This window comes from Sebastes umbrosus, chromosome 5 (assembly GCF_015220745.1).
Source record: "Sebastes umbrosus isolate fSebUmb1 chromosome 5, fSebUmb1.pri, whole genome shotgun sequence".
In the NCBI taxonomy this organism is placed as follows: Eukaryota; Metazoa; Chordata; class Actinopteri; order Perciformes; family Sebastidae; genus Sebastes; species Sebastes umbrosus.
The window spans coordinates 32,781,945-32,854,033 of NC_051273.1; the positions used below are offsets into that span (position 1 = coordinate 32,781,945).

At 41.9% G+C, this 72,089-nt stretch overlaps 2 protein-coding genes across 2 annotated transcripts in view; one reads left to right on the forward strand and one right to left on the reverse strand.

Moving 5' to 3' along the window:
• Positions 1-28,947: 28,947 nt before the first annotated feature.
• LOC119488526 lies at positions 28,948-41,226 on the reverse strand. The gene is made up of 5 exons (XM_037770261.1): positions 41,054-41,226; positions 40,539-40,697; positions 39,899-39,994; positions 39,312-39,532; positions 28,948-29,083 (listed from the first exon to the last, which is right to left on the reverse strand). The coding sequence occupies exons 1-5, from the start codon at positions 41,078-41,080 to the stop codon at positions 28,948-28,950; spliced, it is 639 nt and encodes a 212-aa protein (XP_037626189.1). The 5' UTR covers positions 41,081-41,226.
• A 30,811-nt stretch (positions 41,227-72,037) lies between these two features.
• Positions 72,038-72,089, forward strand: part of LOC119488527 — a 2,451-nt gene continuing 2,399 nt past the window's right edge. Inside the window, exon 1 of the mRNA XM_037770262.1 lies at positions 72,038-72,089. This exon is cut by the window's right edge and continues 1,840 nt beyond it. The gene's annotated coding sequence lies outside the window, so the exon portion shown is untranslated.

The following is a 72,089-nucleotide window of genomic DNA, read 5'->3' on the forward strand; positions in this document are numbered from 1 at the left end:
GATCAGCTCTTACTGCTTGTTTTCCTCCGGTATGTGAAATCCTGCAGATGCCGTTAGGAGCACCTGAGGACACAGAGGAACATGATTTTTTTCAGGTTACCTGTTTCATGTACTACTGTCACGATATAGCGACCGTTTTATAAAAATAACTTTTTTTAATCCTATTTGCTCCAATCTGGCCTACTTCAGCTTTAACTGAGCCCACACAAAGTGACACAAGGTACTCCAAACAAATGCCTATTTATGTTTTAATCACTGTGAACTACAATGATTATATCTCTGTGTTGTTGCCCTTGTATTGTATTTGGGGTCTGAAATAAAGTTAATAATAATGATAATAATAAGGACAGGTGTTCACAACCTTCACATTGAGTTCACAGCAGATTTTTGTTTTTTTAGTACAAGGATAAACTAGAAAAGCATTTTCACTACGCAATGTCTCCTGTGGTTGCCTGAGGGCATACATAGAACACACAAACACACACACACACACACATGGAGGTACTTCAAAACTGATAACATGAAGCAATGCCCTCCACCCTAAACACTATCAGCATCAAGAATAAACATCAATAAAAATAAAAGCGCATTGGCCATTTTTTTTTTTTTAGTATGCTCAACAACTAGTATGCAATTATAAATAAAACAGGTGAAGATTAAAAACACTCAAATATTTATATGACTTAATGGGGGTATAATGGTGCATGTATTCATCTCAAACTATTTGGTACAGGGCAAAGTTCAGGATACGACATTCTTCGTTACAGTAGCAAATTGTTTTGGTTGTGTATGCCTCATCTGACGTCAACGACCACCTCCTGCAAACACTACAATAAATGGACAAGATGTTGAGATTGTTGAATTTTACAAATTTACATTTTATAAATCTTTTATTGAGTCAGTTTACACTTTTGCTTTTATTTGCTGGTATGCATCCCTCAACCTGAAACAGAAAATTAACAAGATAAAAATCAGCAGCAAAATCATCGGCATTCAGCAGAAATGTCTGTCTGAACTGTACAACAGAAATGGAAACACTGGGCAAGTTATTTTACTACAGATATTCCTCTTTTAGCATGTGCTGAACTGTCTTCCGCCTTCATGTTTGTAAATCTTACTTACCTGATTAGGGATCGACCGATTATCGGCACCAATATTCAGCATTTTTACGATTATCAGTATTGTTATTTTTTTTAACCCATAAAGTCTGGCTCAACGTCCCGCCCACAGCCCTATCTGATTGGTTACACGTCACCAGCAACCGACAATCGACACTGAGGGTTAGCATGCCTCTATTTCGGTAAGCGAACGGAGCTGTGTTCTCTCAGTAAAACGGAAGATATTGTCAGAGCTACAATAAACATCCTAATCCTCTATGCTGAAGTTGCAAAAACACCACAATCTTACGATCTATTAAAATGATGACAAGCGTGCCTAGTTTCCCAGTTACACCGCTGAAAATGTCTGAATAATGCACGTTGTTGCAGCGATATTCAGTTAACTATAACGAGATAATAGTGTTTATTTATGTAGCGTTAGTTATATCTCTGAGTTGTGTTGGTGGCAGCGCAACTGAAAGTTATTTTAGCTGCTGATTTGCGAACGTAACATTACTTGCCCGTATCAGTTGGTGTTTTTATATGAACATTTACATGAACAACGTGATCTAACGTTGAGCGTCGTAGAGCTTGAATAGGATAGCAAACGTCAACAAGTTCATTTGTCGATCCATAATTTAGCCAGCTGACTGGCAAATCAATTAATCGGTTCTTACGTTATTTCTTTTTTTTAATTCTCTTTTTTTCTAACTCATCCATGGTCAGTGATAATGAAGCATATACTTCCCATAGTAATTATTGATTGATTGTACCGTTTCAGTCCACACGTTGAATCAAATCAGCTCCAAGAATGAGAGGAACATGTGAAGCAGTGTGAATGGGGACTCGACTATTCCACAAAGTAAGGAGCACCGGCACAGCCATGACCGCCACACTCGTACATCCAAAACAACCCTGCGCTCAACCTTGGTCTTCTTTATCACCTTCACTCTTCTAATCCTCTAATCTTCTCTCTCTTCATGTATCACTGGTGAAGAGACTGATTCTTTTTAACAACCCTGGCATAATAATAACAGCTTTGTTGGCGATATGGCCTCTGTACCTGTTTGTCTGATTCAAGGCTCAGTTGTTTCCTTGCAGCTGAGCGGTTTTATCAGCCGGAAAGAAAGATGTTCATTCAGACAGATAAAGGCTACCAACCTTTAGATGCTCTTGCAAATGAAATGCTGAACACCATGAAGAAATTATACATCAAGATGAAGCAGTACGTTGTTTGGATGTCATGTAACAGAAGACAATGAATGAATGGAACACAGTGCTTTGAGAATTTGAGGGATTATTGCAGCAATGTTTGATTAAAGGAATACTTCACCCCCAAAATGATAATTTGTATATCAAAAGAATCCAAAAATGGAGAAAAGTCTTGATGAATTGAAGTAAATGGGGGGGGGGGGTGTGGCCTTGTTTAAAAGCAAACTATATCAAAACATCCGTTTACAAACTCTCACACAGCTGGTGCCGTATAATCCAAGTCTCATTTATCCAGTTGTATGCTCACTACTTCCCAAATACATGTATCTTCACTAAAAGCTGACTATTGAAAGCACTTCCACATAAACAGAACTCACATGGCTCTTGACACTTACAGAAGCTATTTGTGTGTTTGTTCTTCTACTTACATTAATGTGGGTGACTTGCATCAGATCCAGGATGGGCAGGATCCTCTGGTACATGTCCAACACGTTCCCACTCATTCGTCAAATACCAACGCTTGGTCAGTGGCCCTACGCTTCAAACTGGGACGCTCTAGGTGCCCCTCTAGCTTCAGATTTAGACGTGTCAGGGACGACATTTCAATATACATACTCGTTACAAGCGTAGTCTTTTTAAAATAAAGTTCCGTCTTCACAGGGGGTTAGGTTTAGGCAACAAAACTGCTTAAGGGCTTAGGAAAAGATCGTGGTTGACGTTAACTTGACTGACTAACAACCCACTGAATTGCTTTAAATGCTGAGGCCGCAAGGAATTGTGGGATGTTATTCTCTCTTTTTCTTTAGTAAAGGATGCTCCAGTGTATTCTATGCTAAAGGAGATAATAGAGGGAGCATTGAAGCTCCTTTCCTTAGTATTTAGAGGATTCAAACAGCTCTTATCATGCCTGCTACTGTGTTCTGGTTACAGCTATTTGAAAACCTGGATAACATTCAGTTTACTTCCACTCATACAACAATATTTGTGTTTTTAAAATCGGCCTTACCTCAGGAAACATTTTGTATTTCACCTTTTTATGGCAGTTATTTTTGACCTGTTTGTCTATTGACCTGTTTACGTAGCATTTTGGGACATTCATAAAAAAATGTCACTGATCCGGTTTTGAAACTAAACTTATTTTTAATGAGTCTTAATTGAAATTCAACTGAAGGCTCAGTAGCTGGCCTCTAATTGAGTCAAAATATGTCCATGTTCTTTTATGCCTCTGATATATTTGGACATCATTGAGATTCCGGAGACGACTCCGATAAGCTCTGCCAGGAGCATACTGAACTCAGATATTCTTGCCATTGTTAACCCCTGTATGCTACAGGCCATGTAAGAGACTGATGACTTATAATACTACTGACTCAATTGAAACCGCCGTGCCAGAAGGCATTGCACTACAAGGCCCCGACAAACACACACACACAAATCTTATCCTGGCTATTATCCTGACTCCTGGTAAATACAATATAGCATGGATCTTTTTGCCCACTTCATTTTACTTTTGCTTGCTTGCACTTTTTGGACAGACAGCCCCCATTTACCACGACCTGACCCACTAAACTACTTTCACTCTAAAGAAAAGGGGGGTTATAAGGCGTGGTTGCATTTGTGAGATGGGTGGGCTTGTGGGGTGGTATATTAGGTCTGTAGCATGCTTGGAAATTTAGCCTTATAAATGTTTGTGCAGTTAGACCAATATACAGTATGTTCTCTGCATTTTATTTAAATGTTGTCAGTCATAATAGTTATTAGACCTGTCCTGACCTGTTGTTTCACCTTTGCTGCCCGATACGCATTTCTCCCGAGCGACCTAGAACTTCAAGCCCGGCCCGGTCCGGCACGGCACGGCCCGCCACCCAATCCTCGGAGGGGGATGAGAATGAGGTAGCTGTAATTAATCAATACAATGTTCACGTCCTTTTTTGTTAAATAATTAGTAAACTGTTCATCATAACTTTTTTAAATTTGTGAACAAATTAAAAAATGAAAAGCTGAATCTGCTCTTTTGAGTTACATAATCTGATTTTACACGGCAAATATTACCAGAAGAATGAAATGCTGTAATATGTGTAAATTATAAAATAATTATTTAACTGCAAACTCAAAAGACTTGAGTTTGGGAACAACTTTTTTTGGGAGTTAGCTACAGTAATAGCTTAATAATAATGGTCCAAAATTATGTCAATTTGCATAGTTTTAAATTTTCTTGAAGGGAAGACCCCTAATCCCAGTATCTTCTAGTGTCTTTTATTCACTGCAGAAATTCAGAATGATTCTCTTTATCCTGCTGTATAATATGTAGGAGCATCCTGACTGGAGCTCTGCTCCTAAAACCTGAATGATTAGCTCATACACCTCAGCTCTGCATCTATACCTGCCTGTCTGACTGGCTGCTGTTGATTCCAGGCTATAGACATCCTATAATATAGGCTATTACATATTACATTATATTAGAGAAATGCTAGGTTATGAACTTTAACAGTAACTATCAACACTATGGGCAAATATACAAACACACCACCTTAACGGCCTAATATAGAAGATGCATAGCCCAAGTATTATAATAATGGCCGGTACACAGGGCAACATGTGAATAAGGGGAGTACTGACACTTATTTTTTTACACTTCAAGCACTGCAGTGGATAACTATAATTCTGTAAACACACATACTGTACACAAAGCATGAAGGGAGAGAGGACCAGATCCTCGAGTATACCTTCTGGAGGAAGAGGCTATCCTGTCTCCTCCTAAAACCCAGAGTGACGAGGTGATGTTGGAGTACAGCAGAAGCAGCCAGCCAGCCAGCGGTCTGTGGGAGGATGTGGCCTCCTCTGGGTTCTGAGGAGAATGAAGGAGGAGGACAAGAAGTACAGGTCAGGACGGTCAGTGTTGGGATCTAAATATATTTCAGGAGTCGAGCGTGTCGGTTTGCCAAAGGGAATGCTGCTCTGCTGATTGCAGTGTGGCCACGACATTAACATTTAATGTGAACGGTGAACTTTACAGCTCCCAGAGTGATGCTGACGGTTATTTATGGCCCAGGTCGGGTCAGGCTTCCTTTCTCTTCCTTCTAGAACCTAGAGCATATAGTATTTGTGCTTTTATTTTGAGTCAAGTTAAATATAAGGCATGAACAACTCTAAGCCTTTGTCAAGCTACCACAATAGTTATTACCTTCGCCAAGGCCGAAGGCCTAGGAGGGCGGTTATGTTTTCACCGGCGTTGGTTGGTTTATTGGTTTATTGGTTTGTTGGTTTGTCTGTTTTCAAGATTACTCCAAAAGTCTGTGATGGATTTGAATGACATTTTTTGGAGGGGTGAGGTGGCAATATGAACAATCCATTAGATTTTGGTGGCGATCCGGATCATGATCCAGATTCAGGTATTTTTTTAAGGATTCCAATCAGCCAGAACATTAAGACCTCTGGGTATCACACATGCGCAGTGTAACTGATGAAGCGTTGATGACGCATGACCCTGCCTATTTCCTTCAGAGAGAGAGAGCAGGGGGTGGGGGACAACTGTAGATTCAGTGTTTTTTTCACATTAAACTTGGTGAAATTACAGTTGAGTTCGACCAAAGCACACTTGGTGATTGTTGGAAAGAGTAACGACGACGGTTTAGGTGAGTTTTATTTTGTTTCTGTCCAGTTTGAATGAAGTGTTTTACGATGATGGCGCAAGCTGAACGGAGAGGGGGGGCAATCGTACTTGGTCACCTTGGCGGAGGGTCTGCGCTCTCCAAGTGCCATTCTAGTTTTTATGTTAAAAAGAGAGAGAAAAACAAAGATGTACCATTTAGGAAAGATAAAATGAATCTCATAATAGTCGTCTGTGGCCGTATTCACAAAATCTCATCTTACCACGAGGAATCCTCCTAAATAGCACTAAGCTCAGGCCACACTGGGAACGTCAGTAGCACGTGGCGGAACTTGTTTTTTTATTTTGGCGTCCATGTTAACAGTTAGAGCAGCCATACTGCTCGCGTGAGCAGCGCGGCTCAGCTGCAATATGGCGCGAGCCGTTCACACCAATAGACAGTGAATATTATATAATTTTGTTTTGACAGTAAATTGACATCCTACCAGCAACATTACCACTGTTACAATGTTTATACCTGTAGAATAGGTCAACCACATTTAGATTTTGTCATTTGTTTCATCTCTCTCTCACCACGTGACTTCTGAGTACATCAGTTGGTGTCATAGTTGTAGTGATAGTGGAAGTGATAACCGGAAAGAAGCTGTTGTAGGTTTGAGATTCTGCTCCAGCAGGGACTCAGAGATGGGGTACCCTCTATAAGAACTAGATAACAGGAGAAATCCAATCGTGATAAATGGGACCTTGGGAGAAAGTTCATGGTAAGATCTAGGGGACCGTGCAAAAGAGTAATGTGGAGGAAGAAGGAGAGGAAGAGGGGAGGAAAATATCAGCTTGGCCTATTAAAGAAAAAAGTTGAAAAGCAGAAAAAAAGTACAGATGGATTGGAGATGTGCTGGGAAGGACAAAGAGGAAGAGGAGGAAGGAGTCCGGGGGGGTTTACACGGGGGGGATTTATGATCTCTGGTTGCGAGGCGGACACTTTGCCATCTCTCCTACTGTAACTGAATTACAATTCTCAGTTTAGAGTTTGAGATTCCCGAGGTAGAGATGCCGTTTCCAAGTGACACAACGTTGTCCTGTCCTGTAACCTGATATGTTAGAGTTGAATTATTTTTGGCAACGCTGGAGAGTTATAGGAGAGTTTCATTAAGTTTGGTCGGGTTAGTATGCGTGTTGTAGTTGTATGTGCAAGAACCTTGTCTGTACGGAGTCATTGATCTTCCCTTTATCTCTTTTTTCACTCTTATCCTCCCTTCATTTCCTCCACTGCCATCATGTTTTCTCCAATCCCATCTAGACTAGTCTAAAGCTCTGTTTTGGTCTCCACCAACTCCTGAGAAATATCTGTCTCTTTAGCTGTTACATGCTCCACAATGTTCAAAGAGCTGTTTCGCTGAAACCAGCTGACTGCTGCTGCTGGAAAAAGAGGTTGATGTGAGCCGTGAGACTGAACCATAGCAGTAAACCTGTTCAACGCAAAAAAACTCAAACTATGAGCTGAAACATGCTAAAAAGCTCCATAGTGCCACTCTGTTCTCATTCTCAGGGTGTCAAATAGTTTGTCACAGTCATCAGAGTATGATACCGCCGCACAAGGCCCCTTTAGCAACAGTATGAGACGCACCGGGCTTTCCATTAACTACAATGTAAAACAGATGCCTTTGCAGATGATGTGGTCCTGTTGGCATCATCAGTCTGTGACCTCCAGCGCTCACTGGATTGCATTCGCTTTACAGCACCGTTGTGACGAAAAGAGAAATGAGCCGGAAGGCAAAGCTCTCGATCTATTGGTCAATCTTAGTTCCTACTCTCACCTATGGTCATGAGGGCTGGGTCAGGACCCAAAGAACTAGATCGCGGGTACAAGCGGCCAAAATGGGTTTTCTCAGGAGGGTGGCTGGCATCTCCCTTAGAGATAGGGTGAGAAGCTCAGTCATCCGTGAGGGACTCGGAGTAGAGCCACTACTCCTTTGTGTTGAAAGGAGCCAGCTGAGGTGGCCCAGGTCCGACCAGCTGGGAGGAGGCCACTGGGAAGACCCAGGACTAGGTGGAGAGATTATATCTCCCACTGGCCTGGGAACGCCTCGGGATCCACCAGTCAGAACTGGTTAATGTGGCCTGGGAAAGGGAAGATTGGGGTCCCCTGCTGGAGCTGTTGCCCCCGCGACTCGACCCCGAATAAGCGGTTGAAGATGAGATGAGAGATGAGATTAGACAATGTAAACCCATCCACAATAGTCAATGCTCAAAGAAAGTATGCCGGGAGTGACTGTGGTGACGTAGTTTGAAGAGCAGAAGAAAAGACTGGAGACTGTTCTTGTCTCGTATGTTAAGTTTCACTTTCACGTTACAATCAGCCGTTCATTTGTGTCCCGTATTCACAACATTCAGTTTCATCAACTAAGTGGTTTTGCTGCTTAATCCTAAAGTGACGCCAAAGGCAACTATAGTGGTTTTGATGCCTAAGATAAGGTGACACAGAGGGGCGTGAAAAAAATCGGCCGTATGTGACAAGTTTGGACGGGAACGTGTCGATTTAGTGCTGAGGAGAACTGCAGAGTCGGTAATAATTCTCTATGGGTTCATCACTAGAAGTGAACCCTTGTACATTACAAGTAGCCAGAAGTGAGTTTATGGATGTTTACCCACAACTGCTGTCACTGTGTTGATTCCAGCAGTAAGTGTATTCAAGACTGACTGATTTATTACTGAGAAGAAGAAGAGGTAAGCTGTGCTACAACAGCTTTTGGCATCAACCTCTCTCACAGTTCCACAGCCTCAGTCGGCTAAGCAGATGACAGGGGGGAAGTTGCAGGATGTGTTTTGAATGTAGAAGTAAATGTCAGAACTTTCAGTCCTGTTTTTTTTCTTCCTCCTCTTGTTTAGCCTTTTTTCCTTTCTTCCTCCCTATATCTGAGGACATGGCAGGGAGATGGCTTCAGCTCCTAGGACAAACATGAAGGCTCTCCTCGAAGCCTCCAGCTGGAATGATGCCCTCTCTTTGTGTTCATGAGGTGTGCCCCTCTGTGTGGATGTGTGTTTTCACCATCCAAGCTTGGCCATTTGCATTTGCTTGATGTGAGATAAGTGCAAGGAGAGGTTTTAGTACACAGCACATCAAGAGACTTCCCAAGTGACTTTCAAGATGCAGTGTGTATGTGTGGGCGCAATGCGCACATATTCCATTTGAGGGGCTTTTCAGTTTAAAAAAAAAATAAATAACCGCTTATAATGTACCAAGGAAGTCTCTTCCTTTATCCCACTACCACCACCATTACCACCCAAAAACAGCCTTTTTTCTGGCCTCTGCCTCAGATTTAATTTCAGTTTCAGACAGAACAAGCAGATATGGTTCTGTATGAAGCATGAACCCGCTTTCATTTTGATCTTCTTATAAAGATGAGGCATACATTTCAACCATTTTGTCTTTTTCTTATCTTTTTTTCTCTGCCCCAGTACTTTACCAGACTGATTTATTTCCTGATGCTTTTGCATTCTCGCAGCAAAAGAAAAACACACACACACACACACACACACACACACACACGCACACACACACACACACACACACTTGCCTCAGCTTGTATAAGTGCAATTTCCTCCAGTGTGGATGATAGGGATGAGCAATACCACAAAATGTGGTTCTGATTGGTGCAGCATCAGAAACGGATTGAAAGGGTATAACATTGACTTTTCAAAGGGAGCTACAGCCACATACAGCAGTCAATTTCAATTTATTTGTATAGCCCAAAATCAAAATTTGACTTACTTCGTCCCCTTTGGGTAACAAGACTGCAATGAATGAATTTTGTCCGTACCAACATGCTGCGTCTCTCCTCATGACAGTAGCATCTTGTCCAGCAGCTTCTCCAACTTTAGGACGCACCATCTAGCAGGGCCGGTCCTAGCTTTTTGGGGGCCCTCTGCAAAATCTTGTTGTTGTTTTTTTCGACCAAATGCTATTTTTTTCACAGCAATATAAAATAAATAATAGAAAGGGAATTATGACCTGATTCTAAATATTATATTTAAATAATCGTAATCTTTTGAATTGTGTGTTTTTATGCAAATAACCACTACAGATGGCAATAACAAAGTACAGTACTGTGTAGGCTACAGTACCCTCCCACCCCCCAAAAATAGGGAACCCCCAGAAGCTACGGTTTAATTTGAACACTGTAATTTACCATGTATATCACGTTTTTCATGTAAAATATATCGAACATTGAATTACATCAAATCTAAAATGTTATTAATTTCAAACCCTGAGCGTGATAATAAATACTACTACTATATATTTGGTGTGCTCATTGGTATGTAACGAGTGCCCATAGATGTATTGTGATGTCAACAGTAACTTAGAGATCTTGTGTTAATGGTCTGTTCATTATTCTGTTTAATTTGGAGGCCTACTCTGTTTAGCTTTCCCTATACTTAGCTGGGCAGGTGGTAGGTTCCAGTTAGGTGAGGCTGAGAAGGTAAAATGCCATTCACTGGAGTAAGAGAGTGAGGCTGCAGCTTTCTTTTTGTTTCACTTTGAATGCAGTTTTATTGAATTTCCCAGGTTCCATTTTTTTGTCCTTTGTTTCAGTGAACTTTTTGTTAATAAATGACACTTCTTTTGCACTAGGCCTGCTTATCGACCTGATTCTTCAACATTCCTTTTAGATGCCAAACCACCTCATCTGCCCTTTATATGGGGTGGCGACGCTACACTCACACTTTAACTAACACTTCAAACCTTGTACTCATGCATAGTGACAGCAGTTGTCAGCCTCAGCCCGGTTTTTCATACGTCTAGAGAGACACTTTTGTAATGATATCACTTATTTCACCGTCCTTAAGTTGTTTCTCAGCAGTGACTGGGAGGGTCGGAGAGTTTAAAAGCTACTGTCAGGTATTGATGTGAAGACACACTGGCTGATATATGGACCGTGCCCCCTACTGTTCAATTTTTAAAGTTAAGTCAAGCTTGTGGTCAGTACACACACGTTCACCTTGCCCTTGTGGGTTCATTATAAACGCTTTAGCAGGCCTTTTTTGCAGGTAGCTAAAAAGCACTGATTGATAGGCCGATGAAGACCCCAGTCGGCAAGTCCTTTAACGAATAATCATTCACGCGCACACTCGTCCGCTGAGTGCCCATCTGTCCTACTCACCTGCCAATAGAGTTTGAGCTGCATGCTGATATGGGGCTCGGGGGCCTCCCAACAGAAAATACAGCCGGTCAGCAGCCAACACAGTCCTGATGACAGAGAGAGAGAGAAAACAATGTGTCAGGGAAAGCTCAATCAAGACAGAAGCTTGTACCGGCTGATCATGTAATAACTTTTTAGAAAAGGCAACAATCCATCAAAATGTTCTTCTAAATGGGACAACCGTGGAGTCAAACCTGAAACAGCAACAATGGTTGTTCCTCTGGTCATACATTATTTCTATTAACCAGCAACTGTGACCCACTGAGCTAGTAGTGGGAATTTAAATAAAGGGGGAAACAGTAGGGTAAATGTGTTATTTTAATGGGTAAGATACAGATTGAATCAACATTTTATATCTTACTGTATGTTGCTCACGTCATTGTCAGGTTGTTTTGTCTACAGTCAATATGAAACCTGACTGAAGTGAACGAGAGAGAGAGCCAACTTCCGCTTGTCTTTGTGTTCTTTGCCGTGGTAGGGTATATATTTGTCAGGCGGGGTGGGGGGGGGCAGAGTATAGCTTTGGCTACCTGCCAGTCAAAATGCCTTAAAGGTCCCATATTGCAAAAACTGAAATTTTCATGTCTTTTATATTATAAAGCAGGTTTAAGTGATATATAAATACTGTGAAAGTATCAACACACTCAATCCATGGAGAAATACACACTGCCCGTATTCAGAAACTGTGCATTTGAAACAAGTCGTCAGGATTTCTGTACATTTGTGATGTCACAAATCTACAATATTTGGACCATTTCACAGTTTTAAATGTAAACATTCTAAATGTGTCCCAGTTTATTTCCTGTTGCAGTGGATGTGAATGACATCAGCTGACAGGAAGTAAACATGGACCCAAGCTGTTTCCTAGCAACGCAATTCCGTTGCTATTCTGTTGAAATGCGCTAAAACGGAGCGTTTTACAACGAGAAAGGACTGCGTACAGGTATATTCAGACAGACAGTATGAGAAAAATAATGTGTTGTTTGAACATTAAAGCATGTAAACATGTTTTAGTAGAAACACAAATTACAAGTATGAACCTATAGATGAGCATGATATGTCCCCTTTAATGCCTGTGCTGTTACTGGGGCTGCATGTGTATTATAATTTAATGTAGTTGTGTGTGTGTGTCTGTCTAAACATGCATGTAAATTGATGTTGTGTGTGGAGATAGAGCTGGATTGGGGGTATAGGGTCAAGTGTGTGTATACTTGTGCATGTACGTGTGCATTGTGATTGGAGGAGGCAGCAGAGACATGGTTCTCCCTTCACTCAGTGAAAAGCAAAAGCAACCTTCTGTCACTCGATGTGAATGTAAAGCATGTAAACGGTGAATGGTCTTGCATTTATATAGCTCTTCTCTAGTCTTCCGACCACTCAAAGCTCTTTACACTACATGTCAGCATCACACATTCATACACTGATGACAGAGGCTGACAACCTGCTCTAAATACTCATTCTATGGCTAAGACTTCGGGGGGGAGGAGGGAGGGGGGCTCAAGGACAAGATTAATACGATTATTTTGAAAGGCACTATATGCATATAAGAGAAAGAAAACAGAAGTCATGACCCTCAACTTAAAAGAACCACCCGTCATAGAGCTAAATAGACATCAACTGACATATACGCCATCTTTCACATACCTCGGAAGCCGGGTAACATCAGATGGTGGAGCTGACCTAGACATTGTGGCCAGATTAGGAAAAGCAAAGACAGCATTTCTAAGACTTGGAAACATCTGGAAGTCGACACATATAACTAGACACACCAAGATAAAGTTATACAACAGCTGTGTACTATCTGTTCTTCTATATGGTGCTGAGTGCTGGAGACTGACTGAAAGAGACACATAGGCAAGCTTTCCAGCTTTCACAATACCCACCTCAGAAAGATCATGAGGATATTCTGGCCTAGAAAGATCACAAACCATGAACTACACAAAACGACAGCATGTTTGGACATGGAAACAATATTGATAAGAAGAAGACGGAGATGGCTTGTACATGTATTAAGGAAACCATCTGATGACATGACAAAAGTGGCATTGCGTTGGACACCAGAGGGAAAACGCAAAAGAGGGAGGCCTCAAAACAACCTGGAGGCGAACCATCGAAGGAGAAATGAAGACGAGAGGATACAGCTGGAACAGCATTGAGAAGAAAGCAAACAACAGAGATGAGTGAGAGATCCTTAGTCCTTGCCCTATGTGCCACCCGGCACAACAAGGATTAAGTAAGTAAGTAAGTAAGTAAGTAATATGCATATAACGAGCGAAAACTGTATGTTTCCTGTGAACAGGACGCTAGAGGGGTACCTACAGTAGCGTCATAGTCTGAGGCGTAGGGCCGCTGACCAAACGTCGGTATCAAGTTGGGAGTGAGAATGTGTTGATGGAAATGGCTTTTAAACTGAGGCAGGCCAAGTGAAGAGGGATTGCTTTATATTTTTTTTATTTATTTTTATTAGCATTTCTTATTTATAATTGAGAACATGCCTTTTAACCTTTTTTTCTGTCTAAAATAAATATTTAATTACATTATTATACGGCTGTGTTGAATACTCTATTCTGATTGGTCGATCGCGGCGTTCTGCAGTCTGTAATTTCTCTATAACACACCGTTGCTATGTATAACAGACGGTTGCTATGGACGTAGCTCTGATGTCGGACTCTGACGGACCGTTTTTGTGTCAAAATATTGATTTCGTCAGTAAGTAGCCGTGTTAAAAGCGGGATAATGTAGAGCGAGCAGGTCATTGTTGTGAAAGAATCCCCCTTCAGGGCGATGAGAGACCTCTCCGCTCCGGCATCGCCATCGTTGGGGTTTATTTCACAACAATGACCGGCTCGTTGTACATTATCCCTTACTTAATAATGAAATTAAATGAAACATATTATTGATGGCCATTATCAAAGGCAAACTCACTGTAGAAAGATGGGGCTGGCAGTAGCAGCGCCACAGTATCTGTGTTGACACCACGCGCGTGTGAGTTGCAGCAGTTCAACCAGGTAGGAGCGTGACGCTCAGGTAGAGGTAGGCAGTGCTGCCTGGGCGTTAAACTCTTTCAGTGATAATTTAATGATCTGTAGTCTGTAGACCCTTTTATGCCAACCTGCTGTTGTAGGTTAATTCCTGGTATCAGCTTTGTGCAACAGTTTCGCTTTGAGTAAAAAAAACCCATCTATTTTAACAATTTTTTTAAATGTATGTATGTTTGGAAATGTGGCAGTTTTATAACATACATTTTCATTATTTGGTCATAGAGATTGATAACAGGTAGTTACACAATGCTAGCCATGCTCATAATCACTTACACACACACATTCAACATTTCATTAACATCACTGCATAATGCATAATATTTTAAGAAATGAAATGACACCAATGATAGAATGTATTTAGCTCCTCTGCTTTTGGACATCATCAATAGGTGCTTTTTAAGACAGAAAACAGCATTTTTACATAGACTGACTGTATAAGAACCAGCACTAACATCAGAACTTGTAATAGAAGTGGGGGGCTTTTTTGAAAGTTAAATATATAGTAGCAGCTCCATGCATACATGTGCAAGAAGTTAGCAATAGGAACAGTCTCATTACAAACACTCTCACAGAGACCGCTGCACCCACAAGTCTTTACAGTCAATGGGTCACATCAATACATGACACACCTGCAGTAATATGTGGTTCATATGTGTGTGTGTGTGTGTGTGTGTATGTGTGTGTGTGTGTGTGTGTGTTGTGTATAGCAGCCAACCAAGACAGTGATTAATTAAATCCAGTGGGAATTTTGTTCATTGCAGAGGAGAGGCAAATATTGTGTCAATAGATGATGTATTACACCGCACAGGGACTGTCTAAAGATTACCATCAGTTAATAGACTTGGCCCACTGGACAATATACAGTACGGTACCTGGGAGACCAAAGGAGAGTGAAGGTATAATCATCCCATCTTGTGGGTTGGGGGGGGGCTTCTACACACCCACTATAACGCAGTCAATACACAGTGCATCACTTAGGGACCTCATGGCTTTCCACTTGAAAAACACAACCCCCAAAACAGAAAATCAACACGGAATATTACCAATAAGTGTCTCTCTCTCTCTCTCTCTCTCTCTCTCTCTCTCTCTCTCTCTCTCTCTCTCTTAGCGAGCTAGCTAAACTCTGCAGGGAGAACAAAGACTGGAGCGAGCGGCTTTTCTTCCAATCTGCACCATCGGAACACGGTACAGCAAGGACTGCATTCGCCAGTCAGAACCACAACTGCTGGTTCATCCAGAACCGACAGAACCGACGCCAGCTAAGCTAATAAAGCAGCACGTAAAGTAACATCTCTCTCTCTTCATGGACTGTTAACGTAACATTAACTGTGCATAAGCAGATCCTAACAGAACATGGCTAAGCAAAGAATTGCATTGTTCATGTATTGATTTGATGAATACATTCACTGAGTATATACAGTGTATATATATATATATATATATACATATATATATATATTATTTGTATTTATTTTGTATTTTGAGCCCTGCTCTTAATGGTAACATTAACAAGCCTTCACAAACACAGCCGGAGAGACGCTGCTAGACATGAACATATTTATTTCTCTTCTGTTCTCCTCTGACATTTTTTTTGCCCCGGAGCTTCTCAAGACATTTATGGGTGAAATGGTAACGTATAGCACTCTAAACAGAATGGCTACGACATGTAGCAGCACTTCACACTAACACTGGGCGAGCCTCTTTCTTTATTGAGCCACTAGTGTGGCTACAATACAGGTGTGAATCTCTCATAGAGAAGAGGCAGATATAACGTTATGCTTGAGGGACTCACTGCCAAAAGACCCGCGGCCTCTGTGCCTTTCACACAAACACACTGAGTGCCCATCGGAGAAAAGTTGAATCATCATCAACTCTGGTGGCAACAACAAATAGCTGACAAATTGTGTATCACTGTAAAGCTGAGACTCTTGTTGATCCAATGAGTCCAACTGTATTCACGTGTGATGATGTTAGTACCCATAGGAGCCATTTTATTGTAGTGACACCATTTAAAAAAAAAAATTGACCTCACTGTATAAAATGACCTGTGGTGACCTCTAAGATAATACTAGCTTCGTGAAATTTTACAGCCACAAACTAGAGACCTAGAGCATTTAGAGGATGGATGGCTTTCTTAGCTAGAATGACAATAAGGGGGTTTCTAAGCAGTTTACACAACAGAAGTGCTTGCCGTCCAATCGCCAAAAAATTAAATTCTTGCAGAAATTGCTCCAAATGTCAAAAGTATTTGACATGAGGGATTATTGATCATTTTATAAATTCTCCAGTGGTAAAAAAATTATTAAATTTAGCACCAAATCTGTGTAACAAATGGTGTCAACCCAAAAAATTGCTGCAAACATCTTATGAGACATAATAGAGCATGGGAAAGGCCATCATATACTTCTATCATGATGTTCTAAACCCTCATACACTTTCACAATTTATGCGCTGCCATATTTAGAACTCATCATTTGCAGTGACTGTGATGTTTGTAGCTGAATAGGACAGTATGCACCGCAGTTTGTAAATCTGTAAAGCATTTTACTTGTCAGTAGGCAGTAGCAGCCACTTAGGAAACACTTCTCATTGCCCCTGTTGTTCCTACGTACTGAAAACATCTTTGAAGCAAACGCACTCTTTTGTTCAAGATCTTTTTTTTTTTCTTAAACTTTGGAGGCCCGGCGCTCTGAGCACACACTCAGCCCCTCAGAGCTGTCATCAGTGTGTCCTTTCCGCAGCAAACAAGGAGAAGAAATAAGCCAACGTTGTTAAGAGGTCCCCAGTGGACGCAGTGCCTCATGGCTGATGCAACCGACTCTCTTTTTTCTGCCTCTCCAAATTGGTTTGGATGTTCAAAGCTGAGGTAAGCATCCGATTCTCATTATGGGGAATGGATATCGCCCAATTTCAACTGCCGCATGATCAATCAGAGTGCCATCAGCCTATCAGCGTGGCTCAGCCTTGGCTAAAAATATCTTCACTTTTCTAGGGAGAAATGAAAAAAAAAATAAGTCAGGTATCTTTGATGTGCTGACATACATTATGAACACAAACATGTAGGAATGCATCTGCACACATGTATGACCACACACACACACACACATGCGCGGAAAGGGATACAAATAGGGCAAGGATGCCAATAATGCAGATTGACCACTTAATCCCCACCGGTCCGTCCGTCACCTGACAACAGAGGTGGCCAGAGATCAATACGCCTAATACCTAATGTAAGAGGATAAACCATACTGCGAAACTTTTCTGCCTACTTGGAGAGAGTATAGAATCCAACTCCTTCTGGGACCAGTGGAAGTCTGTCGATCTGTCAGCCTGAGCCTGAAGAGCAGCTCATACAGGATGGAGACATAGACTGAACATTTTCAGACCTTATTTAGGCCAACACCACCAAGAACTGACTCAGAAAGTAAAAAAACATATACTTGAAAAACAAAATATGGAATTGATGATGCCCTACAGCAAGTCCCGTATAGTTGAATTCCTTAATGAACACAATGTGCTGCATAAAATTCAGATTGGATTCATGCCTGATCATATCTTCACCCTCACCACTCTCATTAACACACATGTGCACTAAAATAAAACCAAAATCTATTCATGTTTTTTAGATTTCAAAAAGGCCTTTGGACTGTATTTGGCATGAAGGGCTGTTTAATCGATTAGTAGAGAGTGGCATGATTTCATTAAAACAATGTATTTGAATAACAATTATGCAATTAAAATTGGAAATGATTTGGCGCACCACCGGCCCGTCTTGCCCGCACCGTCGGGGCGGTGAAGCGTCAGTGATAGGACCCGAAAGATGGTGAACTATGTCTGGGCAGGACAAAGCCAGAGGAAACTCTGGTGGAGGCCTGTAGCAGTCCTGACATGCAAATCGGTCGTCCATCCTGGGTATAGGGGCGAAAGACTAATCGAACCATCTAGTAGCTGGTTCCCTCCGAAGTTTCCCTCAGGATAGCTGGCGCTCAGAGTCTCGCAGTTTCATCTGGTAAAGCGAATGTTTAGAGGTCTTGGGGCCAAAACGATCTCAACCTTTTCTCAAGCTTTAATCGGGTAAGAAGCCCGGCTCGCTGGCTTGGAGCCGGGCGTGGAATGCGAGCCGCCTAGTGGGCCACTTTTGGTAAGCAGATCTGGCGCTGTGGGATGAACCGAACGCCGGGTTAAGACGCCCGATGCCGACGCTCTTCAGACCCTAGAAACCCCAGGTGTTGGTCGATATAGACAGCAGGACGGTGGCCATGGAAGTCGGAATCCGCTAAGGAGTGTGTAACAACTCACCTGCCGAATCAACTCGCCCTGAAAATGGATGGCGCTGGAGCGTCTGGCCCATACCCGGCCTTCGCTGGCAACAAGAGCCGCGAGGGCTATGCCGCGACGAGTAGGAGGGCCGCCGCGGTGAACACGGAAGCCTAGGGTGCGGGCCCGGGTTCAGATCTTGGTGGTAGTAGCAAATATTCATCCGAGAACTTTGAAGGACGAAGTGGTGAAGGGTTCCATGTGAACAGCAGTTGAACATGGGTCAGTCGGTCCTAAGAGATGGGCGAACGCCGTTCGGAAGGGTGGGGCGATGGCCTACTTCGCCCCCAGCCGATCGAAAGGGAGTCGGGTTCAGAGTGGTGGAGATAGGCGCCGCGAGGCGTCCAGTGCGGTAATGCAAACAATCCCGGAGAAGCCAGCTTCTCTTTGCGAAGGGCAGGGCGCCCTGGAATGGGTTCGCCGGTTCCGGCGGTGTCCGGCGAGCTCTCGTCTGCCCTTGAAAATCCAGGGGGAGAAGGTGGAAATCTCGCGCCAGGCCGTACCCATATCCGCAGCAGGTCTCCAAGGTGAACAGCCTCTGGCATGTTAGATCAAGGTAATTAAGGGAAGTCGGCCAATCGGATCCTTTAGTTTCTTACCTCAGATAACTCGACCTCGTCACCGGTCTACCTAGCTGTTCCTCATTTTGCAGTCAGCTTCAGTATACGACTGAGTCAGTATACATGTAATGTTACTCCACATGTAGGTCTCCACAGTCACTCTCCTCTGAGTGGCAAACAACAGTCAGCATCTGCCGCTGATGCATTCATGTGGAAGAAAAGCACAAAAAGCACTGCTAAAATGGCAAAGAGCTGCTGTGTAATCGACTGCAAAACCGATTCAGAAAGAATTCAGACAAACGTTTTTTACAGACTGCTGAGGAGGTAAAGACAAGAAAAGTAGTGTGAAGCGATAATTTCAATACTAACATGTTTCTGAATGAAACTTTCAATGTAATATTTTCATAAATCTGTCGGGACGGAACAAGAACATCATTTGAAGTCTTCATAATATTGATCAAGCTTACAAATGCTGTGATTTAAATAGGTCCGGTGTTGTGTTCATTGACAGGAGCTGGAGATACACTTGACTAATCGCAGTTTTAGAGGCAGTATTGAGACATGGGGGACACCATCTTCCTGCATAGTGACAGACACAAATGGCCACAAGTATGGATGAGATCAACACAGCTGCACAGCTTGTTGTAAGTCGACTTTCAGAAATCTCTCCAATCAACTTTTCTTTGCTCTTCTTCAACTGCTTCTAACAACTGCTACCAAAGCTTCAATGCCGAATGAAAATGATGTCAGCGAGACGAATACATCACTGGCCAGCATGAGCACAATGTCGAGCTGAATGAATGAAGCAAAAAGGAAGTTTGGTCTTGTAGATTACCTGTCTCATGCACTACTGTCAGGATATAGTGTTATCTTATAAAAAAATAACTTATTGCAATCATATTTGCTCCATTTCTACCCACTGCTGCTTTAACTGTATTCCAATTCAGGCCCACCTGGCAAAGTGGAGACCAGGTACACACCAAAGCTGCAATATAAATGTGGACTATAGGGCTTAGGCTAATGTTAGAAGCTGACAAATTGATCTCACAGATTTATGTCAACCTGGATGAGTGACTTCACTATGTTCTGCAGATAAAAGGGGGTGCCAGCTACATGGCCTGTCTTCAGGAGAGATGGGACAAGAAAAGCTCGATGGAGCCTGTTGTTTATGATATTGTCAGTAAGAAATACCCCTCTAAAACACATTTGCTTGTGTGGTACAGCCATCTTTGTAACGTGTATATATATATATATATATATAATATAGTCAAACACACACGTTAACATTTAGATTATGGAAGACACGAGGCAAGGGTAAAGAAAGAAGAAAAGTGACAGAAGGGGGGATAACAAGAAGAGCTGAGAGATGATAGGTGAGGGAGAACTGAAGAAAAAAGGAGGAGAATGTGGTGAAGACTAGAAGGCCCTCTCCTTCCCCGTCCTTCCAGCCTGATCACACTCAACCCTCTTTCTGTACTGGAGAGATTCCTGGTCGATGTCGGATTACAAATGGCAATAGTAACATACAAACAGGAAACTAGTTCACTGCCTGACAGGAACATGAAATGACACTAACGGAGCAAATAGAAGGGTGTATTTCCATTTAGAAATCCTGCAGCTTACTGTCTTTTCTATATTTAGTGTGTCAGGGGTGGCAGGACTTTAATTTAATATAGCAATATGTTGGGGTCGCACCAGGTTCTTAATATGCATGGTTTACTCCAACCTGATAAGTCTGTCTGTCAGAGAGGTCATATTGGGCTAATATTAGCCTTTCATTGAAATTTACGCTGGGTTTTACGTGTAGAAAATAACCTTTAAATACGATTAAAAAAAGTTATTTTTATAACGGTCACTATAGCGTGACAGTAGTACATGAAACAGGTAACCTGAAAAAAATCATGTTCCTCTGTGTCCTCCGGTGCTCCTAACGGCATCTGCAAGATTTCACAGACCGGAGGAAAACAAGCAGTAAGAGCTGATCTGAGGTCTGCTGTCCATCTGCTGTCTATGAGAGCCGGCTGTCAATCACTCGCAAACTCCGACCAAACGGTCAAACTAGGCAGCGCTGATCAAATATGAATCAATATTCTGTTACGTTAATGTCTATTTCTCTCCTCAGATGTTTTCAGAATCATCTTGTAGTGTACGGTTTAGCTGTAAAATGAGAAAGTTTGTGACGCCGCCGCCATTGTGAAATCTGGTGAACCGGAGCACAGCTAATGCTCTCAGCCAGACACACAGGAAACACACGTGCACAGAGAGAATCTCATTACAGTTTACTCAGCATAATAAATAAATTCAAAGAATATAAATGATACAGTCCAGGAGAAGAGGAGGGAAAATCAGACACTAGTAGGCTGGGTGACAGGTAACTTAAAATCAAACAGGAAAATGTGTCAGTTACGTACACAGTGTTTTGTGCACACTGTACATACATACATAAGTTAAAGTCATTCTATGTCATTAAAAAACTATTCATATCCTGTCATGTTGTGTCACTCTCCAGTTAATGTGTGTGTGTGTGTGTGTGTGTGTGTGTGTGTGTGTGTGTGTGTATGTGTTTGGGTGACATCACAGCAGTGGTGACATCATCACTGCATCGTGACATCACCAGATGGAACACTGATGAATTAAAGGAGTGGTGACATCAGTTGTGACATCTTAAAGGAGCGGTGACATCATAAAGGAGTGACATTCAGGAGAGAGTCCCAGAATCACACAACTGTAGTTGAATCTGAAGACTCGATCAGACGAAACACATCGACTGAGAGAAGCAGTTGTCTCAAGAGGAAGAGGTATGAATTTTATGAATTTTATGAATGCATTGCTTTAGATTAAACCTCCCAACAGTATATGAAGCAGTTAAAATTAGCCTCAACATTTAAATGCAGCTTACATGTTAGTTAATAATAATTAGGGCTGCAACTAACGATTATTTTCACTCATCAGACTATCTACTGAGAGAAGCAGTGAATTTCTCTCCAAAAACCACGAAGCATCGACAAGAATTGACCGTAAATCAGCATCATGTTATCATCAAGAACTTCCCAGCCAGAAGCCATCATGCCAGAGTTCAACGTCCGTCGCGCTGTTTCCAAGCTGCTCAACTCCTTCTTTAAGGGGATGACGGCAGATCAGTGGGGATTTTTGAAATCCGGCAACCCCGACGACGCCACTATGACCATGATGGGAGAGTTGCTGTTGGACATGACAGCAGCCTTGACAAAAGCTTTCCTGAAATCTCTCGGGAGCAGGACCCTGGCGTCTGAGGACGACGTCCAAATCAATCTGGGCGACACAATCTCTCAGGGTTTTGCCGAAGCTCTGGGCGTCGACGTCTCGGTTCAGTGTCCGAGCTCCAAAAGCTTGACGACATTGATCTCTGAAGAGGTTTCGGAGAGCGTCCGAAGTGCCCTCTCCAGCCCCGAGGGCATAGTTCAGCGCCTCACTCCTCCCAGCAGACTCAACAACATGATTCTGCACGCCTGCAAAATGTGCCAGGCGTTCATCGGCAAGATGAAGTCGGTGTTCTCGCCCCGACCGCGCAAGCAGAGGACCATCTGCGAAGAATCAGATGTGGAACCGGAACCCTCAGACGCCAAAGACCGCCATGCGGCGACGCCTTCGTCGGACGTCGTGATTGAGATGAAAGACATCACGCATGTCACAATCATCATCAAGAAGCAGTTGAATGATATCACCGAACCTCTCTTGGTTGACGTGCCGGACTCCGAGTACACGCTGCTGCAGTCTCAAAACTCTCGGGAGATTGAAGACATCGCGGAAGAAATCGCTCGGAGTATCGCCGAAGATGCTGTAAGACAGACTCCGTCGGCGCAGAAGAGCAAACGCTCCAAGAAAAGCATCAGAAGCAAAATTAAGAAGCTTTTGGCAAAGTGCTTTGCCAAAACGTGCATCCATCGCATCGTGGCACAGATGAGGAAAAGATTCCACCGGGGCTCCAAAGTTCACAGCCGGGAGTCGGCAAAGTCTCTCACAAAGAAGATTAACGATCTGATGAAACAACCAGAAAACCGTGATCTTCTGGGACTCGGCGCTCCACTCGTAAACATTCCCCCCGGTCGAGTCTTGGAGTTCACAAAGGTCTTAAGTGATCTCCTCTACACACACATCACACATGGGCCAGAGATCATCCCCGAGCCGGTGATACGTGCCAACATGCGCGCCGACTTGCAGCGCAAGGTGCTCGGTTTCCTGTGTCTGGCCAGATGGTGGCAGATCTTTCAGTCCGACAACCTCGTCGACAATATGAGACACGCCATACTGGGGACCAAGCCCAGGGCCAAGAAACCTTTGGCAATCGCTGCACCGCCTGCCCCGGTATCCGTGACGAAGAGTCGTGATGACTCTGCACGGCGAGCGCGGAATGAACAAAAAAAAAAACTGCGTCGAGGTGATCTTGGAGAGGCTGGTCACGCGGATTTTCAAGAAGGCAAAAGTGACCTGGACCCTTTCAAACGTCGAGGACATCATCCAGCGCCTTTTTGATCAAACCTGGGCCGAAGTCGAGGGTCTCGATTTCGATTCCAGCCCAGAATCATTGGAAAACCTCGAAAAGGCCATTTACCGGGACCTGATTAAGACGTGGGGCACTGCGACGTGGCTGCTGGTGTCCTTGAAAGGGGGTCAAACGGCAGTTGGAGAGCATATAGCCTACGCCGTCAAAGGTCACCTGATGGTACCACCGAGACAGAGGTCCTGCATGTGCAGGTGCTTCTCTTCTATGCTCGCCGCCATGACGAGGTGGTAAAGTGGTTTATGGGTTTTCTCCGGGAGCTCCGGTTTATCCCACATATAGTGAATAATTGGACTTATCCTATAGATAAAAAACGTCTTCAATGTGTCATTCATCTTGAAGGAAAAATTGACTTTTTCCTTCTGAATGAATGCGAGGGCTTGAGCTCTCAGCGCCACCGCAGTAGTCAGTGTTGTCTACTGTTGTGTTACGCACGGGTTCGATCTGGGTGATCCAGTTCTCCCACAATCAGTGCATAATAATGAACATCTAATTAAATAAAATAAATAATAATATAAATAAATAATATGAATTCATTTCTGCTCATGTCTCTCATCATTTGCTGTAAATATTCAACTCAGACTGAAGTTCTGCTGATTCAGTGAATTTGTATAAAGTACAAAAATAAAGTACAAAGAAAAGTGTGTTTTGCACACTCTCTTCCATCATATACACTGATCTTAATTATTGCAAATTTTAATGAGTTTACCTGCCTGACTGTAAACATGTAGAGAATTATTGTAAAGGACAATCAGGCTTCTTGTGTGTTTTAGCCCACACAGTCTGTAAATAGCTATTAATATTCAAAACCACACCTATTCCTGACCGATCAGAACTGTTGTAATTAAAGATCATTAAACCTTATTTATTATGTTTAGATATTTATTTACTGACACCTTCACTGTAAGGTGTATCAAGACATATCACAATGATGGTGTATTGTTTTACTAGAAACATGAATGCACTCTTATTCAATGACAATAAATGAGGTTATTTTAAGGGGTGGGGGGACGTGTGTTTTTAAGTGTGAAGATAACTCATACATTAGTTCATTCAATAAGCCTATAAATGTGAGGGACACCACGGCTGCCCACATTCTGCAGACAGGTTCAGGTGAGTTTACCAGGTCAACAAGAGACTGTGAGAGAGCTGGAAAGCATCTCCATCACTCAAGGTGGAAAGAACACACACAGTGACGGTGTAAAGGTGGACAAAACAATCTAATACAGGAAGTGATTATGCTGATGTTGTGCTTTTATTATGTTGTGCTTTTATTTTATAATGCAGTGAGGGCCCAAACGAGACCTTAGTGTGTGTGTGCACGTGTGTGTATGTAGTGTGTATGTGTGTGTAGTGTGCACGTGTGTGCATGTTTGTGTGTGTGTGTAGTGTGAGCGCGTGTGTGTGTGAGTAGTGCGCACCTGTGTGCACGTTTCTGTGTAGTGTGCATGTGTGTGTGTGTTCACGTGTGTGTGTGTGTGTGTGTGTGTGAGTGTGTGCAGGTGTGTGTGGGTGTGTTTGTGTGTTTGGGTGACATCACAGCAGTGGTGACATCACAGCAGTGATGACATCATCACTGCATCGTGACATCACCAGATGGAACACTGATGAATTAAAGGAGTGGTGACATCTGTTGTGACATCTTAAAGGAGCGGTGACATCATAAAGGAGTGACATTCAGGAGAGAGTCCCAGAATCACACAACTGTAGTTGAATCTGAAGACTCGATCAGACGAAACGCATCGACTGAGAGAAGCAGTTGTCTCAAGAGGAAGAGGTATGAATTTTATGAATTTTATGAATGCATTGCTTTAGATTAAACCTCCCAACAGTATATGAAGCAGTTAAAATTAGCCTCAACATTTAAATGCAGCTTACATGTTAGTTAATAATAATTAGGGCTGCAACTAACGATTATTTTCACTCATCAGACTATCTACTGAGAGAAGCAGTGAATTTCTCTCCAAAAACCACGAAGCATCGACAAGAATTGACCGTAAATCAGCATCATGTTATCATCAAGAACTTCCCAGCCAGAAGCCATCATGCCAGAGTTCAACGTCCGTCGCGCTGTGTCCAAGCTGCTCAACTCCTTCTTTAAGGGGATGACGGCGGATCAGTGGGGATTTTTGAAATCCGGCAACCCCGACGACGCCACTATGACCATGATGGGAGAGTTGCTGTTGGACATGACAGCGGCCTTGACAAAAGCTTTCCTGAAATATCTCGGGAGCAGGACCCTGGCGTCTGAGGACGACGTCCAAATCAATCTGGGCGACACAATCTCTCAGGGTTTTGCCGAAGCTCTGGGCGTCGACGTCTCGGTTCAGTGTCCGAGCTCCAAAAGCTTGACGACATTGATCTCTGAAGAGGTTTCGGAGAGCGTCCGAAGTGCCCTCTCCAGCCCCGAGGGCATAGTTCAGCGCCTCACTCCTCCCAGCAGACTCAACAACATGATTCTGCACGCCTGCAAAATGTGCCAGGCGTTCATCGGCAAAATGAAGTCGGTGTTCTCGCCCCGACCCGCGCAAGCAGAGGACCATCTGCGAAGAATCAGATGTGGAACCGGAACCCTCAGACGCCAAAGACCGCCATGCGGCGACGCCTTCGTCGGACGTCGTGATTGAGATGAAAGACATCACGCATGTCACAATCATCATCAAGAAGCAGTTGAATGATATCACCGAACCTCTCTTGGTTGACGTGCCGGACTCCGAGTACACGCTGCTGCAGTCTCAAAACTCTCGGGAGATTGAAGACGTCGCGGAAGAAATCGCTCGGAGTATCGCCGAAGATGCTGTAAGACAGACTCCGTCGGCGCAGAAGAGCAAACGCTCCAAGAAAAGCATCAGAAGCAAAATTAAGAAGCTTTTGGCAAAGTGCTTTGCCAAAACGTGCATCCATCGCATCGTGGCACAGATGAGGAAAAGATTCCACCGGGGCTCCAAAGTTCACAGTCGGGAGTCGGCGAAGTCTCTCACAAAGAAGATTAACGATCTGATGAAACAACCAGAAAACCGTGATCTTCTGGGACTCGGCGCTCCACTCGTAAACATTCCCCCCGGTCGAGTCTTGGAGTTCACAAAGGTCTTAAGTGATCTCCTCTACACACACATCACACATGGGCCAGAGATCATCCCCGAGCCGGTGATACGTGCCAACATGCGCGCCGACTTGCAGCGCAAGGTGCTCGGTTTCCTGTGTCTGGCCAGATGGTGGCAGATCTTTCAGTCCGACAACCTCGTCGACAATATGAGACACGCCATACTGGGGACCAAGCCCAGGGCCAAGAAACCTTTGGCAATCGCTGCACCGCCTGCCCCGGTATCCGTGACGAAGAGTCGTGATGACTCTGCACGGCGAGCGCGGAATGAACAAAAAAAAAACTGCGTCGAGGTGATCTTGGAGAGGCTGGTCACGCGGATTTTCAAGAAGGCAAAAGTGACCTGGACCCTTTCAAACGTCGAGGACATCATCCAGCGCCTTTTTGATCAAACCTGGGCCGAAGTCGAGGGTCTCGATTTCGATTCCAGCCCAGAAACATTGGAAAACCTCGAAAAGGCCATTTACCGGGACCTGATTAAGACGTGGGGCACTGCGACGTGGCTGCTGATGTCCTTGAAAGGGGGTCAAACGGCAGTTGGAGAGCATATAGCCTTTGCCGTCAAAGGTCACCTGATGGCACCACCGAGACAGAGGTCCTGCATGTGCAGGTGCTTCTCTTCTATGCTCGCCACCATGACGAGGTGGTAAAGTGGTTTATGGGTTTTCTCCGGGAGCTCCGGTTTATCCCACATATAGTGAATAATTGGACTTATCCTATAGATAAAAAACGTCTTCAATGTGTCATTCATCTTGAAGGAAAAATTGACTTTTTCCTTCTGAATGAATGCGAGGGCTTGAGCTCTCAGCGCCACTGCAGTAGTCAGTGTTGTCTACTGTTGTGTTACGCACGGGTTCGATCTGGGTGATCCAGTTCTCCCACAATCAGTGCATAATAATGAACATCTAATTAAATAAAATAAATAATAATATAAATAAATAATATGAATTCATTTCTGCTCATGTCTCTCATCATTTGCTTTAAATATTCAACTCAGACTGAAGTTCTGCTGATTCAGTGAATCTGTATAAAGTACAAAAATAAAGTACAAAGAAAAGTGTGTTTTGCACACTCTCTTCCATCATATACACTGATCTTAATTATTGCAAATTTGAATGCGTTTACCTGCCTGACTGTAAACATGTAGAGAATTATTGTAAAGGAGAATCAGGCTTCTTGTGTGTTTTAGCCCACACAGTCTGTAAATAACTATTAATATTGAAAACCACGCCTATTCCTGACCGATCAGAACTGTTGTAATTAAAGATCATTAAACCTTATTTATTATGTTTAGATATTTATTTACTGACACCTTCACTGTAAGGTGTATCAAGACATACTGTATCACAGTGATGGTGTATTGTTTTACTAGAAACATGAATGCACTCCTATTCAATGACAATAAATGAGGTTATTTTAAGGGGGTGGGGGGGGACGTGTGTTTTTAAGTGTTAAGATTTTTTAAAGCCTGAAAACAGAGCCATGAGGAGGTGCAGAAGTCTAGTTTTCTCTCAGAACACTTGAATTACAATATACTGAAAGGTTATTATGGAGCCCAATGATGCCAAAAAAATACTGCATACTGCCACTTTATCAGACGTCCTGATCCCCAGATGGTCTCATAAAGTCTTCACTTAAAGTTTGTTTCCCCAGTTTTAGAAGTACAGTACAGGCGCCTCTTGTCAGTGTGATACAGCAGGGGTGAAAAAAGTAAATAGTGAAGGAAGAGAGGAGCAAATATAGGTGAGAGCAGAGAGAGAGGAGGGGTGAGATAACAAGGCATAGAGAACAGAGGAGTAAGAGAGCAATTAAATTAAAAAATGCAATTGAGAAACAAAGTTTTGAAAAAAAGAGAAGAGCTTGAGATAAAAAGCTACACAGCTACCTTTATTTTAGAGTCCAGTGACTATTATTGTTTTCTTATTTTAAAACAGCCTTGCCCAATGACACCACCTATCTGCTGGTGCCAGTAAATGTCTGATGCACAGCTGGATGTGACGCTATCAGTCCAAAGTCATTAAAAATGTTCATATACAATAATTTTTCTTTATTAGTGAGTTGTGTTCGGCTCTATTGGTTACACAAATTTCAGAATCTTGACGGATTGATGATGGATGGAGGTCTACCTGTGGGTGTACAAGGAGCAGAGCAGAGGAGAAAGGATGCAGCCTTGAGTGGATCCAGGTGCTGATGGTCAGGGAGTCTGATGTGTGTTTACCTGGCTTCAAGTGCCAGAAGGAAGTCTGTGATCCACCTGCAGGCACACTCAGCTGGGAGAGGTGTCCCACAGCAGAGCCAGGATGATGATGAAGATGATGATGATGATGATAATGATGATGTTAAAGGCAGAGCTAAAGTCCCCAAACAGAATCCCTGGCATAGGTTCCTGAAGAGTCCAAGGGCTGGAGGATGAAGTGGAGGGCCATGTTTCATATGGATTGTCTATGTTGTATTTTCATTATGTTGTAACTCCGTACACACGACATCTATCGCACGTCTGTCCATCCTGGAAGGGGGATCCCTCCTCTGTTGCTCTTCCTGAGGTTTCTTCCATTGTTATTCTCTGTTGAAAGGTTTTTTTTTTTGGTTAAGTTTTTCGTTATCCGATGAGAGGGTCACACTGTAAAGAACAGAGGGTGTTGTATCCTGTACAGATTGCAAAGCCCTCCGAGGCAAATTTGTGATTTGTGATTTTGGGCTATACAAATAAAATTGACTTGACTTGACTACCAGGTGAGCTACCTGGTCTAGACACAACTCTAAAAACTCCAGCTTGGAAGGTTACGCTCCTGGTCGCACCTGCCGTTACTAAACAACCAAAACCTGGGTAGTGCGATTACGATGATGATGATGAAGTCGCCGTAATTTAGAAGTAAGCTTAATTGACGAAACTAAACAAGGTCAAAATAAAGAAATGGATTTCCAGCACTGTAAATCCTTCACAGTATCTCGACTGCTTGATTTGTCTGTGTCTATTTGGCCGACCTTTAAAACCGGATGTTGTGACGTCCTCGGAGGGAAAGGGTGAAGCAAGTAAAACTAGTCCGTGGGATAGATGGCAAAGCTCTGGGTAGCCCTGCACTAAAATGATTAACATCTCCTCCACATTTATCGTAGACTGATATTTACCAAAGAAATAAAAGATATCTGCCAGCTGTGATTGTTTTTTTCTTGTCACATGGAATGCGGTGCGTGTTGCTGCGTTCCAAGTGTTGAACTGTCTTTATCTCACGGCGAAGCCGTCACGGTCTGAAAAAAAAGATGCTTGGGAACATTTGCGCGCCGTCGTCGCTCTCGCTTTTGACCGAGCCTTCCGCGCCTCTACATTGGCAACAATGGATTTGAAGGTGCAAAAACGTGGCATGTGAGCGGACTGCGGGGGGTCCAGGAGAGGGTCGTTGATGGTTTTGAGGTGGGACAGCACAAGGCACCCTAATGACTTCACTACCACAGAGGCCAGAGCGACAGATCTGTAGTCATTAGGTCCTTGGTTTTTTGGGGACGTGGATGACGGTGGAGGTCTTGAAGCAGGCGGGCACATGGCATTTCTCGAGTGAGGTGTTGAAGATGTCTGTGAACACAGCCCGTTCTCATTCCCAGAGCGTCGAATACCGAGGCTTTGCCGCACAATGCACCCCTTTAGCGCCGGTATGAAACACACCGAGCGTTCCATTAACTATAATGTAAACCCAACCGCAGCAACAGTAAACTACTAGAAAGTGCTCTGGGAGTGACAGTGGGGATGTAGTTTAAAGAGCTAAAAGACAAACACTGGGTGGGCGAGAGGGGACAGTATCTGGTCGGTGAGCTTGCACTGTGCCTCCCGCCCGTGGAATGTAGAAACACCGACCAGCATGAAGGAGACAAACTCACGAGGGGAGTAGAAAGGTTCACAGTTCATGAAAAAAACATTTCAGATCAGAGGTACTGTCACATCATCCCACAAGCCACTGTAAACACAGATGCATCCACCTTTTGTTTTCCCTGACAGTTCTGTGTCGCGATCTGCTCTGAAAAGAAGGGAAGCCTGCCAGCTGCGGTGCAGGGTAGAGTCCAGTATCCAGCCACAGAGCCACAATTACGTGAAGCACAAAACAGAATGTGAAGAAAAGTCTAAGCAACAGTTGAAGCCCTTCTTTGTTGCACAGAAATTGCACTTTGGAAAGAAATGTTCCCAGTAATGGTGTGCGCTTTCATCCAGGAGACTGTTGTTCATGCCCTGAGCTATTTGCGTCCAGTGTCGTTTTCTCTGTACAAACATAGTAGTTGTAAGCCCAACCATGTAGTTCTTTCCTAAACCTAACAATAGTGGTTTTGTTGCCTAATCCTAAAGTGACACCAAGGGTAACTATAGTGGTTTTGATGACAAAAATAAAGTGACACCAAGGGGCGTGACAAAGCGGAGGTGTGTGACAAGTTGGGGCGAGAATGTGTTGAAAATACACACAGAGCCAAAGCAAGTTTTCAGTTTTTTTTTTTTTTTTTGCAGAAATAAACATTTTCCCAAAGATGACAAAGTTAGTGCAGCCTCACCGAGCCAATTTTGACAGAATGAGCAGGAGATGAGACGAGGAAAAACAAAAGGAGGAAGAGAGAAATGCAGCCTTGCAAAAAGCAGCAAACAGCAATGAAAGCAATGGTGGCCTGCACAACAACCTGCAGACATCAGACAGACAGATGAAACCAGGTAGAGAAGAAGGCAGCCGCAACAAAACATTGTGATCCCTAACAACCGCACCTCAAACACGGACAGCGCTCTGCTTCCAGTTACAACATATTTCTTCCCGCTGTCTGTCTCCACCTCTCTGCTATTATCAGAAGAGAAGTTAATGAATACTAACTGTCCTAGTTTGAAGAATATGTCACGTAAAAGGGTGAAGGAACATCAGAACAAATGTTAAATCATTCTAATATCGCCGTATATCCAATCTAACACAATTATTTTATTCTGGTGAATTTCTAAAAACAGTGTTGAGTAGGTTTGATTAACGTTAACACCCAGTTGTTAACTTGCTCAGGCTGGTGGTGTCTGGAGGGCGTTTTATGAATCATCATGGAACTAGGCACACATGCACAAGCCTGATTCCCACTCCCACAGTCAGCCATGGTTTCATGTATCACCCGTTTGCATATCAATACTGCCACGACTTCTTTTCAATGAAAGGAACTGCAAACAAGAAGTCCACTTATGTTTAATTGCACATTTGAATGTGATTCATCACAGTGTAGGTTGCAAGACATCAATCAGTGAGATCGCCTACAACCTAAACAAACAATGTCTGTGCTTATTTTTTCTCCACATTTTCACTTCACCGTTAGCTTTCTCGAGAAAACCCATGTGTATCCATGGTCTGATCTGATGTATGTGTGAAGTGTGCGTACAAATCTGTTATACATCTGGCCCCTGACCCGATTGCCTGCTGGCACACCAACATTTATAATGGGATTTGTTTCACGTGCTTTCATGCAGAGTTCAACTTTGGTGAATTAAAGTGGCAGTAGGCAGTATATTTTTGGCATCATTGGGCAAAAAAGTTCCATAATCTTTCAGCATATTGTAATTCAAGTGTTCTGAGAGATATAACTAGACTCCTGCTCCTCCTCATGGCTCTGTTTTCAGGCTTTAGAAAATCTAGCCCGTGACGTGAGACTTTGACCAATCACAGGTCATTTTAGAGAGAGCGTTCCCATTGGCTGTGCTTCGGTCATGTGACCGGAACTTGGCGTTCCTTAACCAGATTTCACAATGGCGGCGGCATCACAAACTTTCTCATTTCACAGCTAAACCGTGCACTACAAGATGATTCTGAAAACATTTGAGGAGAGAAATAGGCATTAACGTAACATAATATTGATTCATATTTGATCAGCGTTGCCTAGTTTGACCGTTTGGTCGGAGTTCGAGAGTGATTGACAGCCAACTCTTATAGACGGCAGCTGGACAGCAGATCTCAGATCAACTCTTACTGCTTGTTTTCCTACGGTCTGGGAAATCTTGCAGATGCTGTTAGGAGCACCGGAGGACACAAAGGCACATGATTTTTTTCAGGTTACCTGTTTCATGTACTACTGTCATGATATAGCGACCATTTTATAAAACTAACTTATTTTAATCATATTTGCTCCAATCTCGCCTACTTCAGCTGGCATGTGAATTTGCACAGTTAATGAATTGTAAACTGTTTTTTACTTGGCTTTAAAGGGAACAGAGAACCAGAAGTCCCCTTAAGATCAAATACGTCCCCTGGAAATGAATTGTGTGAACTTGTCTGGTTAGCAACAAATGGTATACACTGCACTCCCCACAAGTAGTAACCACGGTACCAAGCATCCAGGACCGTCTATTTCATACAGATGGGCAAATTAATTTCCCTGTGCCCATTTTTTGATTTCAGCCTTTATCTCTTCACACCCATAATTTGCAGAAACTTGAAACGGGGTTGAGAAAGAAAATCAATACAATAGAACCGTAAAATGAAATCCGAGGATGGTAGTTTGAATGCGGGTGTATTTCTATTGTTATTTATAATTTGTTAAGGTTTTCAGCAGTCAGTGGAGCTGTTAGATAATGAGTCAGCACCGTAGCCTCAGCTCCAGTCTAAGCAGGGGTGGTAGCATTCAGCGGTGTTGTCGTGACTGTGTGGGAAGTGTTTTCCTCGGGTCAAACCGGGGCCCGGCAGAAGTTTGCTCAGGGCCCCAGGGAGGACGGGGTCGGTGCTGCTAGAAGCTGACTAAACAGCGTCTCTCTCTCCCCGTCTGCTCAGGACTAATGAGTTAAAATAATGCAGACATGTTGGAGAGGGAATACATTTAGGGTGAAGAGTTTAGAGAATGAGTAAAAAAGAGGCTGATCCGTTTGTGGATCTGACCATCTGAAGTATGATACTTTCTCCTTAGCTTTCGATTGGTGCTAGAGGGTGAGGTGGGAGGGGGGGAGAAAACAGCATTCAATATCGTTTGGATAAAATATATTTCCTATGGGGCAGATTCAGCCAATATTGGATTCCTGAGGAGCAGCGAACACATGGAGCATTATGGAAATGTAAGCCAGCAATGATAGTGTTCTTTCATCACTAAGCCTCCGAGCTATTATGATAAACCCACAACAAAAAGCTCCACTCCGTCTATCAACTGAATAATAACTGTGGCTGCACGCAGTACGCCTTTCTGAGGCACCTGAGTTTAAAATGCTCTGCTCGAGGACACAGCGGCATGTTGACGACTGCTTTGCAGCTCGCTATTGAGCAACTTTGTTTTCACTTTTCAGACTATGCTGCAAGTTTTTCCACAGCTCAAGCAGGAACTGGCGCCAGGTTATTTATTAATTAATTCATATTTATTACCTCCGCCAAGGCCGAAGACCTAGGAAGGAGGTCAAGTTTACAGTGGCGTTGGTTAGTTGGTTTGTTTGTTGGTTTGTTTGTCTGTTAGCAGGATTACTCTAAAATTTGAATGCCATTTTTTGGAGGGGTGGGGTGTGGCACAATGAACAATCCATTAGATTTTGGTGGCGGTCATCATCCGGATTCAGGAATATTTTTAAGGATTCCGATCAGCCTGAGCATTAAAACCACAGGGTATAACACATGCGCAGTGTAACTGATGACGCGTTCCTGACGCCCTACCCTGCCCTTTTCCTTCTGCCAGCAGAGAGAGGGACAGACACAGAACGGGGGGACACCTGTAGATTCGGCGTTTTTTCACATTAAACTCTGTGCAATTAAAGTTGAGTTCGACCAAAGCACACCTCGTGATTGTTGGAAAGAGTAACGGCAACGGTTTAGGTGAGTTTTATTTTGTTTCTGTCCAGTCTGAATGAAGTATTTTACGATGCTCCGCAGAGTACAGCTGATCTCAACATAAATAAAAATACACGAGGATGATGGCGCAAGCTGAACGGAGGTTTGCGTTCTCCGAGTGCCATTCTAGTTTACTACGACTCCTGCTGTCATTTACATTATATCTACTTATTTATTAAGCTCTATTAAGTACTGACAAATACAACAACTTTTAAAGCTGCACTTAACAGTATTTTTAGATTAACACACCTTAACAGTAACAACACCTACATCAGAATGATATTTGTTGATTTCACATTTGATAAGAGTTCATATAGAGAGGAAAGAGAGTGGTGCTCAGAGAACAACCTACTGCTCAACGTCAGCAAAATCAAGAAGCTGATCGTTGATTTTAGGAAAAAAAAGGAGGCAAAGACACACACCTCTGTCTACATTAATGGAGCTGAAGTGGAGCGAGTGAACAGTTTTAGGTTCCTGGGAATCAGCATCACAGAGAACCTGACATGGTCATCTCACATCTCCACCCTGGTGAAAAAGGCTCAACAACGGTAGTATTTTTTAAGGAAATTTAAAAAGGCAAAATTCCCATACCAGATTCTTATCAAATTTTAGAGAGGAGTAACAGAAAACATCCAAACATTACAAACTGGTATGGTTTGTACACGGCCCAGGACAGGAGGGCTCTGCAGCGGGTGATTAAAACCAGCCAGAACATCATTGGTACCCAAGAGAGCCAATCAGCAACTGGAAGGAAGCCGAGGAGCTTTGGTGTTAGCCAACACATACTTGAAACGGCTGGTTGAAAGCATTTTATCATAACAGCATGGTACTGTAACTTGAGTACAAAGAGCAAAAACAAGCTCTCCAAGATCGTTAGTAGTGCAGGGAAGGTGATCGGCAAGTCACAGAAATAACTTTGCAATATCAATATTTTGAAGCTCAAAAGCAGTGAAACGGAGGCCCTGCTCATTGGCTCCAAAACCACCCTCTCCAAAGCCCAAAACACTGCTGCCCCAAACCTCATCATTGATGGCTTCTCCGTTCCATTCTCCAGCCCAGTCAAGAGCCTTGGTGTCACTCTAGACAGCACTCTCTCCTTTGCACCTCACATAAAAAAATATCAACTGGACTGCTTTCTTCCACTTTTCCACACTCTGCTCATCCCTGTCTCAATCCAACAAGCATTTTCTCTTTCAGGAAACCCCCTCCTGCTCCCAGTGCTTGTCCTCAGCTGGTCCTCTGACCAACCCCACCTCACGCCTCAGCACCATGGGTGTTATTATCATTATTATTATTATACACTGATCAGCCATAACATTAAGACCACTGACAGCTGAAGTGAATAACATTGCTTATCTCGTTACAATGGCACCTGGCAGTGGGGGGGATATATTAGACAGCAAGTGAACATTTTGAACTTTGAACTCCCGGTCTGCAGTGGTCAGGACCTATTTTTACCGCGAGCCGCGCGGTTCACAGCAACAACAGACAGTGAAGATGATCTTTTGACTGTGTATTGACATCATACCAGCAACATTACTACAGTTTCAATGTCTGTATCTGCAGAATATGCTATGGACATGAAAAAAAATTAAGATTTATTTTTAAATCAACAAATAAAAGTTCTCAAGCATTTTTTTTTTCTGTGGACAGAATTCCTTCATTTGGTAACACAAAGCTTTTATTCTGAAATATTTGCAGGACAGTGTTGAAGGCAATGCAGTGACTTGCAGAGCTCAATGAATGAATAAAGTACGGGGTTTTAATTGTGGATTATTATCAGTATTTACAAATGAGCACACGTTTCTTAACCTTTCTCTGTCTAAAATAAATATGGTGGTATCTATAATGAAATGAAATGGCCATTATGAAAGGTAAACTCTATGTAGAAAGAAAGGGCTGACAGCAGAAATGCTGCCAGTGTGGACGTCACACGTGTGGGACACGCAGGAGTTTAGCGAGGCAGCCGTCACACACTGCTGACGCGGGCAGTCCCGCCCAAGCGTCAGTAGTTCCCCTCAGCTCTATGTAGTGCTTCAACACCTTTTAGCTCATTGTTTAGATTTTACAACCTGCAGCTGTGTTGTGTTTCCAATTTAGTGACTTTCTTTCTTTTTTTTTTTTTCAAAAAAGTACCCAGGTAGATTAAGATGCATATTCTCGAGATGATAGCAGCTTGAAAAAATAGTCAGTTAAGTTTAGATTTAGTTTATTTTCTTTAAATCTTGTATATATATGTAAATAGTGATGCCATAGATATGCAGATTAGCACATGATGTAACCTAGTGAAATGCAGTCTGTCTGTTTGTATAGGCCATGGTATTTTCCAATTGCAGTTCAGCTGTGGGACAGACAACAATGGAAAGTGGTGCTTATATAGATTTATGTTTACACTGGGTGACTTTTAAACATCAATATCATTAAATTAAGAGAAGAGCCCAACACATAATACAAGGTCTACAGAATGAGGCAAAACGAGAGTACAGGAGACCGGCATCAGACCAGCTCCTACAATACTGACCAACTATCCAGACCTGGTCCATCCCTCGGGATCGGGTTTGGATGCCCCAAAATAATAACACACAGCTGCTGGTCCCACTCTTTCTCTCTCTGCTCAATACCGTTAAAAAAAGCGGAGGTGACGGGGAAGAAACTGGGGCAAAAAATATTTTTAAAGCTTTTTTATTTTAATTTCACTACTGGAAATGTATTTTTTTTTAAATAGCAGTGCTACCCAAAAGTTACTGGGGAATGTAATTAATCTTTAAAAATCTACAGTTCACATGGACAAATGCATAACAAATTGCAAGTACAAATCAAATGAACAAGTTTATAGAACTAACGTTACAAGTTCAAAACTTTCAAGCACACCTTTAGGACTTATTTAATAGTCCATTGCTAGCTAGCTATATAGGATGATGACATCCCTATTCTTAATCCCATTGTCTGTAAAACTATACATTTGTTAAAATCCATACCCCAAATGATGCATGGAGAGCAAAACCGTTCACGTTCTTCATGCATATCCAAATTTAGAGCATCCCAATTATGACTGATAGTGTTGCATACGTACAAAAAGCCCTGCAGAGCGAACAGCACTTTGTGAATGTTGAGCAGCTGGAGACGCTGCTTCTGAGCTTCGCCCCACTCAAACACAACCAGTTTGGCATCAGAGCCACAGGTGTCTCATCCATCAACAAAAAAAAAAAAAAAAAAACTTGAAATCCACTTGAAAGATGACTACACTAGACAATGGAGAGATGAAAATAAATCTCACAACAAACTGCTCTGTTGTCAGAGAAATCCACCCAACAGAGCATCTGCAAATACATCCTGTGTGTGATATGCTGACAGGTGTAACACTGCAGAATGGCATTAAGTGCATTCATGGGGTTCTTCAGACAGCCGGTTCTCCTCTGTGTTAATAAGGGACACATGCTTTTCTAGTCTTCTGACCACTCAAGTTGTGGCTTGTCGGACTCTGGCCGGATCATTTGCGCCATACTTCAGATTGCAGCCGTACCTCACGGCGGTGATTTTCCCGACTCGGCCTGCCCGGCGTCGGGCAGTTCTTGATGTCTTTGGCAGTGACCGGCAAGTCTCATTCTCCTGGTTGCCACTTTCTCACTTAGCCTGGGTAGTACCTCGTCACTGTAAAAAAAAAAAGCTGGCAGAACTCAAAATTGTAAGGCAACAAACTTCAGCAAATTTTTAAGTTGGGCAATTAAACATAACATTTTAAGTTTTGCTTTTGAGTTTGCTCAACTTTCAATTCTCATTTCTGTTAACTCAACTCAAGTTGCAGTAATTTATAATTTCATATTGTAACAACTTTGAATCCTTAATTCTGTCAACTCAACTCAAGTTGCAGTAACATAAACCTGTACATAGTACCCACTTAATTCCAGTTGAGTTAATTTAGTGGAATAGGTTAGAGTAACTTCAAACTGAGCACTGCAACAGTTAAGGTAAGTCAAATATATAAATTAGGACCAATAACTACCCATCAAATGTATAAATAATTACAGATGCAACATCTACATCCAATCCATTAACTAACATGAAGCACTTAAGTAGTGTTGTAACATTGAATACTAGCATGCAGCACTTAACTTGTGTTTTAACATTGTATACTAGTATGAATCACATCTTGAACACCATAATACAATGAGATAGCAGTTGTGTGGGAGTTGTGAGCGTAGCAAGATAAAGTTAAAGGAAAAAGTCAGCACTTCGACAGTTAGACTACTAAAAAGAGAGTACATTCGTCTACGTAAGTGATAATGTACAGCGAGTTGGTCATTGTTGTGAAAGAAACGTTGAGCGGCATCGCCCTGAAGGGGATTCTTTCACAACAATGACCCACTAGCTGTAAATTATCTCGCTTATTACATGGCTACTTACTTGAGAAATCAATAATTTGACACAAAACGGTCCGTCAGAGTCTGACATCAGAGCTGCGCCCATAGCAACGGTCTGCTATAAAGAAATAACAGACCGCAGAACGCCGTGATTAACCAATCAGAATCGAGTATTCAATAACGCCGTGTAATAAACCATGATAAAATACAAAACATAAGAAGATTCAGAGTTACCACAAGAAGTAACTCATGGGTTGAAATGGAACTCAAAACAGAACTAGTTTGATCCAGCGCTGTCAATCTAATAAACAGGCAACAGGAACCTCTGCAATTCAAAACTGTCCCAGACCCAACTTTATCAGCTAACTTGGTGGATTCACTGAAGGAGTTTGTTTTTGAAGAATCGGACCCTTGCAGAGAGATCAGTTCCAAGTTCCATGAAAACTTTCTGAATGGTTTCGAATGTGTACCTCAGTTCTTTTGGGTACTGGAGGTTTAAAGTGTAGATCAGCCCAAAGAGGTAAGCAAAAGCCGCTGGCACGTCATGGAGATCCTGGAGGACGATGTCGTTTTCTTCTACAACAACAGCAACATTAATGACTGTTGCAGGAGCTGAACTGTCATCATCCTCCAACACAGTGAGGATACCCACGATGAGGCCCTTCGTCTGCTCCTCTTCTGGGTCAGTGGCCTTGTGATGACAAACAGAAAATGACCAACGCATGAATAGTAAACAAACTGAAAGACATTTGGCATTAAAAAACTAAAACGGGTCTATGTGGATCTTTTAGGGTTAAATATTTCCATATCACACCCCGCAACCAAAGATTTAACCCCCATATACATGAAAGAAATTACATCAAGTAATAGCCAGCAAAGTACAACTCTTGAAGACACTGTGGGCATTGGGACAGATAAAGAAAACAAGGAGGACAGTGGGATAGATAGACTAGAACGGGACAAAATGGCAGAGAGGCAAAGGTTGAAGTCAAAGAGAGTCTATTTTTAATAACAGAATAATAATAAATATATACATTTTCTACTAATAACCACACATCAGACAGTTCCTGAACAGCTTCTCATGACTGTCACAGAGACACAACGGGAGGCCCTTCAAGGCTGTAGTCTGTCGATGTGCTGTGATGTGAGATGTCTGAAACACAAAGGGTTGGGAGAAAAATTACACCAAGATGTAACTAACATGAAGAAAGCTGAGAACAAACATGGAAACATGCTTCCCAGTTTGTGTTAAAACTGCATTTATTATTATTTTTTTTTGCCCACTTAGGTGCAGGACTCAACAGACTGAAACAATCACACACTTGATATATTATGGCCTTATAAGGTTGATTATGTGGCAAACAGCTGTCCTCTTCCACATCCAGCAAATACCTGTTGAATGAAAGTCTAAGATTTACTCCTTTTAACTCCTGATATAAATAGCTGGCTTTTTAGGTGTTAGATGTTCCACTTTCTTCACCACCTTGTCGCTATCTTTGTCTGTCCCCTAGGTAGTGTACAGTGGGTTTATTCTGATGGTTTGTCACTATGAGCAACACCTTCAATTTGACTCATTGTTTATTTAAAAATATTGATTAGTGCAGCTTTATAAAAAGAAAAAAAAAAACACAATTCCTTGTTTTACATTTATTTCCATAATGTCCAGAATAATGAAATTATTAATTCTAAAAATTCACCTCTTTATCCAGTCTGTTAAGGAGTTGATCCATCTCAGGCGGTAAAGCTGTCCGCCTAGCCCGATAGAGTTTAAGGAGCCTTGGAGTGTGCTGATTAATGGCTGCTCTGAAGTTGTCTATTAGGTCCTTGTTGGTGATCCGAAGAAACTCTTCCCTGATCTGTTGAAGAACAACAGAACCTGAAACGTAAATGGCCAATACAAAGTCAATACAATTTCAACACCGTCCTCATGTTAAAATACGTATTTTATTAACCCTCATCCTGGGGACCCCAAGAAAAATCTACTGTAAGAAGCAACCATCATAGCACCATGTTAACTTATGTCATCTCAAAATATTATTAGTGTAATTAATGTCATCCTTCAGGAGACATTAATTACACTAATAATGTAGTCTGTGCCAAGACAGAGCACATAAGTCAATCTGGTCTTGATCAGGATAGGCTTTCACTTCAAAAACTGCCTGAACAATCTTATCCAAAATGTCCATCTTCATGTCTCTGGTTATGCTAATACCTTTCTTGGTCTTTTCATATGCCTCATTGCCTTTGCGTAACTTCAATTCAACATCATAGGAAAAGGCTGGAATGGGAAAAGGTGAAGGCCGCTCTGATATACTTCACAGATAGCTCTTGCACTGCATTAATTTCAATCTGAAAGACAAAGGTGACAATTTGCTGGAAATCAGCAAAGCAGGCGGACAGTGGAAGAATAATTAATGATGTGGTTAATTTCGCTCAAACAGGTTCTGGCATATATAACATATCAATTTAATGTAATTGTAAACAGTAGACTGCTCTCTGGAATTGACAGTATTTTTACAAATTTAATACAATATTCGGTCCCATTCATTTCGAAAGTTAATTTTTTTAGAATAGCTTATGCAAAGAGTCTGCACAGGGCTCTCCACTCCTCCACTCAGACCTCACAAGCAAACATGGAGGTGGCAGAGCCGAAATGGCGGCGCTATCGGTGCTAATAGAGCTAATAGAGCTAATAGTGTTAACCGGAGGGGCGGAAGACGGGCGGACGGACTTGACCGTGGCCGCTACGGGCGACGGGCATTTGGCCTTGACGGAGGTCTAAACTCTACAAGTGGCTTTCTAGTTAAGACACGAAGCCTTCAGTTAACTAGCGTAGGCTGTAGTTCAAACAGCAACACTACCGTTACTCACCAACACCGTCTAGAAGTCACCACAATGTCTCCGTTAGCATTAATAGCTTAACGGTTAGCGCAGTTTAGCCGTTGACATGTGGACGCATCTAACTACCCCTCTAGCTCTAATACTGTACCGACACGTTACCGTAACATTACAACACATTAATACCATTCAGACTAACCAGTCAGAAACAACGTCCGTCTCTGTTTGAAAGGTTCTTGTCCATATAAGCGTCGCTAGCATTAGCTAGTCGCTAGCTTTAGCTAACTAAGCTAACGTTACTAGTGTTTAAGTGAACTGTTGTCATGGTAATGTCTACAGTATCTGTTAATGTATCACACCATATAACTCTGAATACAAGTCAGCCTGGAGCTCCATGAGACAGACAGACTAGGGGCGGAGTTCTTCAAGCGTCAACTCTGAAAGTTGTCTTTCCCTCCATTCACAACAAAGACACGAGAGTTATCTGAACTTTCGCCCCTTGTGTTGACTCACAACCGACAGTCTGTGTTCACAACTGAGAGATAGAAGTATTATGAACTCACTTAAGGGATTTCACGCCAACTTAAAGTCCGGTTTGCTGGACTGACTTATATTTTTGAGACAAATGTTAATAACGTATATTTCAAAGTCTTAACAACTTGAAACGCTTTGTTATGCCAACAAATACAAGTTAGAGTTTTTACAGTGAGATGCTTGTTGGTAACATGCTGGTTGATATTTAGTACCACACGCAGCATTCTGGTTATACATGCAAGTGCCTTCCTCACCTTAAGGTCCTGCTCTGATGAGTTGTTATAATGTTAACGTTGTCTGTTACGGGTTTTAGATAATGGGCTCAAAATATACAGTGGCATTGATTATAGCCGTAGCCTACTGACACAGTAAAGGTTCACGACTGTTTTGCTTCGATAATCCGTCATGCTTTCATCTACTTTCAGACATGAAATACACATGGTACAATTACACTGATTGTCTAAATGGTATTATGCTGTTTGATTGACATTTGGCTACAAAATAAAAATCTACATTTGTATTGCTTGAATTGCATACAGTAATATCTGTCTAAACTAAACCCATTTAGTGCATTTAAATGCTATATTACGTTCTGAGTTTTAAAGAAAACATTTTACGGAGTCCCCCTTGAAGAAAATTTGTATTAACTCGTTCCCTCAAGTTAGGTATCTCGAGGGAACAAGTCAATTCATAGAGCACTTCTTCCAATCATTCCTGACAGTCCACACATTGCTGATATACGGAGCCCCCCTAGATGATGTACTTTGGGAAAGTTGGAAAGATATTGACAGATTCATACTTCCTGGATCAATAACTCATAAACAAAATGTTGTTAAAACACAAATGAGGGCTCTTTCTAACCGTAGTAAGGTAGACAAGGAGCAACCTCATTTTAATCACAACGACCCGTCCTCCGAGCTGGACACATAACATTGGTCTCTATGTGCAGCCGGCTGTGAGACGAGTGGTCAGGGACCGTCTACAAAGTGCAACGCCAAAAAGAGAAAAATATTCAATAGCTTCAGTATTATACAGTTTAGTACCACCAAAATTACTTCACACATCAATGGTCTCTTCCTGATTATACTTTTTAAACTAACTAAGACATTTTGATGGCACTACAGTTGACGAGTTACTAACTCGAGGGAACGAGATACCTCACTCGAGGGAAAGAGTTACTAACTTGAGGGCACGAATTAATACAAAAATTCTCCTAGGGGGTAGGGGAATCCGTAACATTTTCTGAAATGCAAAAAACAAATTATTTAAAAAAATCCAAATTACTTTAAAAAAAGGTATATATACAACCTAAAACTAAGGCAACATAATAATAAATTGCCTTAAGTCGTGCAGCTTCTACAAGTTTTAACCTAAATACATCACAGGCATAACGTGAGCCTTCACGGTCTTCTTGGATGGAAGGCTTTGTGTCATTTGTAGGAGGCAAAAAACAATTTCATCACACATTTCTCTTCCAAGTGCTTTTACAAAGCCAACATGTGAAGTTACTCATGAGAAAACACCTCTTTAAGTGTTTCTCTACTAATTAATTTAGTAATTATTTAATTCAATTAAATTAATTTAGTTTTATTAAATAATTTAGTCATTTAGTTCAGAAGTTATATAATAAAGCTCTCTCTGTTATGACAGACTGAAGCCGTTGACTTTACACCGTCTCTCTTTACAGCCATCTGATCGCAGCAGGTATCCGTTCCATCAAAAAAAAAAAGAAATAAATGACCCATGGCAGATCTGCTATATTTTGTGCCACCCACATCAGACTGTTGTTGAATAACCACAGAACTGCTCCGTACTTATGTGCACATCGAACCTGTTGTTTTGATTAATTATTCTACAGTTTCTTCAGCACATCAACCGACGTGTTTCCCAAACTGTGAGTGTGTCATGACGGAGAGAGCTCAGATAATAATGCCTTCATTCTGATCCCACACCTGTGCAGAAGTGCACCAAAGGTGCGCCAAGGGAGCCCGTTCACAAAATTACCAAAAGTGCGTTTGGCACGCTCCTGGGCGCACCTGACTGCAATCTGGGCCGTACCACAGAGTAACAAGCTCGCACGGTGTCCTGTTGCGCGCACAGAGCAGCAACTAACCATCGACTTATGGAGATAAACACAAACTCTCTGTGCCCAGACTCTTAGGCCCAAACAACAACAAAAAGGTCTCTCGACTTTAGAGAACCTCCCTCTTTTCTTCTTCTTTACTTTTTTATTTCTTTATTTCTCAATTTAAGTTTATTTGACTTATGCATGAATCTCCTTCTGGTCCTGTTTTTGTGATATTTTTTAGTTCTTTGTTCCCTGTTTGGGCTTTTTAATCCGTTTCTTTATTGATTGTTGTAGACATCTTTCGCTGGTATAATACTAGCTACATTGATAAGGATTGAAGCAACACCGCTTATATCAGTATCACTTAAGTAAGTGGTTATCACTTTGTTCCTCATTGCAGATATGTAAGGGATAATGTACAGCGAGCCGGTCATTGTTGTGAAAGAATCCCCGACAGGGCGATGCTGCACCTCGACGCGAAGCAGCACAAAAGTTTGTCTCGAAAACACATCATTATAGGCCTATATTTCTATTATATAATTATATCATAAAGGCCTATGTAATGCCCAAGTAGTGTGATTCTGTGTTGTGTTCTGGTGTAGTTGTAATGAAGAGGCAGGAAGCAGTACAGGGTTTCTGGTACTTTAGTCACAATCTCTGTGGTGACACAAATGCACAAAGTCATCCGCTGAGTGTGTGTGTGTGTGTGTGAGAGAGAGCTGGCTCCCCTTGTATCACTCAGAAAAGGCTTTCTTTTTTTACCATAACACAATAGTATTCCACGTCTTACAACACATTTAAGTTCAATTGCACAGGTTATACATTATAAAAATACTAAATATAACCAGGTATAGTTACACATCTGAAATATAGGTCAGAGAAATATGAAAAATAACCAGAAAACACATATTTCATTGCTTTAAGCAATATAAAAATAGAAAATCACAATAAAAAACACAATATGAATTAATATGAACATCTCAAATTTAGTTTAGTAAAATTTGCATAAACAGACAACACTACTGTTACAAAAATAACCACACCAGCTAGACTCAGAAGGCTTTGAGGCTACAGCATTTCATTACGCAGTGAACAGATTCAGAAATAACAACATTTTCTAAAGAAACACCTAATCTCCATACCTGTGGTTAGGGATGCACCGATACCACTTTTTTTTCAGACCGAGTACAAGTACAAGTACATTTGGGTACTCGCCAATACCGAGTACCGATACGAGTACTTCTCTGTGCCAAAAGACCCTCGTTAACAGCCAGCTGGAGGGTGTGAGCGACACACGGCAGGCTGGGGAGTCCCACACCGTGGACAAAGGGCTCGCTGCTCCCTCTCTCCTGCCGGGGAGGGACAGGGCCCCTTGCTCCCGGTGCGACTGTCGACGGTTGGGGCGGACTGAGGACAGTCCGCCCCAACCGTGTCGTGCCGCGGCCCACGTAAAAGGCGCCAGGGGTCTGCGGCAATGTCGGCAACCCACCCAACCCGTCTTGAAACACGGACCAAGGAGTCTAACGAACGCGCGACCCAGAAGGTGCAAGCAAGCAAAACCCCGTGGCGCAATGAAAGTGAGGGCCGGTGCACGCCGGCTTTGGTGGGACACTGGCCCAGCGGGGTCAGGCGCACCACGGGCACGTTTCGCCCGCACAGTCAGGGAGGTGGAGCGTGAGGATCCGTAAGATAGTCACGAGAAGTTAACGTCACGCTGCCGTAAAGTGGTATCGGTGCCGTTGTATCGTTTTGCGAGTACGAGTACATGAGCACAGTATCGGACCCGATATCAGTACAATTAACGAGGGAAAACGGCGATTGTTATGCTAGCTAGGTGGTGAAATAAACAAGAAGGCTTCGGCGTGCATGCGCACGAACACGCTTATGTAGCCACGTTGAACGTCTTTACACACACAGACTCCAACAACACACACATAGCCAGGAGATTCAGACACAAAAGGAAAAACATAGTGAAACGGGATGTTTTGGTCAAATTCATATAAATCAGTATATTTATAGTAACCCATACTCGCCAACCTTGAGTCCTTAAAAAAAGGGAGGATTTCAAAACAAAAACAAAAAATTGAGTTCCAGAGAATTTGTTTTCTTGTGACTTTAAAAGAGTGAAAATAACAAAATTATAAGTACACTACAAAACAGCATTTATTACCAAACTTTTAATTTCACCTTTAACTCCCAGGAGTTAACTAAATCATTCTCCCCTCAGGTGTGAACTTGGCGTGTGATTCTCTGGCATAAACTAATATTCATCTGTTTTTATTTATTTTTGCTCCTTTTTGAGTATTTTTTTTCTCTTCGTTCTCTCCATTTCTCACTCCTTCTAATGATAATAATCATAATAATACATTATATTTGGTGGGGCCTTTCACCCAAGGACACCTTACAAAGATAAAATAATAATGGAACAGATAAAAACAGCCAGACACGAAGAAAACACCAGCAGAGCGAACATAACAAGAGACATTTAGGCAGAGACGTAAGAGAGGGAATAAAACAGTAACAGTGTTGAGGGAAGGACACGGAATGATGGACACCACAGTGAATAGGCTAGTTTGAACAGGTGAGTTTTGTGGTGGGATTTGAATGTTGTAAAAGTGTCCGACTGTCGGATGTGAGGAGGGAGGGAGTTCAGAGCCTGGGAGCAGTGCAGCTGAATGCCCTAGCACCCATGGGTGCTGAGGATGAGCGCAGGGAACGGGCTTCTCTCACTCACTCGCTCTGAAACCTATTATATCCAATGGCGCTGCGACAGCTTTTTGCTGCATCAAGCAAAGCCCAACCGTGGGCGCTGCTCGCTGTGGCGAACGCAGCTCAAACACGAGCTCAAACTGCGCTGTGTCGCGAGCATTGTCTGCTCTCTTCTGCTGGGAAAAGACAGTTGGTGTAGCTCTATTGTCGCTAAAATTTGCCACAAATTGCGAGAAATACGGGAGAATTGTGACCCCGGGAGGAAACCGGGAGATGGTAATGAAAAACGGGAGTCTCCCGGGAAAAACGGAAGGGTTGGCAAGTATGTATTAACCTGTTACACATACATTATATATACATTTTTGTTTTAATCTGTTTTAAATTTTTCGGCTTTATTACCGAGCGCAGAATTACGCTTATTTATGGGCACTGGAAAATGCAGTGTGGGATTTGGATTAAGAGCAGCGGACCTTGAAACAATCACTGCCCACAGCATCTTCCCATCACCAGACTAGCTGGACTAAACACCACAGCTGGTGATGCAGCCATCGCAGGAGGAGGAGACGATAGAGAGCCCAAATGAAGTTTTCTAACATTAGCTACTGGTCATATCAATTCAGACTGGCTGTACCTGTGTGTTGAATTGAGCAAGGGATTCATTGCTTAATATTTTTCTCTCAAAAGTCTAATTTTAAACAAAATAAAAAAATAATCAGCTTCCACAACGGCCACATATTGTGTTGCAAATAAAGTAGCTGTCATTGTTTTTCTTTTTCTTTTTTGGTCAACTGGGGATAGACCTCCACAACAAGGTGAACCTCACACATGTGATATTATGACATAAAAGTTGTGACCAGCTGGACACTAACTTTGCCTGCTGTTTTGTGCTGAGCAGGTTAGTCCACAGTGAGTTTATCAGAGCTTTTTCACTGTAAACAGCTGCCTGCTGCTGCTGGAAACTGCTGAAGAATGAGTTTTCATGTCCTCATATAACCTGTCATGACCTGACACCCGGGCACATCTAGTCTTAGAAAAACAGGACAAAACAGGTATATTGGACAGGTTGGGTTTGTCACTATGAGCGATCAAAAGGTCCTTGTACACTGAAAAGATTGGACATCACACATACACTTCAATCACTTCTTGTTGGAAAAGTTTTGTATTTGTAGATGCATATAGGTGTTATACATTGAATGACTCCTGCACATTACACCTGCTCCAGTCTGGGCCATAAGCCACATCCTCTTGGGTGCAGTCATATTTTGCAGCCATATGTTCTCATCTGTTTCAGCTCCCAAATATGGACCATAAAACAGCAGATAAGGCACAACATTTCTCAGCGCCAGGTTAAAGGGGGGAGAGGGAGCAGTGAGCAGAGGGCAGCGACCAGTAAATTGTGATGTTGCTTTTGTTTCCCATAGCTTGAGGTGCCTGGATAAAATCTCACAAAAATATCAATAAATCAAAAATAATAGTAGCTTTACAGAGGATTTGGAGAGTGAGTATGTGTGTGTGTTCATTCATTTTAAGTCCCTACCTGCAGGGCGGTGTAGAGGGAGCTAACAGCCGCCGTGTATGTCTTCATACTGCAGTGCAAGTTGGGTTCTCGCAGCAATACAATAAGCCCTTTGTCAATTGGAAGGCAGAAAGCTCAGATTAGGTCCAGGCCTTTGATTTATGGGTCCGACCCCCCTGAGAGAGAGAGAGAGAGAGAGAAGAAGAAGCAATATGGGAGGGGAGGAAGGCCTGGAGAGAGGAGGAGGATGAGTAGGAGGGCAAGGACTTGCTGAAGGTAGCATTTCCATCCAAACAGCCAAATTGTTCTCCACCTTCAGGGAGCCTCTTCAGGGAGACCCACTGGTGAGGAGGGGAAGTGATGTAAAGTCGCCCACACATGATTACCGGTAAAACCGCTCCGCGCTGGCTGTGCCATTGGATTCCTATGGACCGTATTCACACGGCGGCCATTTTGCTCTTATGTCATGCTCAGGGTGGGCTCTGGAAACTAATCAGACAGCTTTATAGCTATGGTGAAGTGGTCCAAACATTCGACTTGTGCACCGCAGCGAAGTGTTGAAACAGTCAAATGTGTAAAAAGTCTGTAGCCTATCCCAAAAGAATCCAAACAAAGGGATACAGCAACTGGATTGACGGTTACATCCACAATGTCCAGTGAGTTAGCCGGTTAACGCTAGCTAACGGTTGCTAACGCGAACATTAGCTAACGTTATGTGTTTGTTTGGCAGGTGATATTTGTGACTTTGCCCTGACTGCTATACATTAAGACATAGATATGTTTCTATTCTTTCAGATGATGTGCCCATTTAAGGAATTGGTCTTACAGTTTTTTAATTATCTGCTTCAAAGCACCAAGAGATCTCTTCCACCCTCTCATCCATTTCAATTTTAATTCCCCTCTGAAAAGTCCTGAGCAAAAACACAAATGTGGAGCCTTTTTAAACTGCCAGTCGTTTTTGAATGACAAGTTCCGATAGAGTGCTACAGATAAGCCCATTTAACCCTTAAATTAACTTATTAATCCTCCATTAAATCTTTAATCACAGAAAATGCAGCTGTAATGCAGAATTCACACCAAGCAGGTAAAGCCAATATGGCATCTTTAATGCTAGCTTACTCACACACTTTTTAACTCCTTTTAACGGAGCAAAAACTATGAAACTACAGTGTAAAGTCAATTCTGATCAATTATCATAAAAAACGAAACATAGACAAACCCTGTGCCTTTATCAGTCAGGTGCTAAACAATAAAACTGTATGACACATTCCTTCTTTGGGAAGACACAACGACAGACATGTTTACCGATCGTCTTTTCTTCTTACCGGGATCATCCTTTCAAAATAAAAGCACCCGCTCTAACTAATAGGTTCTATTTCCGGCTTTGCCCTTTCAAAATAAAATCACATTTATAATGTAACAGGATAACATTTATGGCATTAATTAACACTTAGAAAATGAACAAACTTGAAAACAACATACTATACAAATATACTGGACCATGCCGATGTCATTTACACATGACTGTAACAGTAACAGCAAAGTTATATCTGGGGTTGGACCTTTGATTTGGGGTGTTTGTGTGTTGTTGAGAAGATGTATGTCATCTAATTTTTCCGTTTACTGTTCGATTATTTGTTGTGCGTTGGTCACTGATGGAGACATACAAGTCACATTTGCGTCATGTCTCCTAAAAATTACATTTATATACAACCAATTTGCAATTATATTTTGTAGCTTAGTAGGCTAACATAACAAGGAATTGTTGTGAAATAACGTATCAGGCAAGTAGTCGCAAAAATGTTGATATTTAACATATAATTGTTCACTGTTTTTTTCAACTGTTTTCTGACAAAATATTGGATCCTGCAATTCAATATCAATACTCATGTTGACTGCAGTATTATTAAAGTGAATATACACTCTTGTTAGACGAACTGGACTCCTTTACGTTAGTGGCAGAAGTCCGACTTCATATTTGAACGTCTTTGCCACTCTTGTTATTTAACGTGTGAACTCCGGTGTGCTCCGCTAATCTTGAATGGCCTAACAGTCTCTGTAATAGCAACAGAGTGGAGATGGCCAGTGGGACGGCAACAGCTGCCTGTTTATACAGGACACAGCATAATGAGGCCCACGCAGGCAACCGGAGAAACTCTACACCTCGACAACAGCTTGGTGACAGATGTTCAGCGAGCTCTCTGAGGGTAGCCCCGGCTCGCAGGAGTGAGGGGATGAAAGGATGTATTCATGATTGAGACTGAGGCAAGACAAGGTAAAAAAAAGACAGACGGCCGTCCTTTTGATGGGTGGTTGGGACAGGTGAAGGTGATGGAAGAGAGACGACTCCTTGTTTAAAGTGAGGCGAGGATGGAGACAGGGTGTTTACATGTTTGGTCAAGTTAAAGCTTTTTTTTTTCAAATGCTGGTTGAGATTAGTTGTGCACCTGAATTACACACATCCTGACACCAAAATGAAAACAATTGTTTTCTCTAGAGATACGTGACCATTTCTGATGGATAATGTTTACTACAACTAACTTATTTTGACTGATGGTCAATTCTAGCATCTTTTTAGGGACTTTACCAACCGTAAACACAAATACAAAGAAACGTGGTTGGCAGTATATTTTTTTCAGTGCTATAAAGTGTCTGGCCGAATTCCTTCAGGCCACACACAGCCCCCAAAACCCCCCGATGGTTATTGCTTTGAGAACACGATAATGACTGAAGGGGAAGGTTTATCAACTTACATCTTCTGTTGTCTGGAGTATGGAGGCAAGAAAGCATGTGAACAATGTTCAGAGATTTTAGTAAGTGATGAAACAGTGAAAAAATGATGTGAGAAAAGTCATTTTGGAGTGTTTGTGACTGTCAGTCCACTTAGTCTTGCATAGCCTAGTCAAGTCAGTTTTATTTATATAGCCCTGTACTGTCAGTAGACGAGAACAACAGTGTGTTCCAATCCGCGTACTTCCGTATTTACACTATTTTGAGTGCATAAGTGCGTTCACACTGTGAAGTATGGCAAAATGCAGTGCAATCAAAGCACCCGGATGTTGTACTAAAAACGGTCAAATCGTTGAGTGTGGAACACTGGACACTTTTCCACTCAGTTGTGAAAATGGCAGCAGATGATGCAGGAGCTTTTGCGGTGCTGAACAACGTAGGCTACCTTATAGATGTTAATTATAATGTTTCACGTCTACTCATTTGCTTTCATTTTCTGTGTATTCTTGATCAACAAAGCAGGCAGAAATGTCAGCGGGTAGTGGACGGGTAAAACCTGAAGGAGGCAGCAATGCAACACAAAGGATGCCAGCTGCCGTAAAACCAGAAGAAGAAGTAGATATTTTGGCGGGTAACAATTCGCGGTGAAATGTTGCGATCGTCATTTCCCATAAGTGCGCCGCAGAGTATTCGATTTGACACCACCCTACCCCGTTGAAATTCCCGCACTACTCAAGTTAGTACAGAGTGCACGCAGTGCACTACATTGAAGTGTACTTCCGGAAGTACGTGGATTGGAACACACTGCAAGACTTTTGCATAGTCGGGTTAATGAGCATGGCAGCCATGTCGAAATCAGTTGAGAAAATACCAAGCACCGCCCACCAGCTGGACCACAGCCAATAGGAACGCTCTCTCTCTCTCTCTCTCTAAAATGACCTGTGATTGGTCAAAGTCTCCCGTCACAGGCTAGATTTTCTAAAGCTTGAAAACTGAGCCACGAGGAGGTGCAGAAGTCTCTCAGAACACTTGAATTACAATATGCTGAAAGGTTATTATGGATTTATTTGCCCAATGATGCCAAAAATATACTGCCTACTGCAGCTTTAGTGGTGTCCTTGCACTATTTAGATAGATTGATAAATATATATTTTTTGTTTTTGTAGGATAATACTAAAAAGACACCTTCACTGGCAGATACAGTGAAGGTTGGAGGACAATGGGCTAATGTTGAATTTAAAAGCCTGCTGCCAAGTATGAATCATCTCCCAGTGATTCTGGTGATGCTTCTGAGTGGCACTTAGAAAAAACAATATTTGTCTTTGGTATGCCTGCGTGTTTCAAGTCAATGTGTATTTTGAGAATGAGATGATTCATACGCGTGTGAGTGTGTCTGCTGTATTTTTTTTTAGACTATTGAGTGACAGACTTTTCCCAGACAATTGTACTCCCACACAAGGCTAAGAGACGGAGAGAGACAGAAAAAGAGGGAAAGACAGGGAAAGAGAAAATCACAAAGACACGCTACAAAGATAGTTATCATGTTCAGCTTACGTTGCTCGCAGCACAAAGCAACAAGCACTTAAAAACAAATGTAGCAGGACAAAGCACTTTAGGACTTTATCATAGTAGTTTGATTGTATAGATGTGATAACTGTTTTTGCTATATTTTATTTACTTATGTGTGTGTGACTGTTTTTAACCACTGCACTGAGGCAAATTCTTATCAACTGTTTTGACATGGCAATAAAGTATTGAATTTAATTTTTCTTTTGTATTTACCCCAATGTTCATCTCATTTTACTTGATGCCAATTCCTGCTGCCTGTTTATATGACTATACGGGCCTCATCTCAGAGCATATCAGCAATACAAAACAAACAGCCACTGTATTTTCATCAGTATCAGCTGAGAGGTTTTACTAGGAGAGCAATACGTTTGTCGGATAATTAGACTGAAACTGCCAGTTCCTTTCATTTCATTCATTCAGTGAATGTCATTTTCACTCGAGACGTTTTTGTATCAGTTGCTGCAAACAATGGAGGTCCACTAGAATCATAAAAATAGTAATAAAGCATATCATTGATTAAATTGTAAAATAAAAATAAGCATTCATAAATTTGGTCACAAATTAATTTATTAATCTGTGAATAAATGGACTACATCGGAAAGTAATTCATTATTTGACATCTTAATGGGCAATAAAAAGAAGAATTACAATTGAAATATGAATCCATAAATAAATAGTTCAACTTAAAAAGGGATTTACAAAAACACCATAAAATAAAAGTCAACAATACATTAAAGAATTCATGAGGTCTGAAGCTGACTGGTGTATTGCTGAGCAGTTAAAGATTAATACAAAATAGTTTATGATCCTTAATGTATATTCAGCAACAGAATGAGGATGCATACTTGAATAGACTTGCTTTTATAAATTCCTTTATTCACGATAGTCATTCCACAAGTGTTTACGTGGTTGCTGACATTTCAGATAGTTGTTCAATGTTTGCTAAACACATGTTGCAGTTTTGTGATGATAACAATCTTGTATTATATTCCAGTCAACTGCTCTTACTTGCACATAGCTATTCTTAAATAAGTGAAGCCGGCACTCAACATCATTGCTTGAACATTGCATTATCACTGCTGATGCCCATGCTACTCTGCGATCCATGTCTATCATGTCATGTTGATAGTCTTCCTGAGATGACCTATGAAGTTAATAGTGCCTGTAAGGCTAAATTAGATTAGGCTAAGCTCAAAAATGAGGACCACCGATGAGGTCTATCAAGCAATAACACAGCTATCCGATAATAAAGCAAGTGGTTCTGATCAAGTCACTGCAGAGCATCTTAAGTTTGCAAGCCCAAAGGTTGCAGCTCTTCTTGCCATTTGTTTTACTGTTTTTTCAGACTCATGGACTGTTGCCAGACTCTATGTTGTCCGTTACTCTTGTGCCTGTCATCAAGGACAAAGCTAGCAAGGTTGCCAATTGATCTAACCAAGTTGGGGTTTGCAGTCAATTGGAAAAAGAGTGGCCCCCTGCCACACCAATAGGTGGAGTATCTGGGGGTTGTGCTCGATGCATGCAGTCTACGATGTACTCTGTCGGAACTCAGGCAGTTGGTAAACTGCGGTGGAGGGGTGACGGTGACAGCGTTGACCACCATGCAGACGCTGGGGTTCATGGCGGCCGGTTACTCTCTGAAGAGCCTCATCAACAGTTGTCATTAAAGGCCAGCTTTTTGAACCTTGGGTCCAGTACAGTGGTTTCTGAGAGAACAGTGTTGTATTCCATTCTGTGGAACTTTCTGTCCATAGATGTACAGAGAGCAGTCACCGATTCTGTCACTTTCCCCATGGTTACTTGTGTCTGGTGGTTGGCTGTTATTCTCTGCAGACCCTTGCACAGGAGTAGCATTTTGGAGGCTGTCACTTAGCTGAAAAAAAGAGAAAACAGTAACTCAGAAAATGATGCTTTCTTTTATCAAGTGGTATATGGACTTTGTTCAGTTTATTCTTGTTTATTATTACTGGAATTCACCTCTAATATGCCCCTTAATATGCAGTTATATGATATAATAAATAATGTAATAACAATTGTCCACTGTACCTGTCTGCGCTGATCTCCACGAAACTCCATGTCTCTCGCAGTACACCCATTCTTCTTGGCTCAGAGCATCAACAGGTGCATTGATAATGGCCAGGCTAGAGAAGATTGCATCCTTTGACTCCAGAACCCCTTTCAGCATATAAAATGTTGAATTCCACCTTGTAACACAGTCTTGTTTGGGCCTCAGCTCAAGACATACCCATCTGGCGCTGAGTAGACTTCAGCTTCTCTGTGACTACTGTGCTCTTATGGAGGAATTCCACTATCACCTTCACTTTTTTCCAGAGTGGGCTTCATTACCTTCATGGCATCTCTTACCATCAGGTAAGGTTTAATCGCTTTGGTTATGTCAGCTGCATTGTCACAAACACATCAAACCACTTTGTTTTCAACTTGCCGCTCTTAGCAGTTCCACTGCCAAGTTCTCCGAAGTGTGTCCGTCACTAAACTCAAAACAGTCCAGAAGACAGAAGACACCATTTTATAATTTTCTATGAAGTGACATGTAACAGACATGAAGGAAGTGGAGGCTCTTGATGTCCAGCAATCAGTTGTCAGGCAAACATCCATCTCCTGATGCCTCTGGACACATCTTCAGTGATGTTCCTAGCCAACTAGTAATGATTGTATTTATTCAGCACTTGTCAAACTTAAGCTAAGAGAAATAACTAAATATAATAACATGATGACATATGGGTTCGGTTTTCCTCCCGTCCTTCCCAATTTTTGAGACACCAGCCACCAGTGGCTGCTATGTTTAACCAACACATTCTCATCCCAACTCTTCACATACCACCCCTTTGTCACGCCCCTTGGAGTCACTTTGTTTTCGGCATCAAAACCACTACAGTTACCCCCTTCACTTTAGAAAAAAGTGTGTCTTTTCTGCTCTTAAAACTACGTCACCACACTCCTGACGCACTTTCTCGGAGTGTTTATTGTTGCGCAGATGGGTTTACATTGTAGTTAATGGAACGCCCGGTGCGTTTCATACCGGCACTAAGGGGTGCCTTGTATCAAACGCTGATGGCCGTGACAAAGCTTCAGTATTTCACACCCTGGGAATGAGAATGAGCTGGAATGACTTACCGTTGCTATGGACGTAGTTCTGATCTTGGAGTCTGGAGGACCATTTTTGTGTCAAATGAATGATTTCTTATGTAAGTAGCCGTGTAATAAGTGGGATGAATGCTTCATCGCCCTGTAAAGCTTGTTGTACATTATCCCTTACATAAGAGGAATAAAATGGAAATATACTGTAGGGGTTATTTCATCCGGCTGTATTTACCATGTCATACAGTATGCAGACAGAAACAAACCTTTTACTATATCATAGGGTTACGTCCCAGTAAGGTCTAGGGGTAAGGGAAGCAACATGAGCCGATGGAATCAGGCTTAAAATAGCCGTTTATTGTTAAATGCACAATCAAATGAGCGCAAAACAGGCTGCAGGCAATCAACCAACAAAGTTGCAGCAAACAAAAGCGAACACAAGTGTGTTGACATAAAACGTAAACTAGGAACGGGCTTCTGATGGCGCCGAAATCAATAACTCAATAAAACAAAAAGGCTGTTAACTAGAAATTAAGATCACAGCTGAGCTGGCAAATAACTAAATATAACCAAGAAATAAAACTCTACTTTAACTACTCTCAAAACTAATAAAACACACAAATGGCAGCCACCTTTAACGAGTGTATCTACACAGAGGAAAAGACTAACCAACGAGCACATTAATACCTGAAAAAAAATAAACTACCCCCTAGCCCAGTTCCAACCAAATCACAAATGCTTCTTTACTTCTACGTTAACATCACACGAAGGTACTCAGTACCATCGAGTTAGTTAGTTAGTTACAAAATCACACAACAAAGAATCAACGAGGTTGAGTGATCAAGGGTCACAGCCACCCGTGTCGTTCATCTCCGGGCCTCTTTTAACTGATTCGACCGGTTTCCGCCCCGACTGCGGAGTGGTGGACACAGCGATGACATCACACGAAAGAGGGAGTGAGGTGGGCCAACCCCAGCAGCTTGGAAACCTGCAAAGATAGTTAGTGATAGGAAGACCTACCACTCTGATTTGTTACCAAACTTACGGAACCCGTAACACATAAGCAGACATAATCCATTTATTTCACAAATAAATTCATTCATTTATCAAATACCTTTCCCTACTCACCACATGGCCCATTTCACATATTATGTGGTGAGTGGGGAAAAGTTTTAAAAATTTGAGTAGATGGAGTGGCTTTGGAGGGAAGCCTGAATGGACGAGCTATCAGTGTGCCAACTTGATAACTTTCTCGCTACATTTGGGGACTTTTGGAGCCATGTTACTAGCTACTGTAATTGGAAAAGAGTTGGTGGGTTGGATCATTTAAAAAAATGTAGCTTAAAGCCGTTTCTCACCAGTGCAATGCAAATTTTTCCCATATAAATGCATTGAAATCGAGGCCTGTCGAAATATTATTTCCCCTGCACAAATGTTCCGCAGGGGTGTGCAAGCATTCATAAGAGCCCATACAGTTTTTAACACATTTCAGTGCAAATGTTTGGACAAAAGTATGTGCTTGGTGTGAAACGGCTTTTACTCTTGCTGCTTTCTCCAATGTTACCTGCCCAAGGATAAATTAAATGGGAAAAGTGTATCTTTAAAATGTTTGGTGGGATTACGTAATATGTTATGGAAGCTATTTTGTTATAACTTATTTAACAAAAATTGTTTCCATTGCTACGTATTTAACAAAAACAAACTGTTTCGTGAGTGGTAAGGAGATTTTATCTAATTTAATCAACCCAAACGTTCCAATTTGATGCGTCATTATTCACAGAAACTATCTTTGGATGGAAGCAGCTTGTAACAGAGAGAATGGGAGTGGGTAAGTGTGGACCAATGTGTCTGTGCGCTTGTGTGTGTGTGACTGAGTGAAAGCTGTATTTAGCAGCTCAAACCATAGGAAGCCCGGCTGTCATCGTACCAAGCAGGAACAGTGAGATGGAGAGGGTGAGAAAGTGTGGAGGCGGGAGGGAGAAAGCAGACAACCAGGAGTCAAAGACATTAAATTCACAGCACAATTTAGAAACAGACAGCGAGAGAGAGAGAGAGAGAGAGAGAGAGAGAGAGAGAGAGAGAGAGAGAGAGGCAATGTCAGGGCAGTGGATGATGGTAGTAGGCGGAAACTCTCACGCAGCACTTTGTCACAGCTTCGCCGTTGTTTTCTCTGTTGCATATTTATAGCTGTTTATATTTGTTTCATAGATTCTGTTGCCTCTTGTTGTGAGCAGCACTGACCTTAGCTCCGAGGGGAATGAACGTGTGTGTTTGTCTTTTTGTTTTCCTATCCATGTGAGAACCAATTTCCTTTTCTGACCTTAGACATGGTGACCTATTGTCTAAATTTATTTTGGCCAGTCATTACTTCCTCAAAGAAGTAATGACTGTTTTAGGACTTGGATTAAGGTTTAGGACTTGGATTAAGATGAGGTTTACTATTAACCCAGGTAGCCAAAATGTCTGTGCCTAAATGAAAAATATAAAAAGATACTGCCACTGTTTAAGAGAACAGGTTAAATGCTGTGACAATGCCTGAATCCTACCTATTGCCAAAGTTGGTGTATGATGTAAGTATGAGTAAATTTGATTTATTAATTATATTGGGTATTAGCAGGTGCCATTAACCCCAAGAGCTCAAGAAATATCTGCTTTCATAACACCATCTGGCCTGTTCTCTTATACAGTCATGGGTTTTGGTTTACACAACGGGCTGGATACACCGGCCGCGTGAGCAGCGCGTGGTGACTGCGTTGCCTGTTGTTTTTTATTTTGGCGTCTGGGATAACAGGTTAGAGCAGCCTCTCATGCGCGGCTCAGCTGCGTGTCAGCTGCGTCTCTTCTAGAGATTCGAGGTCTCGCCTATTTTTGACGCGAGCCGCACGCGGTTTACAGCAACAACAGACAGTGAAGGTGATCTATTGACAGTATATCGACATCATATCAGCAACGTTACTACAGTTTCAATGTCTGTATGTGTAGAATATGTTACAGACACGAAAAAAAGTAAAGATTTATTTTTAAATCACCAACAAACCAACAAACCAACAAACCAACGCCGGTGAAAACATATATTCTTTCCTAGTCCTTCGGTCTTGGCAGAGGTAATTATGCTTTAATTGCCACAAACACATTGCAGGAAAACAAATTAAATATGTTGTCAATGAACATTTTTACATATGCGTTTAATATCAACATTCTGCAACTTTGCAGTCATATGTAGTAGTCCCTCATTCTTTGGTACTTGATGTCATTTCCCTTTTCAGAATGAATTAGCTAAATGGGGCTGGGTTTTTAGGTTGAATTTTTAAATCTAGGGTACATCTAGGGTACTCTTGTTAGTTTGTCAAGATCTCTGACCCTACCTTTCTTTTTCAGGCCATGTTTTTGTTTTAAATTTTAACTTCATTATGTTTATATCGAACATATTCACAAATTAATGTGTTGTATAAAATAACTAAAAACTAAGTGATGGAAAATCTCTGGGTTTGGGTGGAAATGGTTGTCGCTAAGGCCCAAAGTAAGTTTTTACCCCAGGGCTTACAAGCAGATTAATCCAGCCATGGTTTTGTGATTAGGGTGCAATGCATCTGTGGTGAATAAAAGATGGCACCCTTGGAAACACCTCATTATAGCCTGCCTCTCCACAGTCAGCTTCACCCTGCTCAACCTGTTTAAAGCTTATTTTTAAGCACTAATGTCCTGTTGTCTTCTTCAGTAGCTACCCTCTAGTTTCTCGTTTCAAATGTTTCTATAATAAATGTATTCGGTCTTCCTTTGATAACAAACCTGTATGCTTTGTCTCAATAGATACATAATATGAGGTGTGCTAACCTTTCCTGAGGATACATTCTCTGGCTGGTTGTCAATCATCTCCTCTACTCGCTCTGCAACACAGAGGAGCTATAGAGAAATGTAAGGATAAAGAATACATAACTTTCTCACTGCTGTATGAAAGTAACAAATGACTTAATCTCCACAGCCACAAAGGGAATTTAGTATCAGTGAGTGGGTGTTTTTCACTGTCTAAATGAGAGGAATCTTGACTTAAAACTCTGGCAGCTGGTAAACCACTGCGACAGCACTGACACGTAGCTGCACTCACCTCAGCTTCCATGTAATTACACTTGAACTGAACCTGTTTGCATTTACATTTTCTTGTGTTTTTCAGTAACCAAACAGATCTTAAACCCCAGCTTAGACGGTGCTGATTTAGAAATCCTGCCACAGGGAACTCAGTGATAGGCTGCCTCCTGGTTTTTACATCCTGTGTGTGTGTGTGTGTGTGTGTGTGCCTGCTAGACAGAAGGCCATCACGTCATAGGGTTATTAACAGTGATGTGATTGGGTGCAGACTTTAAAAGCTGCAATAATTCATTGTTTTTGACATTTGTGGGCAGTTAAAGGTTAAAACACAACATTGACACATTATCAAAGTTGATTAGCTAATGATAAAGGTTGCCTATCAACCCATTCAACAAACTCAGGGCAACATTAGCCTTCATGTAGAGTGGGGTTCCTCTCCAGTCAGTGCACAGTGAGTTCATCAGAGCTTATTTATTGAACACAGCAGTCTGCTGCTGGCAGAAACGACGCTGATGAGAGCACTCAAAGAATCAAAGGTGAGGTGGACAAAACAAATCACGGAAAGGAGCGGCGCTTGATCGGCTTTGTTTTAACCGATAACTGATCCTTTAATCGATGCCCGGATGTCTGCCCAGATACCGATCGTTAGGATCTGCTCGGGACACCTTGAATCAAAATATTATATGTGTCATATGGCCATAAAACCAAAACAATGAGCTGAACCACATATCTGCTCTCAGGTTAACTTTACTCAATCATTGTCAAAATATAATATAACCAGTCCACTCTGCCTCTCTGTCCCACTATAACCAGGCCTCTCTGTTCCACTATAACCAGTACACTCGGCCTCTCTGTCCCACTATAACCGGTCCACTTAGCCTCTCTGTCCCACTATAACCGGGCCTCTCTGTCCCACTATAACCGGGCCTCTGTGTCCCACTATAACAAGTCCACTCGGCCTCTCTGTCCCACTATAATCGGCTGTGAGATGTGTAAATAATACAATAATTTTTCAGCTATAATAAGTTTTGTCTTTTAACTTTTTGGGTATTATCTATAGTAATAATAATGGTCCAAAATTATGTAAAATTGCAATAGTTTTAAGTCAAAAACCTTCAAAAGAGAGCGCCATGTGCGGCGGTGTCAAACGCTGGCACAATGCATTGGTATTTGACACCTTGGGAATGACAGCTGGCTGAATAAACATACATTTTTTAATTAAAACATGTGAATTTAGTACAGCATGTATATCCTGTGAAAGTACAGAACCATGATTGGTATACTTGTCAATGTAGATTGACAGGCACAATCACTCAACCGACCAAACCGACTGTATATTACATAACAAGATTTGTGTGTGGATTTAAAGATCTGCGGTAGATATAGATATTTAAAGATCTGTGGTATGTTTAGTGAGGTTTAAAAGCAAAAAGAAAGCAGAAAAACAGAAATGCTAGCAAAAAGACAGCTGATGAAGAAGAGGAGGAAGAGGAGATTGTTAATAACATAAAATTAATTTCCAAGAAGGGAGTGTGATCTTAATTAAACGCATCAGCCTGTAACTGATTAGCAACACAAACAAATTGGCTCGGAGCAGTCTCACATCTTCCCTGGCATTTTACATACTGTAGACACAGCAAACACAGGAATTGGACTTTCGGAAATTTACAAGTATTAAAAATCTGGGTCATAAAATTACAGTTTCTTATCAAAGCAATAGCGCACTCACATAACTGCTTGGAAGAGGGCAGACCCTTTCAAAACAAAATAATGCTCGGGAGGTGAGATGAACCATCCGTCACTCACCAGCCAGTCAGTAAATGAAACTCTTGCCGAAGCCAACATCTTTTCCAAAAAGCCTTCTGTGCCATTGTTTGCTTTTCTTTCAACAAAGAAATACTCTCCAGTTCTGATAGAACTGATGCTTATGCGACATCTACGCTAACCTCTTCAGGAGCCGCTGTTGTTTAGAATAAACAGTTGCCTCTCTGTCTAAACCACGCCCGGAGCTGCACTAGCTCCTCACAGGACGCTGATTGGTCCGGTCACAATGTGATCCTGCGAGAATCCAGCCGCCGTGCAAGTTAAATAGCTCACAAAACAAATACATAGATGTTTACTATATTGGTCCCTATTATAATAGCAGTTTAAATTGCCCTCACAATATTCAAATCTGCAATTACATATTATCCCCCAAATTCATTCATGCATATGTGGCACCCCGTCCTTTTCTCATGCCCTCACAATGTACACTACACAGTGATAATTCGCTTTAAATATATCCTTTATTTAACCAGGTTAAAAAAACTCATTGAGATTAAAATCTCTTTTCCAAAAGTGAACAGGCCAAGAGGGCAGCACAGACATTGTTACAACAATACAAACAAACAGTACGTATGAACAATACAAGTGAACAAGCATGACATCCAGTTTGTATGGAACACAAAAAATTGCTATAACGCATAAACAGGTCAATCTCAAAAGAATTCAGTGAGAAAATCAAGAGCAATCACATCGACCTGTAGTGCCACTTTCTCGATCCTTTAGGCGAGATTGGAGCAAATATGATTAAAAAAAGTTATTTTTATAAAACGGTCACTATATCGTGACAGTAGCACATGAAAAAGGTAACCTGAAAAAAATAATGTTCCTCTGTGTCCTCCTGTGCTCCTAACGGCATTTGCAAGATTTCACAGACTGGAGGAAAACAAGCAGTAAGAGTTGATCTGAGGTCTGCTGTCCAGCTGCCGTCTATGAGAGCCGGCTGTCAATCACTCGCAAACTCCGATCAAATGGTCAAACTAGGCAGCGCTGATCAAATATGAATCAATATTATGTTACGTTAAAGCCTATTTCTCTCCTCAAATGTTTTCAGAATCATGTTGAGAGCACAGCCAATAGGAACGCTCTCTCTCAAAGAAATGACCTGTGATTGGTCAAAGTCTCCCGTCACGGGCTAGATTTTCTAAAGCCTGAAAACAGAGCCATGAGGAGGAGCAGAAGTCTAGTTATCTCTCAGAACACTTGAATTACAATATGCTGAAAGGTTATTATGGAATTTTTGCCCAATGATGCCAAAAATATACTGCCTACTGAAGCTTTAAATTCCCCGTAGTAATCAGCTCTGACAATTCCAGGTCCTTCTGTACATTATTCCAGGAAGAAGGAGCAACGTATTTAAATGCTTTTTTTGCCTAGCTCCGCTCTAACCTCTGGGACCAACATCTGTAGGACATTGTGAGACCATGTTGATTGCGGTTTGTGCACATGTATGTACACAGATATGAAGGGACCACTCTGAGGAGCGATATATATCTTAATCTGGGCCTGTGATTTTAATTTACAAGCCCATTGCACCGCGAACAAAATAGATTGACTGTAATCTCAGTCCCGATATAATCTCCTGTACTGAGAGAGAGAGAGAGAATGACAGTGACAGAAAGTGAGAGAGTTAGTGTTTATCCAAACCCAGGCACCGAACACCTCGACTTCCATCATAACCAGCACTATAAACTTAACTGTGCCAACGCTTAATCCAATCCATATGCCATCAGATTTATCTGCAGGTAAATCAGTGGGATAAGTATCTGCTGGCTAGATTAATAGAGTGCAGAGAAAGTAAAAAAAAAGGGATGAGAAAATGTTTTAGGGCCACACTCCAGAGACCCAGAGAGCTGTGATCTGTGTGTAAATGTGTGTGTGAGGACGAGAGAGAGATACTATGGAAATATTTTAGAGCCACACTTGGAACCCCCTCAGTATATTCTGCTCCCAAATGACGCTGTTACACTTCAAATTAAGCGAGAGGTCACTGTCATTCTCGGCGTGTGTCATAAAATCCCTTGAAAATATTGCTGGCGATGCATCATATTTGTCCCCTGTAGTATGATGCCGGGACGCATCGCAATGGTCGCCACGCGTTTGGATGCATGCGGGCGGCAATCAGTGGGATTGGTGGATCAATAAAACAGTTAGTGACACAAGGATGGTGGGCTACCTGGGAGTGTGTGTTTGTGGGTATGTTTACATTAGATAGAGAGGGAAACAGAGACTGTTTGGTCTCAGAGGGCTACTGCCACTGCGGCAATGTCAGGGTTATGGATAGCCAAGCCCGGGACTTTTCTCTTTTTTGTGTGTGTGTGTGTGAGTTTGGAGGCAGACTCCCCTGAGAGACTGTAATTATCAGGATGGTAAATCACCTAACATCCAGGACACACACACACACACAGATTTGGACCAGTTCTCAGCCCAGCGTGGTCTGTGTTTAGACACGTATCTTGCAGTTATTAACATTCAACCACATTAAAATCAACATAGAACTGCAGGGCCCTGGAGTTACAAACCTTTTATTGCGCCATTATAAGAATACTAATGTCATTGCTTTGCAAAGAGGAAGCTTTAGGGAAACTACATACGACAAAGGGGAAGGGTGTCCTCTGTAATTTAATGGGTTTGTTGTTGGACTGACGGTAGACCAGGGTGGGGTTTCATGCAAAATATATAAAATGAACAAGGCAAAGGTGTGCATGGCTCACATACCCCCACCCGCTCACTGCTTGACCTCTACTAAAGTGAGACAAAGGTTTAGCCCTTTTGGAAAAATTTCAAAAATTTTGGGCACCCTGGACTTCGAACCCCCAAAAAGGCACAAATAGACCACACTGTCAACCATCACACCAAATTTGAAGTTCCAAAGTTAAATAGTTTCCGAGTTCTACTCCGGAAACGAAAGTGTGATGCGTGAACGGACGGACGGAAGGGCTATATACCCCCGTCTACTGTAGAAACTGCGTTTTTTCACATTAAACTCGGTGAAATTACAGTTGAGTTCGACCAAAGCACACTTGATGATTGTTGGAAAGAGTAACGATGACAGTTTAGGTGAGTTTTATTTTGTTTCTGTCCATGAAGTGTTTTACAATGCTCCGCTACGTACAGCTGATCTCAACATAAACAAAAATACACGTGGATGATGGCGCAAGCTGAACGGAGAGGGGGGGGGGGGGCGGAGGTCTGTGCTCTCCGAGTGCCATTCTAGTTAATGTATAAATAAATGGACTAAATTAAAAAGTAATTCATTATTTGACATGTTAATGGGCAATAAAAAAAGAAAATATTTACGAATGAAATATTAATCCATCATTAAATTCACTTCAAATAGAAAAAGGATTTACAAAAAACACCATAAAACATTTAATAAGTACATCATTTAAAAATGCATAAATGCATTCGTAATAATGGAATTTAAAAAAATCTGTATGAAAATGCAGTTTAAAAAGAGAAATAAATACCTGGATTCACAAACTGAATTAAGAATACAGATTTTAATAAGGCATTTAAAAAATGTTTGGCCTTTGAGATGTGTTAAAAATGGCACAACATGTGTTGAATTTCAACAAATCTACGGCGTGTTTCACTGTCATCTTTGGTTAGAAGTTTAAGATCTGTTGCAACTCTGACCACAGCCAACAGGGATGTCACAGTGGACTGAGACACCCAGAAGTACACTTCTACACCCCTGCTGCAAAGTAAGAGGACTGACCGGGGGTCAACAAAAAATAAATTAGAAAACAGCTGCTGTTATGTTGCACCTCAATTTGTTATCTCAAATTCATTTTTCTTATTCCCATGGTCAACATTACTTTTTATAAATCATTCTCAGAACTCTTAGTTAAAGGTAATAATTGCAGCTTTTATAACATGCTGGTATGTGTTTTCCATGTCCTTCAAAAGTCACCAAAAAGATAATCCTTGAGAATGTATGATTTTAACATTTTACAATACCTAATCAGTTGTTGGCAGTTCAGCTTGGCTTGCAGAGATCTACGCTATTTTATAGATTGTGGAGGTTGTAAACTGTCATCTGCTATAAAAGGAGATAAAGTTTCACCAGGACAATATGCATTTTATTCTATATGCATATGGGCATGTAGGTGTATTTAGGGCTCATAGTTAGAGGCTACAGAGCACTACATACACTGTAATGGCTCTCATCTTTTGTGTTCATCTCTTCTGGGGTAATAAAGCCTTTATGACACCTCACTGCATATCCGCCGTACCAGTACTCTCCATCCCCCTCCCGCCCCCCCCAAAGCATAAATATGGTCCTCTATGAGCCGGTACAGCCAATTAACAAACTATGTTACACTGAGAAATCACTGCATTGTTTTATTAAGCCTATCAATTCAGCCCACACCTCTCCCGACAGTTATTGAATTAGTTTGCGGGTGCCATTCTTGTTTGACATGTGAGTTTGCCTGATTGCAGAGTAGTCTGCATATGACTTATAGAGCAAATTATGACTTTGCAATGTCAGACAAGGCGGTCAATTTAATGGAAAATTGAATGGACTGTTGTTCCCTCGTAGTGAAGAGCTGCTACAATTAGAAACTATGGATAAATGTTTTGTTTTTCCTCGTGTTGAACATAATTAAATTACAAGTTGCAGGAAATCTTTTTTTTTTTAAATCGACAATGTCCGAAAAGGACAAATACAATTGGTGGATTACTGTCAGACCACTGACCGACTGGAGAGGACTGTTATATAAACCTAATTTCTACGCAATTAGCAGGAGCAGAGTAGTAATCTGGAGGATTGGGAGAAATCCAGATCCTATGATAATGCATTATTTTGAATAAACTGGCATAATTTTTCCATTTTAGCAAGTTACGTTTTTGTATCGCAGCAGTGTTGGCAGTGAAGGACAGCTGATCATCCGGGGTTACAACCAGTTTTCCTCACAGTCAGAGTTCTCAATGGTAATGGAGAGATCATGTTCCTTACCTGGAGGAGCAGCTCATTCTAGTCGAGGTGTTGTCTCATAATACTAGATCATAATGTCCTTATAGAGCTGTTGTTCAACAATAAGAGTCACAGCGAGGCTAGATAGCTGTACTTACATTACACACAGTGGTGCTTTGAGCTGAACGTTAATGTCAACAACAAGTATAATGTTCGCCACAATCACTATCTAAGTTTACAGTGTTAGCATTTTAATATTAGTTATTAGCGCTACAAAGTATAGCTGAGGCCGATGGGAATGCTATTAGTTTTGTAGGTGTATAGTCATAAAGCAAAGTATTGGACAATTAAGTTAGTCTTATTTATTCGTGCATATAATGAAATAAAGCAAAAGAGAAAAGATATACAATAACATAAATAAATGCACAGGTGGGTTGAAAAAATACTCTGAGGGCTGGTAAAAGTACCCACTTAACATTGAAATTAAAGGGTAAAAAAAAGAGTAAGAGTACAAAGAGTACATTTTAAAAATATCTAAAAGAAAGAAAAGAATACTATTTCCAAACAAGAAATGTTGTAGATAAGCAGAGAAAAGGAAAAAAAAACAGGATTATAATAATAAGTGTTAGCACTACTTGCATACACTGTATCCACCTCATTTACATAATACTGTACTCTGTCAAGAGTAGTTGTTTAAGATCTCTTTTAAAATTCAGAAATGAGGAGTGACTGCGAAGTGAAGCAGGTAAGCTGTTCCATACAACTGGACCTCTGAACCGAAAACTGTCCGAGGCTATTTCTGTAGAACTGACTATATACTTTAGAAGATCAACATACCTGGTGTGATAACAGTGGATCTGACACCTAGTTACAAAGAAACTGTGAAAGGAAGTGGGTGGTGAATTGTTAAGAAATTGAAATAGAAAAGTACCTATCTGAAGTTTATTGGTGTCAAATATGTTTAATAACTTCAGAGTTTGAAATAATGGGGCAGTCTGAGCATTCCACCTATAGTTGGTCACTATTTTAACAACTTCTTTGTAATACAAAGATGGGAATAGAGACTGGTATAGTACAGTATAGTCTAAACGACTCCCACCCTATGGCACTCACCCCATTCTGATGAAGTATTTTAAGAAATTGGTTCTCCAGCACATCAAAAACAGCATCCCTGCCAGCCTGGACCCTCACCAGTTTGAATATGACAACACTTGCATCAGAATGCTGTTTGTTGATTCAGCTCGGCCTTCAATACAATCGCCCCCATGAAACTGATTGGCAAACTTAGTACCCTGGGCTATACCACACTCTGCAACTGGATAGGAGACTTCCTCACAAACAGACCCAAGTCAGTTCGGATTGATGGTCACACATCCTCCACTCTAGTGTTGAACACTGGAGCCCCCCCCAGGGTTGTGTGCTAAACCCCTTTCTGTTCATCCTGTACACCCACGACTGCAACCCCCCTACATGGAGAGAACTCTGTTGTGAAGTTTGCGGACGACAACACCATCATCGGCCGGGTTAGAAACAACGATAAAAGTTCATATAAACATTACAAACAGGCATGGGTTGTAGACGGCCAAGGACAGGAGGGCTCTGCAGCCATTGGTACCCATCTACCAAACATCAGTGATATCGGTGAGGTGAGGTGCCTGCGCAGAGCCCAAATAATATTAAAAGCAACAGCCTGTTCACCCTGCTGCCACCTGGCAAGCGATACAGAAGCATCCACTGCCGTACAAACAAGACTACAGAGCAGCTGTCAGAGATGGACATTGACATTCCTAGCATGGCTAAAAAGCTATCAGATAAACAAAGCACAGTGTACTGTGAAGATGTAGAACATTCTACAATCCAATTTGGATTGATTGTACAGCTGAAAGTGTAATCTGCTATCATTGTTCTTTAATAGTTTTATTTGATCTTTGTCTCCTAATGGCTGTTATCCGTTCTCCTCAACAGGTCAATCACAGCGTCAGACCACTCTGGTTTTAAAACGCCATAAATCTGGGCTTTTAACAACTTCAGATCCAATTTCCTGTAATGTTTCCTCGTCTGTTTGGAAGTGTAAATCATCCTTTCACTGGATTTTGAAAAAAAAACCTTTCTTGTAAGGTTACCTCCTTGGAGTACAAATCTGATTCCAGCTCTCTTAACGTACTATTGATCAGATTTACGTGTAGGTTGTGGAGATGGAAATGATCCTGTGCTATCAAGAAGTGTGTATGCTTTCAGGCGGTGGCCTGGGTGTGTTGTGCAAAGGTGAGAACATCCTTCTTCTCTGAGCTATTTTCTTCCATTTCTATACTCAGTTTAATGCTTTTTTTTCCCTTCCATTATCCTCAACCCCATTTCCCGGCAGAAAAAGGAAAACACATTTAAGAACATCAAATCTACTCGTCTGAAGGTCTGCCTCCATGCTCTCTCTAAAGCGGAGCGATGCAATGTGCCTGTCGGAGGTTTTCAAATCTGGGACACCGAAACCATTTCACCCGTTTTGTTTCGGAAAAAGGTTTCCTTGTGTGTGTGTTTGGTACTGTACTTTTAGTAAAACAAAATCTGTCGGTTGCCTGGCAGTTCTAGTGAGGTGCATGAACTGTCTGATGAACTGAACTGAGGAGGAAATGCAGCCACACTTGGTGAACAAGTGAGAAAGAAAACATGTTAAAATGATGAGAACCTTTCAGTCGCTGTGAGTTTATAGGTTGTGTCATTATAAATGCAATTTGTCAGGTGTAGTGCATGTTTCACACGCACCATCTCACAGGCCAGAAATATTCTGAATGACCAAAAAACTGCATGCACATTAGTCAGTAAGGCCTATAGCAGTGGTTCTCAACCTGTTTTGGGCTAGCGCCCGCCCTATCCATTATCCAGGTCCCCTACTGCCCCCCATCAAATAAAATGTAGGCTAATTGTCTTCCTAAATATTAATGTTGATTATTATTATTATTATTATGTAGATTTATTATTTATTTAATTTTCATATTATTATTATTATTATTATTATTAATATTATTATTATTATTATTATTCTGTGTTATATCAATCAAAAAGCATGTGATGAATAGAAGAGATATTTATGTGTTGCAACGGCATACTTGCCAACCTTGAGACCTTAAAAAAAGGGAGGATTTCAACATGTTCCATTAGGTTCACCAGCTAGTTGCTAACTCTGTCTGTCTGCTGTTTGGCTGCACTGGGCAGGTCGTGTAAAGTTGGTCTTTTCACTGAAAAACAAAATAATCAATAAGCTGAAAGATGCGTCATGATGAGTCATTTTCCATGAAAGCATCTTAACCTTTACTTGAACGCCTCTCACACACCTATTACCCATTGATCCCACATAAGTCACACACACGCATATACACCAATCAGCCATAACATTATGACCACCTGCCTAATATTGAGTAGGTCCCCCTTTTGCCGCCAAAACAGTCCTGACACATCGAGGCATGGACTCCACTAGACCTCTGAAGGTCTGCTGTGGTATCTGGCACCAAGCCGTCAGTAGCAGATCCTTTAAGTCCTGTAAAATTGCGAGGTGGGGCCTCCGTGGATCGGACACAGATGCTCCATTAGATTGAGATCTGGAGAATTTGGAGGCCAAGTCAACACCAAACTGCGACACACTGTGTGTTCTGACACCTTCACTGTTTTTTTCCATCTTTGGACCACTTTTGGTAGGTCCTGACCACTGCAGACCGGGAACATCCCACAAGAGCTGCAGTTCTGGAGATGCTCTGACCCAGTCGTCTAGCCAGCACTATGTGGCCCTTGTTGTCAAAGTCGCTCACATCCTTACGCTGGCCCATTTTTATCTGCTTCCAACACAAAGTTCAAAATGTTCACTTGTTGTCTAATATATCCCACCCACTGCCAGGTACCATGGTAACGAGATAATCCATTTTTTTTTCATTTCACCTGTCAGTGGTCTTAATTTTATGGCTGATCAGTGTATATATCTGCATACTCGATACTACATACCCATCAGTCTGAACCCGTGTTGTGTTCTTCAGTTTGCTTTTGTTGCCTTGGTTTTTTTGTCATTTGTTACACAAATGGTAAGGCGTGACTTTCTCCTGGAGTCTGTACATCCCGGGGGACCCGTCACTCCTCGAGAACTTCCCATCCCCTGATGCAGAATGCGTGCAGACTGCACTGATGCTTGCTTGTAAACTCATTATTTCAGAATGGAAGGTCCCATCTGCCCCCCCCCACCCACTATAAATCTTTGGCATAATCATTTTGGTAGACTGGCCGTGCTGGAAGGCCTGTCATCATATAGACTCATGAACAGAGTGAGATGTTTCCTTTAGAAATGGGAGCATTACCTTTCCAACATTAGAGGTCTAGATTAGGGTGTAGGACTGTCAGGGACTCCAGGAGTCAATTCCAATGCTCTTTGTCACTTTTATTCCCGTAGCAGTGGATTGGCCTGCACTACATCTCATCATCATTTGGCATCGCTGAGTGTGGAAGTACGCAATTGTTTGGTATTGTCCTGTGTCTTTATTTGTTTTACGTCCCTATTTTTTCTTTCTTTCGTTTGTCTGTCTGTCCCTAAACTGTTTCAGTTGGTATACTTGTCTTGTACAAGTACCGACATCAATTCTGCTGGTTGTCCTATCACCAGATATTTGTCACATGTACGCTTGAAAATGTTTATCTAAAAATGCAAATAAAAATGTTAATTGTAAATTAACTTGCATTTATAAAGTGTTATGACCACTTTACACTACATGTCAGCATTCACCCGTTCACACACCGATGGTTCAGCCTTCAGGAGCAGTTTGGGGTTCAGTGTCTTGCTCAAGGACACTTCGACCCGCGCGGCACCCGGGGATTCTTTAGCTAAAGCGCCCTAAACACGTTTCCATTCATTCTCTATGGTAGTGCTGAACCACTACGGATGCAATATATCTTTGGCCGCTATTGTTTGTTTGGCGCCCTTTTTCCGAGGAGAGGAGTTGTTGTTTCCTTCGCCACTCTGTCACTGTTGGTCTGGATGATCTACACTTCACATCGACTTGAGCTTGAGCTACGCTGTGTGGACATTACGCCAAACGGTGAGTTATATTTAGATAAATAAAGATTACCAACATGTTACTATAATGTATCCTGGCGCTGTCTGACGTGTTCTTGCTTGTGTGAGCGCTATAAAGTTAACGTTAGCCGTGTTTCTCCCGTTTATTGTGTCGCCGCGGTACTTTCGGATGAATTACAAGCTAACGTAACATTATTAACAATGAACCAACATGTTATTATAATGTATCCTGGCGCTGTCTGACGCGTTCTTGCTTGTGTGAGCGCTATAAAGTTATCATTAGCCGTGTTTCCTCAGTTTATTGTGT

Excerpts from the sequence above, each read along its gene's own strand:
- LOC119488526 (XM_037770261.1), bottom strand. The coding sequence starts at position 41,080 with ATGAGGCATATGAAAAGACCAAGAAAG. Across the intron at positions 40,698-41,053 it reads ATATGAAAAGACCAAGAAAG|ATCAGGGAAGAGTTTCTTCG; the intron begins GTATTAGCATAA and ends GTTCTTCAACAG. Across the intron at positions 39,995-40,538 it reads TTAACAGACTGGATAAAGAG|ACATCTCACATCACAGCACA; the intron begins GTGAATTTTTAG and ends TTTGTGTTTCAG.